Genomic DNA, 72,089 nt, shown 5'->3' with positions numbered 1-72,089 from the left:
TGTCTGTGACATCATTTAATGACGTAGATGGCAAAGGCAAAATAGATTTTCGCACTAATCGAATGACGTGCGTATCTACCTTAGGAGTCACTTCTCTTTTTAAACAGTCCCCAGTTGGAAAAGGATAGTAAGAATCCCATTTTTTTTTAAATTCTGTATTTCTTATTGGGCGTAGCCCAAGGTTCCTCCATAATTTCTTTCAGTTCCTCTGACCCTGGAATCTCAACCCTAACTGTTTAGAGGATTCAGCTGAGACAATAATTTAGAGACAGAATAGCCTTCATTGCTCGAATTAACTCCGCTATGTCCTCTGAGTTGAAGCCATCCCTTTGTTCTTCATATGGTGAAGTAGAGTATATGGAATCATCATCTGTTGTATCATTCTGTGTAGATGAAATATTTACCCTTGCTTTATCAGCTTGTTGATTAGTAGAATCTGTAGGGACTATACCCTAAGATGGGAGCTGCATGTATGAGTTAATGGTGTACCCTATTCCTGAGGTTGAAGCTGCAGGAATCAGTCTGTCAGCTATACTGGATAAAGTTTGTACAAACACGGTCCAAGGTGGATCTACTTGTCTACAGGGATCTGCCTTGCTATCTGCTGAAACGCAAAACAATTTGCACATAACCCATTGTGTGCCAGAGTTGGTATTGATAACCCTACCTTGCAGGATAAACATGTTATGAGTGTTGGTGTTACTGTTAATGTAACCTCGTCACCTTTGCCACTCTTAGACATGATAAACAATCAGCTTTTTCACAGTATACTACACAATTTGTGACTGAGAACACTTTACATGTATAAAAGTGATATCAATCTGACCCCAACCCAAGCACCAGCATTGAGGTTCAGAAGAAAACACTGACATACATATATAAAGTCAGCAATCACACTAGCAGTCAGTCACATTATGTATTAGTCAAATGAGCATATTATCAACTACGTACACATTTCAAGTATGTAGGAGTATATCTACTGTATTCTGTTTTATACAGTTATCTTAATGTATTCAGACGCAATTGCGGAGAAAACCACAGTATTATACATTAACTCATATGCAATAGCCACTAAACTTAACTATTCATACTGACAAAAAGTAGATAGAAATTTAGTGCTGTATAACCCTTACTCTGTAGAGTGGGATACAGGGAGACTCGCCCACTTCCAGGATCGATCAATATGTTAGCAAACGGTGAGTGGATCCAGACGCTACCAGTGTATACTGCACCTCTGCTATTTTAGTGGACACAGACGCTCAGTGAACGTTGGTGCATGCAGATGCTCATGTCTGCAACCTGGTCTCTAGCGGTAAACTTTAGTGTATATGGATGCAGCGGCCTATGCTGCAACAGAGTCCCCTCGTGGTAGCATCTGAGACGGAAGTGAGCTAATCAGTTCATGGCGGGAGACGCACGGTAACTGGTCATGAACTGGGGGGAGGGGCGACCAGGAGAGCATCTGACTCCCCACCGCTGACATCAACCCATGGGATCGCAGCCTCAAACTAATCCTGCCGTCTACTGATCCCTAAGGCCTAGCACTGGAGCACCCGTCGTTGCGGCGCGTCAGCTACTGTTTGGTAGTCTCCTCCCAAAACAGTGCAGCTGTGTCCGTATTCCCCTTCTAAGTGGAACCGATGCCTTACCTTCTCCCCGTGCTCCGGCCACAGCCTGGTAACTTCTGCTGGACCTGCTAGTTACATCCGACACAGACGCCCGTCGAGACGGCACTTGTACCGTGGGTAAGTGTTGTTGCAACCCGGCGGAGAGTTGTTGGAGCGACTCTTCCCAATATGCGTGTAAGACGCTGTTAGGAAAGATCACTCAAAAAACATAGTAAGACTATAAAAATAAAACAAATAAAGCTTAGGGCTGCCAAAAAACAGCAGCCCTGTGACCATGACCCTGCTCCTGCCGCACCAAACAAAAAACTGATTTGACTGAGTCAGTGGGCGGGATTATATGGACGAGCCTGTTACCTTGGAAGGCCAGAGAGCTTGTGATCGTTTGGTGCCAATCCGCTGTCGCTTCATCATATCCCAATGTTACCCTGTGGATAACCTGTGGACCCAGCCAGAGAATAGCATTTTTTGGTCACTTTTTGATCGCTTTTTTTTTTTTTTTTATACGTTAATATCAACATTACTACACAGACCTTACTGTAATGAGGGTTGCTATAAATGTGCTTAATTGAATCATGGAGGATAGACTTTTGTCTACTTTTTGCTTTTCTATCTGTTCTAGCCCGCTCAATACGTTTTATGTTCTGCATCCTGTGAGTGTAACAAATAGATAAATACTGTCCCTCACAGGAACTGGAGCAGGGAACATTAACGTCTGTAATTTGGCATTCAATCAATATTAAATGCAAAGAATATATAATTTAACATTTGTTTTAAAACAACATAAAGAAAAGAAAGAAGAGCACAGCAATTTTTTAAGTCATAGAATATTTATTAAGGAAATACAAGAAAAATGAACACCGCAATACAGATCAGATACATGTAAAGTATATCACGAGTAACAAAATACAAATACATCTAGTACACAGGTTCTCAAACTCTGTCCTCAGAACCCCACACAGTGCATGTTTTCCAGGTCTCCTCACAGAATCTCAAGTGAAATAATTAGCTCCACCTGTGGACCTTTTAAAATGTGTCCGTGAGTAATGACTACACCTGTGCACCTACTGGGTTACCTGCAAAACATGCACTGTGTGGGGTCCTGAGGACCGAGTTTGAGAACCTGTGATCTAGTAGATTGACCCGAACACATTAAAGGGCCCTACACATTTTACGATGCGCCGCCGAGGTGGCCGACGAGCGGCGGGGGGGGGGGGGGGCAGTGACGGGGGGAGTGAAGTTTCTCCACTCCCCCCGTCACGCGGCTGCATTGAAGTGCAGGCAAATATGGACGAGATCGTACATATTGGCCTGCATGCACAGCCGACGGGAGACCAGCGATGAACAAGCGCGGGGCTGCGCATCGTTCATCGCTGGAGTCTCCACACTGAAAGATATGAACGAGTTCGTTCATATCTTTCAGAAAATCGGCCAGTGTGTAGGGCCTATAAGAGTGTGGAGGAAACAAGTCTGAACTGCTATTGAAGCGAGTTGCAGGAATGGGGAGGAGGAAAAATGGAAGGTAAACTCTCATAGGGGTCTTTTGAACTGAAATAGGAGAAAGATGGCTACAAATAAAATCTGTACAGGTTTGGGACTCGAGGTCATAGGTACACGAGGCCAGCTATATGTAGGTGAAATGGAGAAGTAAGGGGGAAAAACATAGTAACTAAAGAGAAGAAAAAAGGTGTGTGTGGTGAGGGAGGATATGTATAGGGGAAATAAAAAAATAAAAAAAAGGTAAGCACAAAGGTTAATTAAGCCATGAGGTCGTAAAAGAACTGGTCCCAGGGCGGGAGAAGAGGTAAGAGAGAAAGACAAAGATGAATTTAGCAATATAATAGAATGAGGGGATTAGAAGAGAGAGCCTTTGCTGTAATTTTTTAAATTTGTCACTCTTGCAAGAAAATGTGATGTCCCCCCCATCCCCCCCCCCCCCCCCCCCAAAAAAAAATCAGCTTTTTTTTTTTTTTTAAACCAACTGCCTACCTCTCTAGTACTTTGCCATGCAATGTACATGCAGTATAGTAGAAAATTAAACACCATGTTATCATTTTGGTTGCTACATTAGGCTAGTTGCCAACTGATGGTGCTGGGATGAAGGTAAAGCAAAACAAAAACTCTCTACAGGACACTTTCCTGGGTGCTGTGAATACAGGAATAACCAATATTGGGACTCCCTGATGATATCCGAATACTGGTAAGGTGTTCATAAAACCCCATTCCATAATACCAAAAAAATTAAGTTAAAGTTCTAATGAAACCAGGGAATATACTTGTAACTCACTTGAAAAAAGGAGAAATTACTGCTTAATGTGGCGTGGCAATCACTACTTAGCCAACCACAAGTAGTTTCCCCATAATCTTCTATATCGCAGTGACCGACAGAGAATATTTAGACATTCACATCAGTTCCTATCTCAGTGGAGTTTACAATCTATGGGGCAGATGTATTAACCTGGAGAAGGCATACGGAAGTGATAAACCAGTGATGAGTGCAAGGTGATAAACGCACCAGCCAATCAGCTCCACTATGTAAATTAATAGTTAGGAGCTGATTGGCTTGTGCATTTATCACCTTGCACTTATCGCTGGTTTATCACTTCCTTACGCCTTCTCCAGGTAAATACATCTCCCCCAATGTTCCCTACCACATGCACACATGGGGTAATTTTTTTTTTTTTGTTGGGAGCCAGTTAACCTACCAGTATATTTTGGAGTGTGGGAGGGGAAGCCAACGCAAGCTTGGGGAGAATATACAAACTCACAGTTATGGCTGTGGTAGGAATCTAACCCAAGACCATTCATGCTGCAAGTGGGTTTTTACATATACATATGCGTCCTCCTATATGATTGCTGCAGTTATGCCAAAGGGCCCCTTTCGGCATGCCAGGTACTGTGAGACTCTGCTAGCGTCTCTTTTTTTTTTTAATGCCAAATATGCAGTGTGTTGCAACTAGGATGTACCAGGAGACTGTGATCAATTTGATGTGCAACACTTGCAGACTGAGTCTCTGGGCGGAATTCAATTGTTTTTTTAAGGAATAAACTAATGGACGTCTATCGGAGCTGTTCAATTGTTGCTTTGATTAGACGCCCATTAGCCACTGCAGTAATATTTCAGCTCACATACCCTGTAGGTGGCAAGCTGAAATGTGCAATAGATAGCTGTTTCTTTTTACGCCGCTTTAGTCATGTTTAGCCGCTTCACGCGCCTAAACCCTTACGAATTGCATGCAGTACTTAAAGAGCGGCCATAACAATCGGTGCACATCAATTATCTCATCTTAAAAAAAAAAAAAAAAACAGCGCCCATGCCTTTTTTTTTTTTTATGCCAAGTTCCATCGTGCTTTGTATAAAGCCACCGTCGCACAAAGTTACACAATTGTCACATATCAATTTAATCAGAACAGTCTCCTGCTGTGTTCTAGTCGCATTGCGACTAAGATGCATTTTCAGCAAAAAAGAGAGGCCTGATGCGATCAGGTTTGCACGGGACCTGTCAGCTCACTTGTGCCAGTCATCTCCCACTGCGCGGCGTATTGAGGCTAGATTTACAGTATGCGGATACACTTTTTTTTCTTTAACTATAGTAGATACATGTATACTGTGGGTTACAGCACCAGCATCCCGAGTACATGTTTTCATTCATGTACTCATTGGGAGAGTAAGGCACTGCAGAAAATTAAATAATCTACATAGTGCCTATGTTCAGTTGGGAGTAGATTTTATAGCTTTCTAGAATCAAAAAGAACATTGCATTCCCTAACAGCACAATGTTGCTCAAATACTGTCAATTGCTGCCTGGATCCCGCAATTCAGGAGAAGGATGTTGGAATCCCGCAGTCGGTGATATTCTGATAGCTGGAATCCCGACCACCGCCGGGTATTCCCACTCGGTTGGTGGGTTGACGTCACCAACCGGGTGGGAATAGTACCTGTGGCAAGGGAAGCGAGCCACCGGGCCCGATGTGTAGCGAGTCCGCAAGGAGACTCTCTGCTTGGCCAACCGGATGTCACTAGGTATAGTGACAACTGGTATCCCGAATGCAATAAAATGAGACAAGAGCTGGCATCGGGGGGGGGGGGGCAAGGGTGCAGCTTGACCCCCCAAACATGATGGATGTATAGGGGAGTGCTTACATCCACATCCCTGTGAGTAGCTTTTACTTTAAAAGCAGTGTGCGTTCTCAGGCAGGGTGCGGTGGCCCATCTGTACTAGCCGTCTGTCTCTTCACTGGTGATGCATTACTGGGAGGAGACATGGCTGTGGCCCCAGAATGCCACGCCTCCTCCCAGTAATGCCTTACAAGTGAAGAGACAGACGGCTAGTACAAAAGAGGGGACACCTGTGCGGCAGCACACTACTTTTAAAGTTGAAGCCGCCCACAGGGCTGCAGAAGCAAGCGTTCCCCCGCACTGACGGGGAGGGTAGAAGGAGAGGAGACTGTCACAGCAACAGGGGAGCCAAAATGAAATTATAACTTGGCCCTCCCCCAGCATGAAATCATTCTTGCGCCCCTGCTTACCATGTTAAATAATGTGCACACCTGGACATTGCATTCATGTCTGGTGGCACATTGCTCATAGTTGAATTTCCTCTAAGCAGGGTAGAGGGCTTTAGTAGGCATTTTGTAATTACATTGAAGTTACTCCAAATTAAAAATAAGGTGTGCCATTATTTAGTATTTTTTAACAGTTTAAATGTAACATTGGTAAGAACTTCAGCCATAGGATGCAGTTCTCCACTGCTGCTCAGTAATGCAACAATGGTGCAGCAGGACATGCTCAAGTTGGGTTTTTTTTTTTTTAAACATCAACTTTTTTTTTCCTTTACACCACAACCACTCTTTATGGTAAAATTGTACAACCCACCCTGACATGCCTTCCATAGTTTCAGTCCTTCTACAGGTAATGCTGTACTAAAACAGCCCATGTCAACATATGGGTTTAGTGAGGAAGTCAACTAATTGATTCCTTTTGATCCCTGACCCCTTTAGGCAGGCATTCCCAACCACGGTCCTCGAGGCACACTAAAGGCTGAAACACACACACGCCGGCTTTTGCCGGCCGGGAAAAAGCCGGATGGCTTTTTCCCGTGCCAATATTGTAATTAACAGTGCGAAAGGTAGGGTCCTTTTACACTGCACGGCCTCGGGCCGGCTGCCAGGTGCAGCCGGAAATATCCACTGGAAGGTCCGGCTGCCGTGCCGTCTTTGTAGGAAGTGGACCGTGTGTGTGAAGGGGAGCTTTCACACACAACGTTTTTTTTTTTCAAGCCGTGTCTAATGTTGCACATGCGCACAGCATTACACACGGCTCAAAGCCGTTGTGTGTGAAAGACCCTGCCGGATGGCAAAAGGCCGGACAAACTTTTTGCCATCCGGGGAAAACCGGCTAGTGTGTTACAGCTCTAACAGTGCAGGTTTTAGTGATATCCAGGCTTCAGCACAGGGGATTTAATTAGTAGCTCAGTTATTTTGAAATAACCATCTGTGCTGCAGCCTGGATATCACTAAAACCTGCACTGTTAGTGTGCCTTGAGGACCGTGGTTGGGAATGCCTGCCTTAAGGCATAGGTCTGCAAACTCGGTCCTCATTACCACACACAGTGCATGTTTTGCAGGTAACCCAGCAGGTGCACAGGTGTATTAATTACTCAGACACATTTTAAAAGGTCCGCAGGTGGAGTTAATTATTTCACTTGTGATTCTGGGAGGAGACCTGCAAAACATGCACTGTGTGGTGTAATGAGGACCGAGTTTGCAGACCGATGCCTTAAGGCAGGCTTGTCCAAACTGTGGCCCTCCAGCTGTTGTGAAACTACATATCCCAGCATGCCCTGACACAGTTTTGCTGTCAGAGAATGCTAAAGCTGTGTCAGGGCATGCTGGGATGTGTAGTTTCACAACAGCTGGAGGGACGCAGTTTGGACATGCCTGCCTTAAGGTCTATATCAGGGGTGGGGAACCTTTTATCTCCCAAGGGCCATTTGGATATTTATAAAATCCTTCGGCGGCCATACAAAAATTATCAACCTAAAAATTAGCCTGCCTGCTCCCCAATAGTTAGGACTCAGTATATATGTCCCCAGTAGATATGCCCCTCAGTGGTACTGTGTGCGTGCGCCAAAAAATCGGTGTGGCCAATTAAAATGGGGCATGATACACACATGCCCATAATAGTGCAGTGCCAGTGCAGTGCCAGATACACATAGGCCACCACAGTGCCAGATACACATTGCCAGATACATATTACCCCACACATGCGCCCCCCCCCCTCCCCCCCCACCTCACTGTGCCTCTCACCACTGCTGCTGTGTGTGTGTCAGGGAAGGAGAGCGCAGCATGCGCTTCCTGCCCCTTAGTGCTCAGTCCAGCGGCGGCGTGTCTCAGATGTCAGGGGCCAGGAAGGGAGGAGAGCGTAGCTACAGTATGTCGGGCGGCGGCGTGTAGGACCTCAAACCAGCTGCCGGTTCGTGAGCCAATCAGGGCTCGCCGACCGTCAACAGAGGCTCCTGATTGGCTCACAAACCAGCGGCTGGTTTGAGATACTACACGCCGCTGCTGCCAGACATAGCTGCACTCTCCTCCCTGCCCTGATAGCTAAGACACGCCGCCGCCGGCCTGAGCACAAAGGGACAGGAGAGGCGCACGCTGCGCTCTCCTCCCCTGACACACAGCAGCGGGCCGGAACAAGTGGCTTTGCTGGCCTTTTACGGCCCGCAGGCCTGAGGTTGCCCACCCCTGGTCTATATAAATGATTCAAAGAAATTGCTGTGTACAACTAACGTATAAGCACATTTTAGAATGGGAAATGCTACTACTACATAATGTGATATACCCAAGATTTATTATGACATCCGAGGTGCAAAATTTACTTTAATCTGGCTGCCTCTGACAGGCATATTTATTAGATATATCAGAAGCAATGAAGGACAAGTGACCCTCCTAAAATGAGAGTAAGCATAATGCATTCATACACTCTATATAGGAGAATAATCCATAATTTGTGATATCTTCTCACCATCTGAATTAGCCAGTTAGGGTAACCTATTACCTGACATTACCTTTTGTTTTACTATTACACTGCCACAATAGGTAGTGTGGCTTTTGCGTGGGACCAAGTGCTGCCTATAAGGCCCCTGGAATGTATTGCTGGAGTGAAACCATGTTGAAAGTTAATAGGGATCTATCATGGACTGTGTGACCACAGCTACCCAGGACAAATAAAGTTGGGGAGGAGTGTTTGCAGGAAATTAATACTTTTGGTAAAATTGAGGACTTGGGACGTTGTGTCTTCTTCCTTGTCCCAGATGTTTCTAGTGCATATACCACTTTCATCTCTCTTCCCCCCCCAGGTACTGCTGATCTCTATATAATTCAGACTCGGTTTGTTGTCCATACAGAATGCACTGAAGGGGATGTGGAAAGGAGTAGAAAAATAGGGGTGGTCTTCAGTATGCCGACTGACGAGATTCCAGCGCACAGTATACCGGCGCCGGAATCCCGAAAGCCGGCATACCGACACTTATTCTCCCTCGTGGGGTCCACGACCCCCCTGGAGGGAGAATAAAATAGCGTAGCGCGCCACCGTGCCAGTAGCGTGGCGAGCGCAGCGAGCCCGCAAGGGGCTCATTTGCGCTCGCCACACTGTCGGTAAGCCGGCGGTCGGGCTCCCGGCGCCGGTATGCTGGTCGCCGGGAGCCCGACCGCCGGCATACCATATTGAACCAAAAAAGTAGTGATCTACACAAGAAGCATAAGAAGGTGACTCTGTTGTCACACCTTTAGTGTCTATAATGCAAAGGTTAGGAGCGATTTCAGTCAAATAGCAATTTATCACTACAGATGTGTCCACTTACATCTAGCTCAATCACTTAATCTTTTCGTGCAACTTTTTTGCATTAAAATGCATCTTATTCGCAAAATGGATGCACAAGCAGCTTTTGCTGATTCTTTGTGCGACCACGACTGTATCTGCATACGAAATGCTATGTTGCATTTTGTATGCAGATACAGTAGCATTTCAAGGAAAACAAGACAAAGATTTGTATCATTTTGTGCACAAAATGCCAGCTGTCTGTCCGTTAAAATCCCGGCTGTCTGGATTCTGGCGTTCAGGATACCAACGCCAAATTCCTGACAGCCAACAATGCCGGCAGCCTGGAATCCCGGCGCACTAGGACTATTCCCACTCGTGGGTGTCCATGAAACCCATAAAGTGGGAATAGATACTGTGGCAAGGGGACGCTTAGCACCCGACTTGCTGCTGCCATTCTGGTGGATGGGATGCCGCTGTCTTGATATTGACAGCCGGCATCCCGTCTGCCGGGATAACGTGGGAAATCCGTACAGACTCATACAGTGTAGACATAGGCGTGCGCAGCACATTTTATTAGGGGGTGCACTGTTGGAGGGGCGTGTCTAGCACCATCTATTGACGGTCAACACAATATAAAATATCCACCCTTGTACCAATCCTAATAAAGCAGATACATTGTCAGATGTTGTGTGCACCAAACAAACATCCCTGATGGCACTCACTGTAATTACAGTGCTCCTCCTCAGCCTGGTCTTGCTCCCCCTCTCTTTCACTTGCAAGCTGCAGCAGCTTACTTACAAGTCAGTCACTCACTGACACTGACAGTCGCAGACTAGTACTGCTTCTGCTGGAAAAACGAGTGACGTGCCAATGTTGCTGCCGACCGCCTGCCAGTATTGAATTTGTCTTCCGAAGAGGAACGCTGGCTGCATGCTGATCCTCATCAGTGGCTGGCGTTGGCATAGCATAGAAGGAGAGAGGTGGGAGCGGGGCGCGTGTAATGGGTGGGCGTGCGAGCAGCATGACGTAATCACGTTACATCATGCTGTTTTTGTACATGGAGGTGGACCCGGGAGTTTGAAAGCCGGTGGCAGTGGCACCCTTGATTAACCCAGACGTCCGGTCAGTAATGCAATCCTGACAGGGTGCAGCGCAGAGGGGACAGTAATCAGTCTGCTCGGCGATCACTGCATCAGGCATGTGAGATCGGGGTGACAGACATTAGGGGGTGCCTGTGCGCACCAGGCACCCCCCCTGCGCACACCGATGAGTGTAGAAAAATATGTAATGACAACAATGTTGGTAAATTTCCAACGGAGTCTTAATATTTATCAAAAAGCTGTAAAGGATAGGATATTATGTATTAATAATTCCAATACTAAGGAATCAAGTCATGTAAATGGAATAATGATAACAACAATGTTGCTGAATATACAAGGGAGTCCTCTTAATATATGGCACAAACCATATAATTAATTCCCATTATTCATGGTATAAATGCTCCATTTCACTTAATTCCCATATCAGGGCAATGGTCAATCTCATATATATATTTTTTTTCTTATTTGTAATCATGAGATTGTGCAGCAGCTGATATATTTAATATTAGTCTGTATTACATATTTATTGTAGCTGCATTATAAGCTCCCTCACAGCTTTTGCAGCTAAATGTGCACTTCTGGGGTCTGGTATCTTATATACAGTATTCCCCGTTACTGTGGGGCAATGTATTTAACAATCAGTGTTATGGTGGTCACTTTCTATCCTTTTGTATAGGAATAAAGAGTTATCAAACGCCTATGAATCATTAAGTTATTTATGTAACGATCAACTTTACTGGAGACTGCAATTTAAACCTGTTAGTGTTATAGCATATATTGCTAATTGTACTATCCTCTCACTTTTTGTGTTGCAATATACAGCCTCTCAGACCTTGTTAAACCGTACACGGTGTGAATACAGTATGTTCAATTCATTAACTCTCCTCAACTGTGCTGTGGTGCTGCTGTCCCTTTAAGGTCAGGTGAGCAGTCGCACAGTGTAGAAATAATACATCAGATAAACATTATAATCAGGGCTGGTTCTAGACCTTGTGGCGCCCAGGGCAAAAGTTTCCTGTGGCGCCCCCATCCCCCCCAGGTAAAATAGAGTTGGGCACGCGCCTTCTTCATAGGGAATGGGCATGGCTACAGTTATCCCCCTGTATTTGTGCCCCCCTGTAGCTGTGCCTTCTGTAACAGTGCACCCAGTAGCTTTGCCACCTGTAATAGTGCCCCCAGTAGTTGTGACCTTAGTAATTGTGCCCCCTGTAGCTGTGCCTCCTGTAGCAGTGCCCCTAGTAGTTGTGACCCCTGTAGTAGCTCCGCTTGCAAACACAAAAACAAAAAACATACCAGCCCCGATCCTGCTTCCAGACCGCTACTGCGCTGTCCTCCGTCTCCGGCCGCCGGCTCCTCTCTATGACGTCTCTCCCATAGCAGGGCTGCACAAACACTAGGTCAGTTATGACCTGTATTGTCTGTCACTGGAGCCGGCTGCAGCGGGCACCCACACAGCCCACGGCGCCTGCTGCAGCCGGGGAGAGCGGGCATCAGGAGTAGCGGCTCTTGCCACGGCAGCGGTGGCGCCCCGGGCAAAAAGCCTGCTTGCCCGTGGCAAGAGCCGCTACTGATTATAAGCATCATAAATATCAAGAGGCACATTGGTAGAGCCTGCACACAGCTTAGAGAAGCCGGCACACGCTTCAAAGTGTTTTCTTCATCAGGGCAGCCAGAGGGGGTGGCTGGGACCCATTTTTATAGCAGTACTTCCTCATTCTCCTCCAATGATTGGAACCAATGGGGTAGGTAGAGTGGTGCAAACAGAGAGATTCTTGTCTTTTATAGTGTTGCTTTCTGCTGATTTTTCAGAAAATTGCACCAAGTTCCTGTAGTGTTTGCTATGAATGTTTGTGACTATTATAAGATGCTTTTTGCTTATGGATCAGCTGTGTAGTAGGATTAGTGAGAGATTCATTTTATTTTTAAAGGATTTTCCTAATGAAACAGAGTCTTGGTGGCCAAACTAATGTTAAGATACAGCTGATTTTCCTGATTCACAGCACAAAATTATTAGCAATGCAGCATATCAGGTTGAATGAAAATATGACTAATTTACAGTGAATTGGATTAGTAGAGTAGAACAGAACCACTTGGCCCCTCTAGTCTGCTCCTAAACCCTATTTCTCTGACGTCCTAAGTGGATGCTGGGACTCCGTAAGGACCATGGGGAATAGCGGCTCCGCAGGAGACTGGGCACAACTAAAAAAAGCTTTAGGACTACCTGGTGTGCACTGGCTTCTCCCACTATGACCCTCCTCCAGACCTCAGTTAGAATCTTGTGCCCGGCTGAGCTGGATGCACACTAGGGGCTCTCCTGAGCTCCTAGAAAGAAAGTATATTTTAGGTTTTTTATTTTACAGTGATATCTGCTGGCAACAGACTCACTGCAGCGAGGGACTAACTGGTGGTAGCTTGGGCTTCTTAGGCTACTGGACACCATTAGCTCCAGAGGGATCGACCACAGGATCCGACCTCGATGTTCGGTCCCGGAGCCGCGCCGCCGGCCCCCTTACAGAGCCAGAAGCAAGAAGTGTTCCGGAAAATCGGCGGCAGAAGACTTCTGTCTTCAACAAGGTAGCGCACAGCACTGCAGCTGTGCGCCATTGCTCCTCATGCACACCTCACACTCCGGTCACTGATGGGTGCAGGGCGCTGGGGGGGGCGCCCTGAGGGTAATATATGACACCTTGGCTGGCAAATCATCACAATATATAGTCCCAGGGCTATATATGTGATAAATTACCCCTGCCAGAATCCATGAAAAAAGCGGGAGAAAAGTCCGCAGAAAAAGGGGCGGGGCTATCTCCCTCAGCACACTGGCGCCATTTTTTCTTCACAGTGCAGCTGGAAGACAGCTCCCCAGGCTCTCCCCTGTAGTTTTCAGGCTCAAAGGGTTAAAAAGAGAGGGGGGGCACACCAAATTTAGGCGCAATATGTGTATACAAGCAGCTATTGGGGGGGAAATCGCTCAGTTATAGTGTTAATCCCTGCATTATATAGCGCTCTGGTGTGTGCTGGCATACTCTCTCTCTGTCTCCCCAAAGGACTTTGTAGGGTCCTGTCCTCAGTCAGAGCATTACCTGTGTGTGTGCGGTGTGTCGGTACGGCTGTGTCGACATGTTGGATGAGGAAGGTTACGTGGAGGCGGAGCAGAGGCCGATAAATGGGATGTCGCCCCCTGTGGGGCCGACACCAGAGTGGATGGATAGGTGGAAGGTATTAACCGACAATGTCAACTCCTTTCATAAATGGCTGGATGACGTAACAGCTGTGGGACAGCCGGCTTCTCAGGCCGCGCCTGCCCAGGCGTCTCAAAGGCCATCAGGGGCTCAAAAACGCCCGTTACCTCAGTTGGCAGACACAGATGTCGACACGGAGTTTGACTCCAGTGTCGACAAGGTTGAGACATATACACAATCCACTAGGAACATCCGTTGCATGATCTCGGCAATGAAAAATGTGTTACACATTTCTGACATTAACCCAAGTACCACATAAAAGGGGTTTTATGTTTGGGGAGAAAAAGCAGCCAGTGTTTTATTCCCCCATCGGATGAGTGAATGAAGTGTGTAAAGAAGCGTGGGTTCCCCCGATAAGAAACTGGTAATTTCTAAAAAGTTACTGCTGGCGTACCCTTTCCCGCCAAAGGATAGGTCACGTTGGGAGATATCCCCTAGGGTGGATAAGGCGCTCACACGTTTGTCAAAAAAGGTGGCACTGCCGTCTTAGGATACGGCCACTTTGAAGGAGCCTGCTGATAAAAAGCAGGAGGCTATCCTGAAGTCTGTATATACACACTCAGGTACTATACTGAGACCTGCAATTGCCTCAGCATGAATAGTGCTGCTGCAGCGTGGTCTGATACCCTGTCAGATAATATTAATACCCTAGACAGGGATAATATTTTGCTAACATAGAGCATATTAAAGACGTCGTCTTATATATGAGGGATGCACAGAGGGATATTTGCCGGCTGGCATCCAGAATTAATGCAATGTCCATTCTGCCAGGAGGGTATTAGAGACCCGGCAGTGGACAGGTGATGCTGACTTTAAAAGGCAGATTCTGCCTTATAAGGGTGAGGAATTGTTTGGGGATGGTCTCTGGGACCTCGTATCCACAGCAACAGCTGGGAAGAAAATTTTTTACCTCAGGTTTCCTCACAGCCTAAGAAAGCACCGTATTTTCAGGTACAGTCCTTTCGGCTTCAGAAAAGCAAGCGGGTCAAAGGCGCTTCCTTTCTGCACAGAGACAAGGGAAGAAGGAAAAAGCTGCACCGGACAGCCAGTTCCCAGGATCAAAAATCTTCCCCCGCTTCCTCTGAGTCCACCGCATGACGCTGGGGCTCCACAGGTGGAGACAGGTGTGGTGGGGGCGCGTCTCGGGAACTTCAGGGACCAGGGGGCTTGCCCACAGGTGGATCCCTAGGTTCTGCAAGTAGTATCACTGGGATACAAGCTGGAGTTCGAGGCGACTCCCCCTCGCCGTTACCTCACATCAGCCTTGCCTGCTGCCCTCGGAGAATGGGAGGTAGTACTGGCGGCAATTCACAAGCTGTACTTCCAGCAAGTGAAATCAAGGTACCCCTCCTTCAACAAGGCTGGGGTTACTATTCCAAAATGTTTGTGGTACCGAAACCAGACGGTTCGGTGAGACCCATTCTAAAATTGAAATCCTTGAACACTTATATACGAAGGTTCAAGTTCAAAATGGAATCGCTTAGGGCGATTATTGCAAGCCTGGAGAATTTCAGGGTATCACTGGACATCAAGGATGCTTACCTGCATGTCCCTATTTACCCTCCTCACCAGGTGTACCTCAAAATTGGGGTACAGGATTGTCATTACCAATTCCAGACGTTGCCGTTGGTCTGTCCCCGGCACCGAGGGTATTTACCAAGGTAATGGCCGAAATAATTATCCCGTACTTGGATGATCTCCTTATAAAGGCGAGGTCCAGGGAGCAGTTGTTCGTCGGAGTAGCACTATCTCGGGAAGTGCTACAACAGCACGGCTGGATTCTGAATATTCCAAAGTCGCAGCTGGTTCCTACGACGCGTCTACTGTTCCTGGGTATGGTTCTGGACACAGAACAAGAAAAAAGGGTTTCTCCCGGAGGAGAAGTCCAAGGAGTTGTCGTCTCTAGACAGAGACCTCCTAATACAAATACAGGTGTCGGTGCATCAATGCACGCGAGCCCTGGGAAAGATGGTAGCTTCTTACGAAGAAATTCCATTCGCCAGGTCCCATGCAAGATCTTCCAGTGGGATCTGTTGGACAAGTGGTCCGGGTCGCATCTTCAGATGCATCGGCGGATAACCCTGTCTCCAAGGGCCAGGGTGTCGCTGTTGTGGTGGCTGCAGAGTGCTCATCTTCTAGAGGGCCGCAGATTCGGCATACAGGACTGGGTCCTGGTGACCACGGATGCCAGCCTTCGAGGCTGGGGGGCAGTCACACAGGGAAGAAACTTCCAAGGACTATGGACAAGTCAGGAGAGTTCCCTACACAAAAATATTCTGGAACTAAGGGCCATTTACAATGCCCTAAGTCAGGCTAGACCCTGCTTCAACACCGGCCGGTGCTGATCCAGTCAGACAACATCACGGCGGTCGCTCATGTAAACCAACAGGGCGGCACAAGAAGCAGGATGGCGATGGCAGAAGCCACAAGGATTCTCCGATGGGCGGAAAATCATGTGTTAGCACTGTCAGCAGTGTTCATTCCCGTAGTGGATAACTGGGAAGCAGACTTTCTCAGCAGACACGACCTCCACCCGGGAGAGTGGGGACTTCATCCAGAAGTCTTCCAAATGATTGTACACCGTTGGGAAAGGCCACAGGTGGACATGATGGCGTCCCGCCTCAACAAAAAGCTAAAAAGATATTGCGCCAGGTCAAGGGACCCTCAGGCGATAGCTGTGGACGCTCTGGTAACACCGTGGGTGTACCAGTCGGTGTATGTGTTCCCTTCTCTGCCTCTCATACCCAGGGTAATGAGAATAATAAGAAGGAGAGGAGTAAGAACTATACTCATTGTTCAGGATTGGCCAAGAACAGCTTGGTACCCAGAACTCCAAGAAATGATCTCAGAGGACCCATGGCCTCTGCCGCTCAGACAGGACCTGCTGCAGCAGGGGGCCTGTCTGTTCCAAGACGTACCGCGGCTGCGTTTGACGGCATGGCGGTTGAACGCCGGATCCTGAAGGAAAAGGGCATTCCGGAGGAAGTTATTCCTACGCTAATTAAAGCTAGGAAAGAAGTGAACGCAAACCATTATCACCGCATATGGCAGAAATATGTTGCGTGCTGGGAGGCCCCAACGGAGGAATTTCAGCTAGGTCGATTTCTGCACTTCCTACAGTCAGGGGTGACTATGGGCCTAAAATTGGGTTCCATTAAGGTCCAGATTTCGGCTCTATCGATTTTCTTCCAAAATAGAACTGACTTCACTGCCTGAAGTTCAGACTTTGTTAAGGGAGTGCTGCATAGTCAGCCCCCGTTTGTGCCTCCAGTGGCACCTTGGGATCTCAACGTGGTGTTGGATTTCCTGAAGTCGCATTGGGTTGAGCCACTTAAATCCGTGGAGCTACCATACCTCACGTGGAAAGTGGTCATGCTGTTGGCCTTGGCATCGGCCAGGCGTGTATCAGAATTAGCGGCTTTTTCATGCAAATCCCTTATCTAATTTTTTTATATGGATAGGGCGGAATTGAGGACTCGTTCCCAATTCTTTCCTAAGGTGGTATCAGTTTTTCATGTGAACCAACCTATCGTGGTGCCTGAGGCTACTTGGGACTTGGAGGATTCCAAGTTACTGGACGTAGTCAGGGCCCTGAAAAATATATGTTTCCAGGATGGCTGGAGTCAGGAACACTGACTCGCTATTTATCCTGTATGCACCCAACAAGCTGGGTGCTCCTGCTTCTAAGCAGACTATTGCTCGCTGGATCTGTAGCACGATTCAACTTGCACATGCTGCGGCTGGACTGCCGCACCCTAAATCTGTAAAAGCCCATTCCACGAGGAAAGTGGGCTCTTCTTGGGGGGCTGCCCGAGGGGTCTCGGCTTTACAAATTTGCAGAGCTGTTACTTGGTCGGGTTCAAACACTTTTGCAAGAGTCTACAAGTTTGATACCCTGGCTGAGGAGGACCTTGAGTTTGCTCATTCGGTGCTGCAGAGTCATCCGCACTCTCCCGCCCGTTTGGGAGCTTTGGTATAATCACCATGGTCCTTACGGAGTCCCAGCATCCACTTAGGACGTCAGAGAAAATAAGATTTTACTCACCGGTAAATCTATTTCTCGTAGTCCGTAGTGGATGCTGGGCGCCCATCCCAAGTGCGGATTGTCTGCAATACTTGTATATAGTTATTGCCTAACTAAAGGGTTATTGTTGAGCCATCTGTTGAGAGGCTCAGTTATATTTCATACTGTTAACTGGGTATAGTATCACGAGTTATACGGTGTGATTGGTGTGGCTGGTATGAGTCTTACCCGGGATTCAAAATCCTTCCTTATTGTGTCAGCTCTTCCGGGCACAGTATCCTAACTGAGGTCTGGAGGAGGGCCATAGTGGGAGGAACCAGTGCACACCAGGTAGTCCTAAAGCTTTCTTTAGTTGTGCCCAGTCTCCTGCGGAGCCGCTATTCCCCATGGTCCTTACGGAGTCCCAGCATCCACTACGGACTACGAGAAATAGATTTACCGGTGAGTAAAATCTTATATTTATCCTTAGTTCTTTGTAAACAATGGCCCTCATTCCGAGTTGTTCGCTCGGTAAAAATCTTCGCATCGCAGCGATTTTCCGCTTAATGCGCATGCGCAATGTTCGCACTGCGACTGCGCCAAGTAAATTTGCTATGCAGTTAGGAATTTTACTCACGGCTTTTTCATCGTTCTGGCGATCGTAATGTGATTGACAGGAAATGGGTGTTACTGGGCGGAAACAGGCCGTTTTATGGGCGTGTGGGAAAAAACGCTACCGTTTCCGGAAAAAACGCAGGAGTGGCCAGAGAAACGGAGGAGTGTCTGGGCGAACGCTGGGTGTGTTTGTGACGTCAAACCAGGAACGACAAGCACTGAACTGATCGCAGATGCCGAGTAAGTCTGAAGCTACTCAGAAACTGCTACGAGGTGTGTAATCGCAATATTGCGATTACTTCGTTCGCAATTTTAAGATGCTAAGATTCACTCCCAGTAGGCGGCGGCTTAGCGTGAGCAACTCTGCTAAAATCGCCTTGCGAGCGAACAACTCGGAATGACCTCCAATATATTTATCTATCCCAAGCATGTTTAAATTTCTCTACTATATTAGCCTCTACCACCTCTAATGGTGAGCTATTCCACTTATCCACTACTCTTTGTGGGAATTTTTTTTTTTTTTAGTCAGAATTAATCTAAACCTTCTTCCCTCCAGTTTCAGAGCATGACCTCTTGTTATAATACTTCTCTTCCTTTGAAGAATGTTTCCCTTGTGTGTCTTGTTAAAACCCATGATACATTTCTATCATGCCACAGCTTCCCCTTCTCTGCTCCAAACTATACTTTAAGATCTTTTAGTCTTTCCGAGTAATGTCCCCTACACATTCGGCGATATGGGGATACGGGCGACCCGGGGAGGAGTGAAGTTTCTTCACTCCCCCCGTCACCCGACTCCATAGCAGTGCATGCTAAAACGGACAATCTCGTCCATATTGGCCTGCATGCATAAGCGACTGGGCACCAATGATTCATTAATGAACGAGAACGTTCATATCGTTTAGTAAAATCTGTTAGTGTGTAGGGCCCTTAAGTTTTGTGCTGTAAGCCATGCACCATTTTAGTTGCCCTTTGTAGTCTCTAATGTATTTGTAGCCTGGAAATATGGCCTCCATAATTGCACACAGATGAGGCTCTACTAATAACCTGTACAATGGCATTATTACTTCTTTCTCTTACGTCCTAGAGGATGCTGGGTTCCACATTAGTACCATGGGGTATAGATGGGTCCACCAGGAGCCATTGGCACTTTAAGCGTTTGAGAGTGTGGGCTGGCTACTTCCTCTATGCCCTGCCTACCAGACTCAGTTTAGAAAATGTGCCCGGAGGACTCGGTCACAGCTAGGGGAGCTCTACAGAGCTTCTTGAGTAAAGTTTTTTTTTAGAGTTTATTATTTTACAGGGAGGCTGCTGGCAACAGCCTCCCTGCTTCGTAGGACTAAGTGTGTGTGTGTGGGGGGGGGGGGGAGTAGTGTCCGCCCTGCGGGGTCTGAGCCACTATCTCCGCTGATAGGACACTGAGCTCCTGAGGGGATCGATCGTTCCCCACCACAGGGGATCGCTCACCCCAGCAACATGCCGCCATCCCCTTACAGAGCCGAAGATCAGTGGCGAGTGAGTCACCGACCCCCCTAGCAAGCGCGGGGGGCAGGGGCAGTGTGAAGATGGCGGCAACAGGGTAGGAATGCAGTACTAACCGCTCTGGAGGCTCAGCGGTACTTAGTGCGATGCTGTGAGGGGCGCCCTGAGCCAGCGCCTGAACCCTGCATTGGTCAGCAAACCTGTCGGGGTCCGTGGGTCTCAGCCAGCATTTTACCTCAGGCCAGTATAATACTTGTGAAGAGCAGGAAGACAGTGCCATTTTGGGGGCGGGGCTTCTCAGAGCGGACCCAGCAGCGTTCAGCGCCATTTATCTGCCTGCACAGCGCTGTCCAGGAAGAGCAAAGCCCTCCACAGCAACTCCAGCTATCTCTCACGGTACCAGGGGATTGTAGAAGGGGGATGGGGGGCTGCATTAAGACTGTGTAACCTATTAAGGTGCACAGTCAGCACTAGTAGGGGTCTCCCTTTACATTAAAAGCATTGTGTGTGGGTTGGCTCCAATCTCTGTGTCTCTCTTGCCATTCTTGGGGGTGAAACTCTGTCTGTCCTCCCGTGTGTATGTGTGTGTGTATAGTGTCTGTGGTCTCCATTAAGCAATGTCCAGGGACTCTGGGGCAGATTTATTAAGCTCGGTGAAGTGATAAAGTGGAAGGTGATAAAGGACCAGCCAGTCAGCTCCTAACTGTCATTTTTCAAACCCAGCCGGTGACATGGTAGTAAGGATCTGATTGGCTGGTCCTTTATCACCTTCCACTTTATCACTTCACCGAGCTTAATAAATCTGCCCCTCTGTGTCATATGCTGCAGAGGATATGTCCTCTCAGGATGATCCCATTCCATGTAATCAGTATTGCACTGGTTTAGCACAGATACCAGCAAGGGAGCCTGAGTGGTTATCCTCTATCAATTCTATGATTTATCAGATTTCAAATAGGGTTGCACAAAATGAATCTGCAACTCAGGCTTTACAGAACTCTATGGCAGTCTGGCCCATTTCTGGTACCTCAGGGCTCCCCCGCTGTATATTCACATAAACGTGCTCTTGCGCAGATCATGCAGGATGATACGGATACCGATTCTGACACTGTAGACGGTGACGGGGATGTGTTACGGGGGCAGCATCTCTTGCTAAGTTGATGATAGAAGCTATTAGAGATGTGTTGAATATTGCTGATACAACACCCGAGCAGGTTGAGTAGGCTTACTTCACTGAAAATAAAGTCTCGCTAACCTTCCCTGCGTCAAAGGAATTAAATGATATTTTTGAAAAGGCTTGGGAAAACACGGATAAAAATTCCAGATACTTAAAATGGTTCTGGTGGCATTTCCTTTCCCGGTAGAGGATAGGAAAAATGGGAAAACCCGCTTATTGTTGACACGTCAGTATCCAGACACTCAAAAAAGGTGGTTTTATCTGTTCCAGGATCTACCGCCTTAAAATTGATAATACCCTCAAATCCATGTACACGGCTTCTGGGGCAATACTACGTCCCACTATTGCCAGTGCTTGGATTGCCAAAGCTATAGTAAAGTGGTCAGGCACGTTACTTGAAGACTTGGATACTATGGAAAAATGTGATGTTGAATTGTTTTTACGTAACATTCAGGATTCGACAGGATTTCTGGTAGAATCCATGAAAGACCTGGGTTCTATGGCTGTGGGAATTTCTTCCATGACGGTCTCAGCTCGTTGAGGACTGTGGTTGCGCCAGTGGTCTGCCGACGCGGAATCCAGGAGAAGTGTTGAGACCCTTCCCTGCACAGGTCAGGTTCTCTTTGGGGAAGCGTTAGATGCATGGATCTCCACGGCTACTGCTGGTAAGTCACCTTTTCTTCCCTCAACTACACCTGCTCCAAAGAAACCTTTTTCTTCAGCTACATCACAGCCCTTTCGGTCTACCAAGCCCAGAAAGGCCAAGCCGTCCAACACCTTCTTTCGGGGAGGTCGGCCCAAGTCCAACAAACCTGTGGCTGCAGGTTCCCAGGAACAGAAACCTGCTTCAGGTACACCAAAGTCCTCCCCATGATGGTGGACTGCACGCCCCGGAGGTGGGGCCGCAGGGAGCGGGACTCAGACATTTCAGTCATGTCTGGGTGTCCTCCAGCCTGGATCCCTTGGTGCAAGATATTGTGTCCCAGTGGTACAGGCTGGAATTTCAAAATCTCCCTCCTCACCGATTTTTCAGATCAGGCTTGCCAACTCTGCTGGCATACAGGACTGTCCTGTAAGAAGCCGCCCAGAAGTTGGTGAAGGCACTGGTCATTGTGCCAGTGCCGCCTCATATGCAAAACAGAGGTTACTATTCGAACCTTTTCGTGGTACCGAAACCGGATGGTTCGTTCAGGCCCATTCTGAACTTAAAATCACTAAACCCCTTTCTGAGGGAGTTCAAGTTCAAAATGGAGTCTCTAAGGGCAGTAATATCAGGTCTGGAGGAGGGGTAATTTCTGATATCCCTGGATATCAAGGATGCGTACCTCCACATTCCGATTTGGCTGCCGCATCAAGCTTATCTTCAATTTGCACTGTTGGACTGTCATTTTCAGTTCCAGGCCCTAACATTCGGCCTCTCCACAGCACCGAGGGTATTCACCAAGGTGATGGCGGAAATGATGATTCTCCTCCGCAGAAAGGGGGTGAACATAATTCCGTATCTGTACGATCTGTTGATAAAGGCATCGTCCAAGGAGAAGCTGTTACGGTCCATAGCTCTCACGACCCAGCTTCTCAGGTAACATGGTTGGATCCTGAATCTTCCAAAATCACATTTAGAACCAACCGGGAGGTTGTCCTTTCTGGGAATGATCCTCGACACAGAAGTGCAGAGGGTGTTTCTTCCAGAGGAAAAAGCGTTAGTGCTTCAAATGATGGTCCGAGATGTCCTGAATCCATCCCGAGTGTCTGTTCATCAGTGCATTTGCCTTCTGGGAAAGATGGTGGCCCCTCACGAGGCCCTGCAGTATGGGAGGTTTCGCGCTCGGTCCTTCCAACTGGATCTCCTGGACAAGTGGTTGGGATCCCATCTACACATGCATCGGAGAATACGTCGGTCACCAAAGGCTAGGATTTCACTCCTCTGGTGGCTGCAATTACCTCACCTTCTGGAGTGCCGCAGGTTTGGGATTCAGGACTGGATCCTTCTAACCACGGATGCGAGTCTCCGGGGCTGGGGCGCAGTCACTCAAGGGGAAACCTTCCAAGGAAGGTGGTCAAGTCAGGAAGCCGGCCTGCCGATAAACATTCTGGAACTAAGAGACGTCTACAATGGTCTTCTCCAAGCGGCCCATCTTCTGAGAAATCAGGCCGTTCAGTGGCTTACATAAACCGACAGGGCGGAACGAAGAGCAGAGCTGCAATGTCAGAGGTCACAAGAATCATCCTCTGGGCTGAAAAACACGCATTGGCGCTGTCAGCAATCTTCATTCCGGGAGTAGACAACTGGGAAGCGGACTTCCTCAGCAGACACGATCTCCATCTAGGGGATCTTTGGGGCGTACCCCAGATTGATATGATGGCCTCTCGTCTCAATAAGAAGCTTCAGCGGTATTGTTCCAGGTCGAAGGACCCACAAGCAGTGGCTGTGGACACCCTATTGACTCCGTGGGTGTTCCAGACGGTGTACGCGTTTCCTCCACTTCCACTCATCCCAAGAGTTCTAAAGCTCATAAGGAGAACAAGGGTTCAAGCGATCCTCATTGCTCCAGACTGGCCAAGAAGGGCTTGGTACGTGAATCTTCTGGATCTACTGCAAGAAGAGCTGAGGCCTCTTCCTCTTCGGGAGGACCTGCTGCAGCAGGGTCCATTCGCCTATCATGACTTACCGTGGCTACGTTTGACAACATGGAGGTTGAACGCCTGATACTAGCTCGAAAGGGCATTCCGAACAAGGTTATTCCTACCCTGATACTGGTTAGGAAAGGAGTAGCGTGTAAACATTACCATCGAATTTGGAAAAAATATGTATCTTGGTGTGAATCCAAGAAATTTCCTGCGGTGGAGTTTCAACTGGGACGGTTTCTCCTCTTCCTACAAGCTGGTGTGGATATGGGCCTGAGGTTGGGTTTTGTGAAGGTCCAGATTTCGGCCCTATCCATTTTCTTCCAGAAACAATTGGCTGCCCTCCCTGAGGTTCAGGCCTTTTTGAATGAAGTTCTGCACATCCAACCTCCCTTTGTACCGCCTACGGAGCCTTTGGACCTTAACGTGGTGTTGCAGTTCCTCCAATCGGACTGGTTCGAGACTCTACAGGAGGTTGAGGTCAAATTTCTTACATGGAAGGCTGTCACGTTGTTGAGCTTAGCTTCTGCTAGACGTGTGTCGGAGTTGGGGTCTTTGTCCTGTAAAAGCCCATACTTGATCTTCCATAAAGATAGAGCTGAGCTCCAGACACGTCAGCAGTTTCTTCCGAAGGTTGTATCGGCATTTAATATCAACCAAACTATTGTGGTGCCATTGGCTACTGGCTCCTTAATTTCATCAAAGTCCTTGGATGTTGTAAGGGCTCTGAAAATCTATGTGAAGAGGACTGCTCGTCATAGAAAATCGGACTCTGTCCTGTATGATCCCAAGAAAATTGGGTGTCCTGCTTTTAAGCAGACTATCTCTTGTTGGATCACGTTCACTATCCAGCATGCGTATTCTACGACAGGATTGCCGTGTCCTACGACTTTCAAGGCCCACTCTACTCATAAGGTGGGGTCTTCCTGGGCAGCTGCCCGGGGTGTCTCGGCATTACAATTTGCCGAGCTTCAACTTGATCTCGGTCAAACAGGTTTGCAAAGTTCTACAAGTTCGATTCTTTGGCCTCTGATGATCTGAAGTTCAATCAGTTCTGCAGAAGCCTTCGCGCTCTCCCTCCCGTTCTGGGAGCTTTGGTACATCCCCATGGTTCTAATGTGGACCCCAGCATCCTCTAGGACGTAAGAGAAAATAGGATTTTGGTTACCTACCAGTAAATCTTTTTCTCGTAGTCCGTAGAGGGTGCTGGGCGCCGGCCCAGCGCTTTGTTTTCCTGCAATTGTTATCTGGTTCAGTACAACTTTGTTTTTAGTTAAGTACTGCATTGTTACTTGGTAAGTACTGTTTCAGCGGTTGCTGAGTTTTCAAGCTAAGTTAGCTTGATGTGCCTTGTATGTGTGAGCTGGTATGAATCCCGCCACTATCTGTATTAAATCCTTCTCTCGAAGATGTCCGTCTCCTCGGGCACAGTTTCTAGACAGAGTCTGGTAGGAGCGGCATAGAGGGAGGAGCCAGCCTACACTCTCAAACTCTTAAAGTGCAAATAGCTCCTGGTGGACCCATCTGTATCCCATGGTACTAATGTGGACCCCAGCATCCTCTTCGGACTACAAGAAAAGGATTTACCGGTAGGTAACCAAAATCCTATATTCTGCTACTGATTCCTCTCCCTATGCAACTTGCCTTCCTCATTGCTTTGTTACATTGCTTTCCTGCCTTTAAGTCACCTGAACTGGTGACTCCTAGATCCCTTTCCTTCTCAGTAGTTTCCAGTATAGTACCGTTAATACTACAGTATATTTAGCCTTTTTGAGACCCACATTCATGAGTTTGTATTTTTTGGCATTAAACTGTAGTTGCCACACTTTTGATCATTCCTCTAATCTACCTAGATCCTCAATCATTTGTTTTACCCCTCCTGATGTGTCTACACTTTTGCATTTCTCTGTGTTATCTTAAAAAAAGGCATACAGTACCTACCCTTTAATGCCATTTGTAATGGTGGTCATTCCAAGTTGATCGCAGCCAGCAACTTTTTGCTACTACTGCGATCAACAAGTACACGCCTATTGGGGAGTGTATTTTAGCTTAGCAGGGCATGCGAACGCTTGTGCAGCCCTGCTAAGCTAAAAAAAAATTTCAAGTAAAACTAGACCAGCCCTCGACATACTTACCCTGTGCGACGATCTATGAGATGCTGGAGCCGCCTTTCACGTCAGACATCCGCCCACCGTTCTTCTTGACATGCCTGCGTTTTCCTTAACACTCCATGAAAACGCCAGCCAACGGTCCGGATCCGCCCAGGAATGTCTTCTGTCTGTCAATCTTCTTGCGGTCGGCTCTGTGACCACTTTTCTCGTAGGACGCAACGTAACCCGGCGACCCCTGTAGTCGGGCAACGTCGCACATGCACAGTGCGGCCGCAGCACAAGCGCATTCCGGACCCGTTCGCACTTCAGCGACAAACCGCTGCGTGCAAATGGGTCGGAATGACCCCCAATGTCACCAATAAAGATATTAAAACGCACTGGTCCAAGTACAGATCCCTGGGGTTCTCCACTGGTAACATTTTCCTCCTGTGAATGCACTCCATTTACCACAACTTTGTTTTCTATCCTGCAACCAAGATCTTATCCATTTAACCACATTAAAATCCATCCCAAGCTTTCAAGTTTATTTAGTAGTCTGTGGGACAGTGTGATATACCTTACTAAAGTCCAGATGAGCTATATCTACACCACCACCTCCTCACACTTTCCTTTGTCTATTATTTTAGTCAAAAAAGTCAATAACATCCATGCTGTTTGGGGTCCTGTAAGTTGCTGGATTTGTGATAGTCTACAGCTTTCCTTTAACAGTGTTTCCATTATTTTTCATAATACTGATGTAAGACACTCTGGTCGGTAGTTGCTTACCTCTTTCTTGCTTGCATTTTTTTGCATTGGGAATTCACTTGCTCTTTCCCAGTCCTGTGGCATTACTCCTTTAACTAGTGACTGGTTGAATAATTTTGTTATGGTGTTACCAGCACCCCTTTAAGCTCCTTTAGTATCATTGGATGTATCCCATCTAGTCCCATTGATTTATCCCCTTTCAATTTTGAGAATTCTGTTAGGACCTTCTCTTTTTTAAGTATACTTGTATCTACCTCATTAGTATAAATGCGCTATGTAGACAGATTCTGACCCGCTCTTGTTTGGTTTTGGTTATGGACATGTGTATTCACTTTGTTTACCTTTTTATTCTTTATTTTCGCCATCATTCTGTGTTTTGGCAACAAACGCAATACATTCTCGCTTGGGTATCATTGACTACTTGTATTCCTGTTCTCTGCAATTATAGCCCAGCACCGAAGACAACAAAGAGATTCCTCAATGTTTCCAGTATGTCGCTGCACTCTTCAGAGTGGGAGGTCCTAGCTGATGGTCAACTGTTTACAGAACACCTTGATCCAGACAATCAGCTAGGACCTCCCACTTTGAAGAGTGCAGCGACATTCTGGGGATTTTCATCTTTCAAAAGATGATGCATGGGAATTATGGGAAGTTCATGATTCACTGCATGCAAAGGATTATTGTTCCTTATTTCAAACCTCATGTTTTGTTCATAGTCTAGTGCAGGCTTTTTCAACCAGTGTGCCGTGACACACTAGTGTGCCGCGACCAGTTGCAAGGTGTGCCACGGAGCCAGAGCAGCTTCCTGCACCTTCAGAGTGAACTGTTGTCCCGGGCTCTTCTTAGACGATCATTCATGCTCCGGCTATGACCTGTGCCTTGATGATACGGCGGTGTGATATCATAGGTCACAGCCGCCGCATCTCACCACCCAGCCAGCCCACCCGCCTGCATACACATCTTCCAGTTCCCACCTGCGTCCACAGCTTTCCTTGCCCACCCACATCCACACCTGCCCGATTGCCCGCTGCTCAGTATTCACAGCACTCCACTATGAACAATCCCCACCACTGGGGGACAGGGAGGAGAACAGCTGACCGGTAGGGGCTAATATTTGTTATGTTATTTCCTCTGTGGGGAGCAGTAGGATTTATGGAGGGGGAACAATATTAATAATTCATGTGGGGAGAAATGTGATTGATTTATGTGTGAGCAACATGATTTACAGTATGTGGGGAGCAATGTGATTGATTTATGAGGGGAGCAATAGGATTTATGTGGGGAGCAACATGATTTATGTGGGGAGCAATGTGATTGTTTTTTCTGTGCAGCCCAATGTATGTGTGGATTTTTTATTACTGTGAGGCCCAATGTGTGTTTTGGGTTTTTTTTTCTGTGGGGAACGGATGGTGTGCCTTGGCAATTTTAAAATATTGTTTGGTGTGCCGCGAGTAAAAAAAGGTAGAAAATCACTGGTCTAGTGATTCAAAGTGCAGAATATCCTATATTTAATCTGCAGCTCATCTAATTAGCTTCTTTGACACACCGTTCAGATATGCTACAATCAAAATACTCCTTATGTAGCAGTCTGTGAATTAAGATGTCAAGAATCAGTAAGTATCTCAAAAACATCCTGTACTGCAATTTTCTTGAAAGTGAAATAGATATATAGAGAGGCTGGGATGATGCGCCCTCCAAAGCCAATTTCAAGAAGGCTGCCAAAACAATATTTTATAGTAAATATTGTATAGTAAAGGAAAGGCACTCCAAGCATTACAATTGCATAAACACTCTGGTTTGTTTGCAAATATAAGCAATGTTTCAGACCTGTGTGATCCTTGTTCAAGATGAAAGGACCATGGCTGTGATTCCAATTTGTGTGCAATGCTGATGTTCACGCAAGTAAGCAATTATCTGTAGACTGTGCATGCACTTTGAACGCACTGCTCACGCACCAAGATACATTTGGGATGCTGCTCGCAGTGAGGATTTAAATGCAGTGTGATTGACAGTAAGGGACCATTTGAGGGAGGTAACGGGGAGTGGCAGCAAAAACGCATGAGTATCACAGTAATTTTCAGTGTGTGTATCTGCTGTCAGCTGCAGTCATGTAGGTAGAGAAACATGATGCCAGCGTCGTTACTGCCGCGGCCAGGCTGCATAACCATAGACTGACTAAGGGAGTCAATGTTTCTGCGTACGTGTATGCAGTTGCTGAGGACTTTGCAATGGCTCTGGTGGGCTTTCTATATTCTTTTCTCAGCAGCTGCTTTACTTCTGATGATTAGTCTGTAGCATGAAAAATCGCAGCTGTGTAGGCAAGTGTGTACAAATCGGAATCACGCCCCAAGTCCTTACACACACACACACACACACACACACACACACACACACACACACACACACACACACACACACACACTCTCTCTCTCTCTCTCTCTCTCTCTCTCTCTCTCTCTCTCTCTCTCTCTCTCTCTCTAACTTCAGGTGCAGGTTCCTAATACATTATATAGCAAAATATCCAACCGGACTCAATTAGACCAGCACTCCAATAATACTGTATCATAAAATATACAAAATGTATTAAATGACCAGAAAAAGAAAAGAGGCCAAATTCTTATCGACAATGGCATGTTGACCTTTGCTATCAGAATTTCAGGCACATCAATAAGACTGTCGATAAGTATTTGTTTTTCTCTTATTTTTTGTGATTCAATAAATCTTGTATCTTTTTCAATATAATTGAGTGCTGGCCTAACTTGTTGCTTTGGACTGGAGTATTATATGTTGGTCATCGTGACTGACCTAGAGCTTTTTATTGCCTGTATCTTAAGTATTTAAATGATACACTGCTTTAATATATTTGAATACTGATGAATAAAAACCGTAACTATGTATTAATTGCTTCTTTTACCTGACTATCAGGAGAATCTGCTCTGCACTGACTTGTTATGAATGGGATTTGTTAATCTACAATATCAATGAAGATTAGAGGTGAATACCTTGGTAAGAGATTTTTGTTTGTGTACATATTACATACATTTTCCTTCTATGATTCCATATGTCTGGGATATTTTGTTTAGGCATTTCCTTTAGCCACTTAACTGGCTAATATTTTTTTTAAAAATTCACAAAATTGTTGATTTTTTTTTTTTATTATAAAATTATGTTAAGAGTTATTTAAATCTGATTCAGTATAACGGTATTACAAAAATATGCAAATGTGTTAATAAAATGATACCACATAAGAGTTTAATAGCCCTTATCAATATAATTGAATCATTTAAAAAATCAGCAGTTTTGGGAACAAGGTTGAGAAAAATAGTTTATACAGTAAAAAAGAAACAAAGTTTACAAAGACATATAGATACATATAATCTGCTCCACTCCAGGGATAAATAAAACTCAATACCAAGGAAGTTATTCCAGCGTTTCAGAACTAAGGGCCTAATTCAGACCTGGCCGCTGCAGACTGAAGCCCTGTGCTGTGTGCACACGCGCAGCAGCCGCGCTGCTCGTGCGCACACACATTGAGATGCGACGGCTTCTCACTTGTGCGATCGTATCTGCCTAATTGAGAGGCAGAGGCGGTCGCTTGCATGTCGGCGGCATTTTCAGGGCACAGTCTGGACAACGTAGGCATGTTTGTGGGGCGGGCCGTGGTGGCTGCGTGACATCACACGCAGCCGCTGTGTCCCTAAACATGGCGGGAAGCCGCTTGCCTATGCAGCTAGTCTAGCAGCCTGCGTAGGCAGAGAGCTGCTTGGTAGGTGCGAAAGGATCACCGCTGTGCGATGCTTTTGCACGTCTGCTGGGGAGAGGGGTTGTTCAGAACCTGGCATTCATGGCATACTTGCCCTATGCTGGGCATCCCCCTGCATGTCAGATTTGGATCGTAGATATGCGCTTTTTCGCACATATACCATCAGGTCTGAATTAGGCCCTCAATTGTTCGATGAAAGAACAATTGCGTTCTGAATAACTCTTGCAAGAAAATAAGGCAGCAGCAGCAGGGGGTGATCACCCATGACTTTGCTGGCTGGAAGGGGGAGGCAGGATTGCTGGATGATCCTATTAGACTTGCCTCTTGAAGCCATCCATGGCAGTACCTGTCGCTGGGGAAGAGAAGGGAAGCCGCAGCTTCTTTGATCCCCCAGAGCTCGGTGCTGCATGAAGCAGGTCTTCCGGCTGCAATGTGGGCAATACTTTTAGGATTGCCATTCTGTACCCCAGCCCTGGTTTTTCGTGCGCCTCAATTTACATTTACAGTTGTTCCTAATTGCATTGGTTGTATTGGTTTTATACAATAAATACAAATTTCTTGTCAAGTTAATAATTATTGAAAGCCGAGAATCAGTTACGATGAGATGTCACTATGTGATGACCGACGAAGAACGTCAAACAAAATAGAAAAGAGACTTCTACTTTGGTAACAGGACAACAAGGCATTACATGACCATGCAGGTGGTTTGTGTTGCTGAATAAATTGTAAGTACAGTATCTTCAGCCTGACATACAATTGAGCTTTTTTAAAGCCACATTGGATTAAAGATGTACTGCCAAGAATTGTAAAGGCCAGTACTCACTGGCCGATGTCAGAGAGATGTGTGCTGAGCGAACCGCTCAGCACACATCTCTCCCGGCGCTCAGCACAGCGCGATCTGTGCTGAGCGTGCGGGGGGAGAAGGGGGGCCCGCTCACTTCACCCAGCGGGTGAAGTGAGCGACCCGCTAGATTGGCCTGCATGCAGTCCAATCTAGCAGCAGCGATAGCGATGCGCGGGGCTGCGCATCGCTATCGCTGAGGGGGCTACACACGGAGCGATCGTGCTTAAAATCTAAGCAATCTAGTCAGATTGCTTAGATTTTAAGCAGCGATCGCTCCGTGAGTACCCCCCTTAATACTGGCCAGCCCATTCATTTAGCACTGGTGCCTGACTTCTCCCTGTATTTCTCATACGTCCTAGAGGATTCTGGGGACTCCGTAAGGACCATGGGGTATAGACGGGATCCGCAGGAGACATGGGCACACTATAAGACTTTGGGTGTGAACTGGCTCCTCCCTCTATGCCCCTCCTCCAGACCTCAGTTAGACTCTGTGCCCAGGAGTGACTGGACACACACTAGGGGAACTCTACTGAGTTTCTCTGGAAATACTTTTGTTAGGTTTTTTTATTTTCAGGGAGACCTGCTGGATATAGGCTCCCTGCATCATGGGACTGAGGGGAGAGAAGTCAGACCTACTTAAAGGCTCTGCTTCTTAGGCTACTGGACACCATTAGCTCCAGAGGGTTCGATCACTTGGTGCGCCTAGCTGCTTGTTCCCGGAGCTGCGCCGTCACCCCCCTCACAGAAGCCAGAAGAAAGAAGCCGGGTGAGTATTAGAAGACAAGAAGACTTCAGTGACGGCAGAAGACTTCAGTAACGGAGGTACAGCGCAGCGGTCGCGCTGCACTCCATGCTCCCACACACCAACGGCACTCACAGGGTGCAGGGCGCTGGGGGGAAGCGCCCTTGGCAGCAAGTTACTGAGGGTCAAAACCGCTGGCAAGAGAGACATATTCGGTGCTCGGGCACCGTGTACGATACCCCCGCCAGTGTAAAGCAGCGGTCGCGCTGCACGCCATTGCTCCCACACACCAACGGCTTTACGAGAGTGCAGGGCGCAGGGGGGGCGCCCTGGGCAGCAATATATACCTCTTTGAGTGTGGCAAAAAGCATGTATACAGTGTGTAGGTACTGTATATGGACCCCCGCCAGTATATATTAGCGGGGCTGAAGCGCGCCGGGAAGGGGCTGAGCTTAGCCCTCACAACAGATTCAGCGCCATGTCCCCGCCAAAGCAATGTATCCAGTACAAACGAGGGGGGGCACAGTGTTTTAGTGCTATATAGAGAGAAATATAGCTCTATTTTCGATAATGGGCGTATAATCATTGTTGTTGTGCATATATCTCTGTGTGTTCCTGTCAGATTTACCCACTATAGCTTTTTAGTCAGCATATATCGACATGCGTGAGTGCTCTGTCACAAGCAGCTGTGGGGATCACTGTCGGCATCGCCGACGCCTGTTGGTACTTGATTCAGGAGATGCAGTATCAGCAGGTCGGTAGTTGTATGCTTGTCAAAAGTAAACACTGTATGGGAGACACAGTAGTATGTGGGTGACCCTGTCGGCCACCAACTGTTATTACTGGGTGTAAATTAACATGCTGTAACTGCCTTATACCTGTATATATATTTATAGGTATGGCATGGTTCCATGAGCCGGTAGCTCGAGCACAGACATGGTAGTATATGTGGGGGAGTGTTATTAAAATTATATATGTATGCTTCCCTCAGAACCCTCGGGGTTGCAAAAATGTTATTTTGCCTGGTTACTACTCCCTGCTGTCAAAGAATACTAGGTTTTCTGTCGGCCATAACTTTCCTGGTAGATCCACAACTGGGGCATGTCAGTACATGGTCATACACATTCAGAATACATTAATGTCACTAGGGACCCGACGGTTCTGGACAATCCGCTTATATGTATGTTATATATATATATATATATATATATACAGTGTATAGTTAGGATATGTGTGATAAATTGTGTATTACATTATGTATATTCATATTATGATTTATAATGAATGCTGAAGTAATAGTATTCCTTCTCATGTGCTGGTCGCTCTGTTGATAAAGCTCTAGGTCGGCCGTGACGAATTGGTCTCAGATCCTCACAAGGAGTCCGAATGTTTATTCTTTTCCCGCCGCGGATAGAATACTGTGAAAGTCAACTCCTGGTCGACACGGGGCCCTGTCACAAAGGATCGTATACAGGAAGCTAAGTGATATTTTATTTCTATGCTTTGGACTTATTTGCATTACATGAACATGGGGGAGTGTTTATATTCGGAAAGGCATCCGATAGAATTACCCTAAGGCGAGAGGGGATGTTCCTTATGTTGGTTCTTCTCTATAACATTGCGGCAGGCTGCCGTGCGTATACAGGAGGTGTGGCCGGGGGAATGATGAGGCTGACTCCGAGAGATACTGGAGTTTCTTCCTGGGACGGTGTACCGCTGTTTGGGGATTCCTTAGTTCAGTCAATCGCGGCGGATACTCCTGGAAAATCTAACTTCATGAGTTAGTCTCCTTCACAACGGTTGGTGACGCATTCTTTTGTTGGATGCAGTCGTTTTAACCGGTTTGATACTGTTCTTTTTTCCTTTTCTGTGCAGACAGTGGAAGGTGAAAAGGTAAGAGTTCTGCAGCCTTGTTAGGTTCGCAGAAGCAGATGTCGTTTTATGTTTCTACCACATCCACCACATGTCGCTGAGTCTAGCTGGCTGGAGCCCACTCCGGTGGGAACTCGTCTACTACTTTTCAGTCATTCCGGGAATAGACTAGGACCTGTGAGTTAATTATAGAATCTAAAGGGGGACATTCTGGCGTTTACAGATGTTTCCCCTCACTGATTTTTCAAATAGATCTGGAAGGGGAGGTAGTACGCGACGCCATATCAGAGGTGCGTCAGGTTCAGGGAATTGTCCTGCTGTCCCTGTTTTAAAAAAACACGAAACAAAAAAAAAACTAAGTGGTTTAAATGCGTTGCTCTCCGCATTCAGCTTACCTGGGTGGATATCCAGGATTGTCTTTGCCATTTAACCGGAGTGATGGCAGTAGGATGGTATTCTTTCAATAGTAAGAGCCACTGTTATTCTCTACTGAGACACTCTCCTGATTAAGGCGAGGTCAAGACACAAGTGGTGCAAATCCTTGTTTTCTCTCTGACTGTTCTTCAACACAGGGGAAGGCTGTTATTCCCAACGACGCAGGCGTCGGAGGTGGGTATCAGAGTAGATACGGAACGGTTGAAGTTCTGTGTGTTCCTGTGGAAAGAGGTCTGAGGATCCGGAGTCGGATCAGATTTGCAGTGACAATCCATCAATATGTTCCGTTGATGAAGATCGGTGCGGCCTAAGAGGCCTTTTCGGTGAGCAGGTCAAATGCCAGAGTGTTTTTCACAGGGCCAGTTGGAAATGTGGTCCGGTTCTCACCTGCGCATGCGCCGGAATATAATCCTATTGGTTTTTGCTCCTGTGGTGTCGGCTCAGTTCTCACCTCCTAGAGGGAGGAAGGTTCGGAATCCAGGATGAGATCCTGGTGTCCATGCAGGCAGATCTCCGAGACTGGGGAGCAGTCCTTGCAAGGGAAGTATTTCCAGAGGAAAAGGTCAAACTGGGAAGCTTGTCTGCAATAAGCGTTCTTGAATTAAGAGCTATTTTCAGTGAACATATGCTTCGTGATCTGCCCGTGTTATTTCTGGCGCGACTTGACAGCAGTGGTGTAAGTAAGCCGCTAGGGCAGAACAAGGAGTAAAGCGGCAATGGCAGATGCCGAAAAGTTTTCCGCTGGGTGGAAAGACTGGTAAACGCTATATTAGCAGTCTTCGTTCCGGATGTGAACGACGGAGAAATAGATTCCTCTGCAGACGCGATCTCCATCCGGGAGAAATACAGTCGTTATCGAGAAGTTTTCACTGAAGCGACAAGTCTTTGAGGAATGCTTCAAAAAAATTGGACACGTTGGCGTCTCGCCTCAACGAGAGATCTCAGAGATATTGTTCCAGGTCAGAGGACACTCAAGCTATAGCAGTGGACGTACTCGGGACACCTTGGGTGTTTTCAGTCGGTCTATGTGTCCCCTCCGTTTTCACTCTTCTGAAGGTGATAAAAGTAAGAAGAACAAAGGTTCAGGCCACCCTCATTGTTCCGGTCTAAACAAGGAGGGCTTGGTATTCAGTTCTTCAGGATTTACTCATAGATAATCCCTGGCCTCTTCCTCTTCGTGAGGAACTGTTACAACAAGATCTGGGCGTGTATCAAAACTTACCGCGGCTGCGTTTGACGGCGTGGCGGTTGAACACCATATCCTAACCAGAAAGGATTTTCCCAGTGAAGTCGTCTCCACACTTCTTCGGGTTAGAAAAGGAATAACGGCAAAGCCTTACCACCATGTTTGGAGAAAATGTGTGTCTTGGTGTGAATCCAAGAAGGATACTACGGAAAATTTCAACTGGGTCGTTCTTCTCCATTCTTTGCAAGCAGGTGTGGGAGCAGGCCTAAAGTTAGGCTCCATTTCAGTGCGGTTTTTGGGCTTATAAATTTTTCTTTCAAGAAAGAATTGGCAACCTTTCTGGAGGTTCGGACCTTCGTGGATGGAGTACTGCACATCCAACCTCCATTTGTGCCCCCATTGGCACCGTGGGACCTTGACGTGGTGTTGCGTTTTCTTGTGTTACAATGTTTGGAACCTTTATGAAAGGTTGTGTTAAAACTTCTCTCTTGGAGAGTGGTCATGCTTTTGGCTTTGGCGTCCACGAGGCGGATGTCGGAAGTAGCGGCTGGGTCTCACAAGAGCCCCTGTTTGATCTTCCAGGTGGATAGAGCGGAATTGGGAACTCGGGTAATAGTTCTGCCAAAAAAGTGGTTTTGGTGTTTTGCAGAAACCAGCCTATTTGAGGCCTGTGGTTACTTAAGCACTGGCTGATTCAAGGACTCTCGATCTAGTCAGGGCATTGAATATTTATGTCGCCAATTTGGCTCAGATTGGGGAAACAGAGGCTCTGTTTGTCCGGTATGCCCCCAGCATGATTGGGGCGCCTGCGTCCCTGCAGTCTATTACACGGTAGATCTGTGATATGATTCGGCGTGCTCGTTCTACGGCTGGTTTGCCATTACCGAAGTCGGTGGTGACCCATTCTACTAGGTAGATGGGCTCTTCTTGGGCGGATCCCAGAGGATCCTCGCCGGTTCAACTTTGCCGAACGGATACTTGGTCGGGTTCAAACACTTTTGCTAAGCTCTACAAGTTGGATACCCTGCCTGATGGGGACCTCATGTTTGCTCAATCGGTGCTGCAGAGTCGTCCGCACTCTCCCGCCCGGTCTGGAGCTTTGGTATAAACCCCATGGTCCTTACGGAGTCCCCAGCATCCTCTAGGACGTATGAGAAAATAGGATTTTAATACCTACCGGTAAATCCTTTTCTCTTAGTCCGTAGAGGATGCTGGGCGCCCGTCCCAGTGCGTACTGTGTCTGCAGTTATTGGTTATGGTTACACTCTTGTGGTGTTTCTTTTTTGTCAGGCTGTTGCTGACGTTGCGCATGCCATGGCATGCGTTGTCTTATTATTGGTTGTGTTGACACACTGGTTGTGTTACATATTCTCTCAGCATGTGGCTGGGTATTGTTCATGCCGTTGGCTGGTATTCTATTGAATGCCACGTTCTGCGGTAAGTTCGTGGTGTGAGCTGGTATGACACTCACCGTGTTTAAACAATAAATTCTTTCCTCAAAATGTCCGTCAACCTGGGCACAGTTTTCTAACTGAGGTCTGGAGGAGGGGCATAGAGGGAGGAGCCAGTTCACACCCATTCAAAGTCTTATAGTGTGCCCATGTCTCCTGAGGATCCTGTCTATACCCCATGGTCCTTACGGAGTCCCCAGCATCCTCTACGGACTAAGAGAAAAGGATTTACCGGTAGGTATTAAAATCCTATTATTTCTGTGCACAAGCTAGCACAACAAGATCCACTTAGAGCTACTGTACTAAGGTATTTCATGTACCATTCCTCTGTATCACGAATTTCAACTCCAGCCCCCAAGTACCCCCCAACAGGACATGTTTTATGAATTTCTTTAATCATACACGGATACTGGACCAGTAATTGGGATGTAGTCAGGATCCGATTTTCCTGTATCTGTATGATAGAAATGCAGAAAATATCACTTGGACTGGAGTTTTAAACACACTATATGGTTTGAAAAATAAAAGCTCAATTTGGGCTACAGCATTGTATCTAAAATGTGTTGCACAGAGACCCTCATACATGGGTTACATTTAACAGAAATAAAAGAATATACTATACATTTTATACACTTTTTATTTATTGTTTCTGTAATGTGTCATATTTTTGATAGTATGTTCGTAGAGATCAGTGATAACTGACCACTTATGGTGAGTAAAACACTATGTAAAGTACACAAAGTAAGAAAACCCTTAAAAATATAAAAGCTACAGTCTCATTATAAAGAAAATAAATTGCAAGTTAAACTGGTGTAGGAATGCCCTCACAGGCACATTGTTTATGGTTGCTCTCCTGGAATCTCCACCACATATTTTCTGTCAGTGAAAAGGAATTGTATTTACTGTTCTAGGGACCTCTGCTGTAAGGCTGTAGAACACCCAAAACGTCCAGTGTATGGGTAAAGAAGCAAGCCAACTTTTTACTGATGACCGCTACATTTGACTTGTCAACAGATGTCTGTAATTTTATTCCCAATGATTGTTCTCTAAAGCGTAGATTCTGTCATGTTAAATACTTAGACCAGCTGCTAACGAAAAACCCTTTTTCTTTCCTGTATTGGGTTGGGGTAATGTGGAGCCTGTGTAACCCCACTGGTTGCATCTCCTCAAAAATGTTAAACTTTATTATAATACCCGTTCTGTATTGCTTCATTCAATACAATGTGTGTTAAATGCACTGAGGTGAGTGGAGTGATGTCCAGCTTGCAAGTAACATAGACACATGTCAAGCATAGACATTTGTCCTTGTCTTGGTCAATGAAAATCAATCACCTGTAGGTGCCCATCCTAATACAGTACATATACTGAATATTTGTTCCATCAGTCACAATCCAATACTTTTTTTTTTGTCAAGTACATTATGACTTTGCTAAATAGTAAGATAGTAAGAGACCTTAAATTTCCATGATATCTCAGCTCCCAATATACAGTACAACATATATTCTATTTAAAGAAGCTATGGAATATATGTATCAGTACTGTATTTATATTCATTGTTAATTAAGTCAACATTTTAGATACTTTTGTTTGTGTAAGAGCCCTAAGGCAGGGATTCATAACTTCCGCCCTCAAGGCACACTAATACTGCTTTTACATCTAAATGCCAGGTCGCTTCTGGCATTTTGTAGTCTGCTCCCACCCGGATTCGACTTGGCTGAGACCCCTTTCAGACTGGTGGCAGGGCCCGGCTTATTGCCAGGTTGGTGACGTTAGTTGTCACGTGTGCAGTGCTGGCTCTAAGAGATGAGATCATCTCCTAGCGCCGTCTCTCTCAATTCCGTAAACAGGTCCTGGGTCACAATGACACGGCTTGCCCATTTACACTGCACCACAACTCGGGTACTTCCCAAGACCAACCCTGCAGGTAGCCGGGTTGGATACCCAGGTCACTGGACCCAGGTAAACCCTTTTCCACTGACCCGGGTTTTGAGCAGCAGTGGAAAAGGGGTATAAAGGGGCCTACACACTTAAAGATTATCTGTCCAATCAGGCTGGTTCGAACGAAAATCTGGTAATGTATGAGAGCAAATGATAGTCGACCATTTGCTCCCAAACACTGGAAAACAGACAAAAAATGGTCGTTCAGACAAATTCGTTAAATCAGTTTGATTAAACCAATTTGTCTGAATGACCATTTTTTTCTGTTTATTCCTTTTACTAGTGTTTGGGAGCAAATGATTGACATTTGCTCTCATACATTACCAGATTTTCGTTCCAAACAGCCAGATTAGACAGTGTTTAGATACCTAAACAGTTCATGTTTTAAAGGTATCCATGATTGAGCATAGATGGTTAAATCAAATTGAGTGAGATATTAATTAAGTCAGCTGTGCCCATGTTTGGCTGTCCTTAAAACCAGGACTGTTAGTGTGCCTTGAGAACCAAGGTTCGGAAACACTGCTTGTTAGGGATCATGTAGAGTTGCACATATGCCATGAGCATCTACTTGAATATGTTGTGTCAGATTCCGCACAAGGGGGGTCATTCCGAGTTGATTGTAGCTTTGCTAAATTTAGCACAGCTGCGATCAGGCACTTAGACATGCGGGGAATGCCCAGCACAGGGCTAGTCCGCCCCGCATGTCAGTAACACCCCTTCCCTGCAGAATTGCAAAAGCATCGCACAGCAGCGATGCTTTTGCATTTCAGGAGTACTTCCCGGCCAGTGCAGCTCCTGCGGCTGGCCGGGAGAACCTCTTTGCTGCCCGGGGCGCAGCGGCTGCGTGACGCAGCCCACCCCCCCAACGGTCCGGCCACGCCATCCAGCCCCCTCCCGCCCAGCGACCACCTCTGCCCGTCAATCTGGCAGAAACGATCCCTAGGCAGCGACGGCCTTCGGACGTCTGGCATGCCCCGGCGCACTGCGGTGCCGGCACATGTGCAGTTCTGACCCGATCGCACCGCTGCGAACTGCAGCGTGCGATCGGGTCGGAATGACCCCCAATATACCAAACTGTACAACTATAATATGTGAACCAGATGGACTTCAGACACAACAAGGGTGGCTGTGATGATGCAAAGAAACCGTAGAGATGTAAAAGTCACATTACCCTATTTGCAGGGGCATCACTGGGGTCAGTGACACCTGTTTGCTGGAAAGCGCCTACCCCCATTCCCAAAAAGCGAGTGTGGCCTCATGTGAAGGGGCGTGGTCTTGCAGCCTGACCTCCGTTTTCATCACTCTGGAGGCGGAGATGCTGGGTTGCCCCCAGTGACTCGTCTGGCTGCACTACCAGCTCCTGCACTGTGATAGGAGCCGAGTGCGGCACGTAATGTCAAAGTACAAAGTCATCATTTTGGTGTCACCCCTCGGAGAGTGACACCAGGGTGTGGCCCGCATCCGCCTAGTGACGCCACACGCCACTTACTATGCACGTTGCATTTACCATATAAAACATAAATTAAATAGATATTAAATTTAAAAGAAACTAAATCAAATACAAGCTTCTATTGTTTTCACCTCTTGAAAATCAAACTGGGCAACCTTTTCTTGCTACAGTCAGTTGGAAATACCAGGCGACCAAGTCAGAAAGCCTACCTTCAGCAGCTGGAAGACCATCTTCCAGCAGTCACTGGACTCACATAGCATGGCCATCCTCTGTTGACTCATGGCTCCACCACCCCAGCTACCTCCTACTCTTCCCGTCTGTTACTGCAGGAAGAAATTCTCTTCCTGCAGCCTGAATTCTGATAGATCACTGCAGCCCAACTCTGCACCGCTTCCCACGGCCACAGAGATTGGCAATCATGACAGGATCTCCAATCCAAGGATTTTGCATTGCGTATCGTTGCTCCTTGAAAGATATGGCTCCTGACAGGTGTATATGCATCTGTGTCCAGGTCTGCCTAATACCCCTTTCAGACCGCTTTGCCGGGTGGCACCCAGGGTTTGTACACAAGTCTTTCCCAGGTGCAACCCAACAAGGGACCCCTTTCAGACGGCGGCCTGACCTGGCATATTTCCAGGTTGGTGACGTCACCGCTGATCCGTGCAGAGGCGGCGCTTGTAGATAAAATGATCTTCAAGTGCCACCTCTGCCTATAGTTTGAACGGGTGCCGGGTCGCATTGACCCGGCTTACCCATTCACACCTCACCACGACCCAGGTTGAAGTCATGTTCAACCGTGGTCGCTATCAGAGTTGAAATACCGGCTTGCTTGACCCGGAATATTTCAACTAACCCACTTCAGACTGCACAGCAACCCGGGGTGGCAGCGCTCACGTGCAATAACCCGGATTGTTGCTGACTGTCTGAAAGTATGAGTCCTAATTACATGAACATGCATTATTGCTTTCATGCCCTTCAACACCTTCATTTCAGTGTTCCTCTTATTTAGGGAGTAATAAAAAAAAATGTTGAGCAAATGTGTCTACAGTGTTTTTTTCTTCAATAAAAAAAATTTAAAAAATAAATTCTGCCTACAGCATTATTGGTCGACAGTGACTAGGTGGACACCTGAAATAGGTCGATGCGGTCATTAGGACAACATGTTGACATGAGTTTTTTATTTGTTTTTGGTGGGGGGGGTTTTCCGTAAAGTGACCAGAAACCTCAATTAGTGCACCGTTTACCCTTGCAAGGCTGGCAGGTTACTATTCCTAATCGTAGTCCACATGGATCGTAAAGTATGAAAAAGTTCACAAATGTGAAAAACTCACGTCAACCTTTTCATGTGTCGACCTAGTGACCATGTCAACCTAATGCATGTCAACCAATAGTGGTTGACCTAAAGACCGGATCTCGGTCTGTGCATACACACTGGACATAGGTGGTCATTACGAGTTGTTCGCTCTGTATTTTTTTCTCGCAACGGAGCGATTATTCGCTAATGCGCATGCGCAATGTCCGCAGTGCGACTGCGCCAAGTAAATTTGCTATGCAGTTTGGTATTTTACTCACGGCATTACGAGGTTTTTTCTTCGTTTTGGTGATCGTAATGTGATTGACAGGAAGTGGGTGTTTCTGGGCAGAAACAGGCCGTTTTATGGGTGTGTGCGAAAAAACGCTACCGTTTCTGGGAAAAACGCGGGAGTGGCTGAAGAAACGGAGGAGTGTCTGGGCGAACGCTGGGTGTGTTTGTGATGTCAAACCAGGAACGACAAGCACTGAACTGATCGCAGATGCCGAGTAAGTCTGGAGCTACTCAGAAACTGCTAAGAAGTGTCTATTCGCAATTTTGCTAATCTTTCGTTCGCAATTTTGATAAGCTAAGATTTACTCCCAGTAGGCGGCGGCTTAGCGTGTGCAAAGCTGCTGAAAGCAGCTTGCGAGCTTGCGAGCGAACAACTCGCAGCTTGCGAGCGAACAACTCGGAATGACCACCATAGTGCGTGTGCTTGACCCTTCACCATGTTATCGCATCCCGGTGATTTTGGGGGAAACGCAGGCGTGTCATGGCCATTTTTTGGGCTGGCCTATGTCGTCTGCATTTCCTATGTATGGAAACATGGCAGTAGGACCCCTGCCTACGCAGTCAGGGGTCGACCTCTATGCGATGTGTTCATAATTAAATTGCAAGAGCATTGCAGGGCAGTGCCACACATGCTGGTCAGCCTTGCCCTGTGCTGGTTGGCCCCCAGCATGTGAGTTTATGGATGCAAACTTTTCTGAGGAAGCAAGATCTGCATCTATCTCTGAATAACTCCCTGAGTCTGCAACCACTCCTACAGCATCCATGTGATGCCCATAAGATGGAATGGGTGTAGTATGGCATGCCGGCAGCCGGGCTCCCGGTGGCCAGCATACAGGCGCCGGAATCCCGACCTCCCGCATACCGGCAGCTGGGTTAGTGCAAATAAGCTATCTATTCTCCCTCCAGGGGGGTCATGGACCCCCAAGAGGGAGAAAAGGTTTCGGTATGCCAGGTGTCGTAATTCCAGCGCCGGTATACTGTGCACCGGGATCCCAACAGCCCGCAAACTGAATACCACCCGATGGAATAAGTCCTTGTGTTTGTTTAGCCACCTCTCAGTAACAGCACTGGAATGCTCAGTACATTCAGTCAGTGTGGCTCAATCAGTCCTGCGAGTAATGCCATTCAAAATTTTAGGGATTTATGCGCATTCTCAGTTGCAAAAAATCTCTAATTTACTTAATCGTCGGTATTGCGTCTGATTCAGAATCAGTCCCTGTGTGTTTTGTATGTCCATTTTATATATTTACATGTCTGTGTATTATGGCCCTCATTCCGAGTTGTTCGCTCGTTATTTTCCTTCGCATCGGTGCAATTTTCCGCTAACTGCGCATGCGCAATGTTCGCACTGCGGCTGCGTCAAGTAAATTTGCTAAGAAGTTTGGTATTTTACTCACGGCATTACGAGGTTTTTTCTTCGTTCTGGTGATCGGAGTGTGATTGACAGGAAGTGGGTGTTTCTGGGCGGAAACTGGCCGTTTTATGGGTGTGTGTGAAAAAACGCTTCAGTTTCTGGGGAAAACGCGGGAGTGGCTGGAGAAACGGAGTAGTGTCTGGGCGAACGCTGGGTGTGTTTGTGACGTCAAACCAGGAACGAAACTGACTGAACTGATCGCAGTGGCAGAGTAAGTCCCGAGCTACTCAGAAACTGCTAAGAAATTTCTATTCGCAATTTTGAGAATCTTTCGTTCGAAAATTCTGCTAAGCTAAGATTCACTCCCAGTAGGCGGCGGCCGATAGCTGCTTTTAGCAGAATTGCACACGCTAAGCCTCCGCCTACTGGGAGTGTATCTTAGCATAGCAGAATTGCGAACGAAAGCTTCGCTAATTTTCTCATAACGATTACCCCGCGGTTTTCTGAGTAGCTCCAGACTTACTCAGCCATTGCGACCAGCTCAGTCCTTTTCGTTCCTGGTTTGATGTCACAAACACACCCAGCGTTCGCCCAGCCACTCCCCCGTTTCTCCAGACACTCCCGTGTTTTGGAACTCGAATGTCTGCGTTTTTCCGCACACTCCCATAAAACGGCCAGTTTCCGCCCAGAAACACCCACTTCCTGTCAATCACACTACGATCACCACAGCGATGAAAAAGCTTTGTTATGCCGTGAGTAAAATACCTAACTTTTGTGTAAAATAACTAAGCGCATGCGCTCTGCGAACCTTGCGCATGCGCAGTAAGCGACTAATCGCAGTATAGCGGAAATCGGCAACGAGCGAACAACTCGGAATGACCCCCATTGAGCCATCAGAAAACAAAGGTTTCACTATCTCACTCTCACTCAAAAAATTCCGTATTTCGGAATATATGGATATGGGATACTCAACCTGTAACAGAATTTTCTGTATTTCATATCTTAAGATGAGTGTAAAATCCTACGTACAGCAGAGTAGATATACATTAACATAATACAGACACTTGTGCCTTTGTTTCCGCTTTAAGGAGTCTTTGTTCAAGTCGGATCCTAGAAGGGGATGCGAGTTTGGATGTTGTTGCCGTTCCTATGTTTTTAGTTTTTATTTTACTGCACTGCAGAATTTATTTGTGATATAATTGTATCAATATGTTTTTATATGCAAATATTCTGTTATTTCACAATTCAATGTGTATGTTATACCATAGTTACCATTATGTTTATTCATGCCCTGTGTTGCCAGGACATTTTTTTGTGGGGAAAATGTGTTTTGTTCACGACCATATTCCTCGTCATAGCAGTGAGCCTGATTCATAGATGTATGTTAACTTGATGTTGGTTTGAGATCTGTGCATGCTTATGTCTAGATCTCACTTTTGTCAGTGCATGCACTGCTTACTGTATGTCTAGATCTCACTTATGTCAGTGCATGCACTGCTTACTGTATGTCTAGATCTCACTTATGTCAGTGCATGCACTGCTTACTGTATGTCTAGATCTCACTTATGTCAGTGCATGCACTGCTTACTGTATGTCTAGATCTCACTTATGTCAGTGCATGCACTGCTTACTGTATGTCTAGATCTCACTTATGTCAGTGCATGCACTGCTTACTGTATGTCTAGATCTCACTTATGTCAGTGCATGCACTGCTTACTGTATGTCTAGATCTCACTTATGTCAGTGCATGCACTGCTTACTGTATGTCTAGATTTCACTTATGTCAGTGCATGCACTGCTTACTGTATGTCTAGATCTCACTTATGTCAGTGCATGCACTGCTTACTGTATGTCTAGATCTCACTTATGTCAGTGCATGCACTGCTTACTGTATGTCTAGATCTCACTTTTGTCAGTGCATGCACTGCTTACTGTATGTCTAGATCTCACTTTTGTCAGTGCATGCACTGCTTACTGTATGTCTAGATCTCACTTATGTCAGTGCATGCACTGCTTACTGTATGTCTAGATCTCACTTTTGCGACATCGCTCCCAATACCCTTCACACCGTAGCCTGATTGACAGGCTGCGGCCATTTGAGGGTGGCAATGAGCATTTTGACAAAACTGGGGTGTGTGTCAGCCTTGTTTTATAGGTTTGCCTAGGCCAGGGTCATACCCAGATTTGCCGGCCTCTGTGGTGTGATTACTCTGGACCTCCTGAGTAACCTGTGTGTTACTCGGATGTCTGATGGCCATGCAGTTGATCCGATGCTGCATCCTTGGATGCAGTAGGAGATTGCAGAAGCTCAAGACAATTCCTGTGGCTGTTGGATAATCTAATAGCGTCCATCTCTGAATCAGCCCCGATGTCACCTATTGATTTCTTCACAGTGTATACTAAATAATAATGCTAACATGTAATGCAGCTCATAACTCATGTGCAATATATTTTATCTTCTAGATGTGAAACTTCAAACAAGACAGGTAAAACCCTTGTAACCTGGCTTTAGGATAGTTATATTTTGGGAACATGAATGAAAAGTAAGTAACTAGAGCCTTGGTCAGCTGTAGGTTTTTTATGATTTATATGTTGTCCAATGGTTTACACAAAGAAAGTTAACATTATGTTTGTAACTATGTTTTTCTGCAGGCTGAAAGAAAAATATGCGCCACAAGCAGAGTCTACAGATGCGGTAAATGAAAGTGTTGGCTGGAATCCTCAGTTTCCCTGACTGACTAAACTGATTTTCACAATAATGAATTTCAATTTCATGAACAGATGTGTCCTTATACACCAAGCCTCAAGACACCTGGCGCAACTGAGCCATGCTCAGCTCCTTTTTCTTAGTTGCAACGTGATGTGACAAAACCACTTCACGAGACTATATTAGTTAATTTGATGTGCGACACCTGTATATCTGTGTGAGACTGAGTCTGAATCTCTATACGAAGCACACAGATACTGTATACAAGTATCACATATCAAAATAATCAGAGCAGTCTTCTGAAGTGGCTTTGTTGTAACTCTTTGCAACTAAGATGCCGATTCGGGAGAAAAAGACAATCAGCATGGCTCACTCGCACTGCATGGCATTTTGAGGCTAGATGTGTGAGGAGACCTCTGTTCATGAATTTTAAATTCATTATTCTGAAAATCAGGGGAGTCAGTCGGGGGAAATTTGATTTGTATGAAAAAGACGCAAAAAAGATGCTGAGTGCAAAGGGATCTGGAAGAAGGGATGTTTGACACATCTGTAGGGTATCTTCTCTAAATGGGCCCATACAGTACATCACGTAACTGCAATTCCCCGTTCTGACGATGCCTAGGTCAGTAAAATGTAATATGTTGGAATCGGCGAGTCAGTGATTTTTAACATGATAGATTTTACAGACCCCTCAAGAAATTGCTGATCATGAGTCCACCGATTGGTGGATCAGCATTGAGTAATCGCCCCTTAGATGTATGGCCCACTTAACACAATGACACACCAGAGGAGTGAACCGACCAATTTATCATCAGAAGAACTCTCTTGGAAGTAGTATGGATGGGTTGCTGTACCAGCTATGAGTAACAATCTGTGTCTTTGTGGGTTTAGATAAGGGGGATCTTGCTGTCCTACATGAGGTGCTGTTAAGGAGAGGTAGGATGAAACTTTGTTACCTGTTTAGGGGCCGATTTCAGACCTGATCGCAACAGCAAACTTTTTCTCTAATGGGCAAAACCATGTGCAGTGCAGGTGGGGCAGATTTAACATGTGCAGAGAAAGTTAGATCTGGGTGGAGTGTGTTCAAACTGAAATCTTAATTTCAAGTTTACTTACATCCTTAACACATTTAAGCAAATGTACATTTATTACTGCATTGCATGCTTATTTGTCTCAGTTGCCATTTCTTGGCACTCACTACCAAGCTAAGCAGTAGAGCCCCATAAGAAGGCAAATCCAGTCTTCTATGCATTAATTTATAGATAGATCAAAATGGAACTGGATCAAATATCTGCTTCATCAGTTACTCTGAGATCTGCTCTAAGTTATAGTGGACACTTTATTAGGTACACCTGTCTAAACACTTGGTACAGTCACCCTTTGTCTCCAGAACAGTCTGATTTTTTTTTCATGGCATGGATTCAGCAAAGTGTGTGAAACACTGATTACAGATTCTGCTCCATGGTGATTTGACAAAATCACACACTTGCTTAAATATCCTTTGCTGCTCCACCTCATCACTAAGGTGCTCTATGGGAATGAGATCTGGTTGGTGGCTGTTGTGGAAAATGGAGTACACAGAGCTCATTTTCACAGAACCAGCTTTAGGTGACAGGTGCTTTGTGGCATGGAGCATTATGCAGCTAGAAGTAACCATTAGAAGATGGGTCGCCTGTGACCATAAAGGGATACACATCATGAGTAATAATGCTAATGTAGGCTGCGGCATTAAATACATGCCCAATTGTTATTAAGGGACCTAATGTGAGCTAAGAAAACATTACTCACAACTATTGCACCGCCACAAACCTGACCCTTTGCCATAAGTCGCAGCAGACATTACTCAGACCAGGTAATGTTTATAAACCATTTAACCCCTTCAGAGGCAGGTTTTAAATTTAATAGCACACCCTGTTGGGGCGGATGGGGAGGTGTTTTCAAATTGAAGTGGGGGGGGAGGTGCAGGGGAGGGGGGGCGCCCGGGAATCAGCATAAGCCATTTTACAGCTAAGGCCACACCCCGGCCAACAGGGGGGCGGGCTAAATTCCATAATGGAATAAGCTGATTCCCGGGCACACTGCACAGCTGTCCCCGGGGAATCGTTCAGTAAAATGCCCAGAAATGTTTAGTCAGTGCTGGCTACCACGGAGGATTTCCTGGCAAACCACTGAAGGGGTTAACCGACACTAATGTATGGGATACTGCCGCAACCAGGAATACATTACCTGGCCAGGTGGTACCCTTATGTCAGTGGACCCTCACTGTGTCCCCCATCTGTACAGAGGAACTTCCTCCTGCAGCGGCTCCCTGGGAGGGATGTTGCGATGTGTGACCACCGACATCACTCCTGAAATTGCAACCCAGAATGCTGTGCGAGCGGCCTTCTGGGGTCACATGCACCAAAATTAAAAGTGCAAGGAGGGGAACATAGCAATAAGGTGAGGGGGAGGGGCTATCTTGAGGGGGTAATGGGGGCCATCTTTTGGGGTGGGGTGTATGATGACCCAGAGTTTTTTTTGGGGGGATGGAGGCACTAAATAGTTGTGCCCCACGGACATTGCGGGTGGGGGTTGGCGCTCTGCCACAGGGACCTATTGCCAGTAGGGGGTGGGGACCTGAGGTCACGGGTGGGTTGCAAAAGACCCTCTAAGTCAGTGGTTCTCAAACTTTTTTGAATCAAGGCAGCCTAGAGTATCAGATTTTTTTTCACGGCACCCCTAGGCCAAAAGATTCTTATTGAGAAATGGGTAAATAATTATTAAATTAAGTAAATTGTGATGTCATCCTTAGGTTTAATTGTGTGGTGAGGGACAAGATTTTTTTCTGTTTGTCCATATATTTTATGATTGGCAGCCACTAGGACTGGTTTTGCCTATTAATTTGACCATAAATAATTTTAATTGGTACTGGACTACCAAACCAGGGAACCCCTGCTAGTGTCCTGAGGCACCCCAGGGTGCAATGGCTCACAGTTTGAGAACCACTGCTCTAAGTATATAATTTAAATATAATTTCAAAAAAAATAATTTTAAACTTTATTAAATTTAAAAAAAACCCTGCTAATTTCTGACCGTTTTTTGTGGAAAAATTAGTTAAGTGGTTAAACTTTTCCATCTGTTCAGTTTGAAGCCAGCTACACATCAGAATGATGTGTATGTAGCCTGCCGATGGGTGGCATATTGTATCCGTGGTACACATCAGAGCGATGTAATGACCGTTCCGGTCACTGTTCCGGCCTTTAATACCATTCGCTAGGTCACATGTGATAACTTTCGGTTGGCTGTGCAGCATGGCCGTCTGGAAGATATTGCATGTGAGGGCGCAAATCGCGGGTACACACTGTACGATCCAGCTGATACAGTATGTTCTGATTTGGCTCGAAACGACATATCGTTCCAACATCATTCAGGTGTGTACCCACCTTTAGTGAGCATGTGCCAACTTTAGGCTCAATTTTATGTTCTTAACTGACCGGAGTACAGCCTGATCCGATACTGTAGCCTATCCATTTCAATGTTAGACATGCTGTACTCTTCTACATACCATTGTTTTTAATGCATGGTTATTGAAGTTCCTAAATCCTTCCTGTTAGTTTAAACAAGTTTGGCCATTCCCTTCTGACCTCTCTCATTAACAAGGCATTTCGTGCCCACAGAACTGCCAGTCACTGGATGATTTTTGTTTGTGCGCCATTATCTGTGAACATTAGAAACTGTTGTGCTTGAACATCCCAGGAGATCGACTATCTCTACTCAAACCACCCTATTTGCACCCCAAAAAAATTCTACAGTCAAGTCACTTAGATAATTTGTCTTCCTTATTGTGGTTTTTGTCTGCATGTTTTACCTATCTGGTAGTTGATGCCACATGATTGGCATGTAGATATTTGCAAGTGTACCTAATAATGTGGCCACTGTATGTGTATTGGTGCTGGAAATTAGGTTACATTATTGTATTTTCTGCTGAGTCTTTATGATATTGGGGGTCATTCCGACCCGTTCGCACGCAGCGGTTCTTGGCTGCGGAGCGAATGGGTCAGAAATGCGCATGCGCGGCGAACGCATTGCCCACGCATGTCATTGCCTGGCAAAAATTGTCGCTGGGCAACGACGCCGCCAGCGACAAATGTGATCGCAGCGGCAATCGCAAGAAGAGGGACAGGCGGGAGGCGTTCCGGGGCAGATACTCACCATTTCCAGACGTTTTCGGGGAGTGGTAAGAAGAACGCGGGCGTGTCCAGGCGAACGGAGGGTGGATGTCTGACGTCAGGACCGGGACCTTCATCGCTGGATCCGTTGCACTGGGTAAGTAGGTCTAGGGCTACTCTTGTTTTGAGTGAAACTTTTTTTAGCATAGCAGGGCTGCAGAAGCGAACGCAGCCCTGCTATGCTAAAATACACTCCCCCATAGGCGGAGATTAGTTGATCGCACCAGCAGCAAAAAGTTGCTACGTGCGATCAACTCGGAATGAGGGCCATTATCTAAAGCTGCCAACACAGCTATCTTTCCAACCAGCCAACAGCTGATAAATTCAAACATATTTAATGAACGTGTATGAAGGACCATTTTATCGGTTTTCTGGAGTTCTGGGAATTGAGGCTGATTATAGTTTGCTGCTATAAAGTACTAGATTTTCATTCCAACCAGCCAGCCAGTTGGCTGGTTGGAATGATGACATTTAGATACAGTATGTGGCCAGCTAAAGTCAATGTTTCCCAACTTCCTTAGAGACCCATAACCGTGCATGTTGAACAGATCTCTTCAGTATCACAATTGAAATTATTACTCCACCTGGGATTTTTTCAACTAATGGATACATCTGTATACCCAGTAGGAGATCTGTAAAGCATGCACTGTTAAGTGTCCCTGATGACTGGAGTTTGGAAACACTGGGTCCAAGTTAATGAAATATAGAGAAACAAGTTAAAAGGCTCCTTTACTAAAATTGTGTTTAGGTACAAAATATAGCACATTACAGAAAAAGCCTTTATACGGAAACCACAAGGTACCAAGCATCACAGATAATGAAAGCATTCTTGTATAAACACCATTGTTTTAAATTGTGGGTTCCATACTTGATACAAGGTGTGATGTTGACAGCATGAATATGCCTGCTTTAGACAGTTCTGAGAAACAGCTAGTTTGATTTCAGACACCTGTGTGTTAGTTTTAAAAGGTGTCAGACAGGGGCTCTTAAGCGCTCACCCTGCTCAGGGCCGTCTTTTTGTATGGGCTCCGTAAGCTCTTGCCCAAGGGGCCCAGGAGTATAAGGGCCCTATGATATTAGCTGAGGGTCCCATCTTTCCAGGGGTACCAGATTTTTGAAAATTGGCCCTGGGGAACCGGAGATATCCAACTTGAAAGCAGTGGTCCCATCAAAGCCTTTTATTTGCTCTTCCCAGCCAGATATCACAGGTTCTGTCTGATTTAGAGACTCTTCCCTTTTGGTGGATACTGGTAGCTTGTCTCTACTATGCCCAGAACCAGAGATATCAGCCTTCCAGCAGCTGGTCCCTGCTCCAGCTACACGCGCCTGGTATGCAGTTTTATATTTTCGTTGGTGGATTGCTCTAGCTCCTGAACTCTGATCCCCAAGTCCTCAGTATCTCCTGAAAGGTGGGACTTTCTAGTTTTTTATCCCATTAAAAGCTAAGAAATCTATTTTCAGGAACTTGAGATATTTGCAGTCAAGCAAGCCGCCCTCCCACCGGAAAATTATGAATATTAAGCCCACTCCACTATCCACCCCTACCCTACGTATTAAACACCCCTTCATGTATCAGGGCCCCTTCATTCAGCCCAATGTCCCCTTCTACAGTTTAACCTCATCTGGGCAGTAAAGGAGTAATGAGCAGAAATGACTGCTCCAGGTCCTACTTGCTGAGCGGAAGATAGAACTCCCCCTACTGCCTGTGGGACATCAAAGCTGCCGCTGATGGAACCCCCTACCACTGGAGGATGGGTCGGGGCCCCAGTACATTGCTGTGCCCAGGGGCCTACACTGCTATTAGGATGGCCCTGTCCCCGCTGCCTGCGTACCGGTGGTCGGGATCCCGGCCCCTGGATGCTGGGCGGCGGGGTCCCAAGCTCCGGCATAACGTACTACACCCTGTGTGGAGTAATGTCCTGTGCAAGCTGGAGGGGACACCACATAGGAGGTTGGTTAGCCGTCTTAAGCTGATGCATCTAATATTATGTTTTTACAATACATTAATTACAAAAATTAATTACTAAAAAGGTCATAGTTGCATTGTCATCAAACCAATAAAAATGAAGTAGTATAATACTGATTTATTTCATTTTTTATTTATGTTACTAGTATTATTAACATTCTAAAAATACATGAAAACCTTGACTGGTAAGTAGAGGCTATCTCCTCCTCTCCCCAACCCTCTAATCCTAACCCTCTGTTCCCGCAGCAAACTTCCCCTCTGAGTGCCTGACCCTAACCCTGCATCCCCGCTGTCTTAGCCTAACACTCCCCTGCAGCCTGACCCTAACACCCCCCCCCCTGTGTGCCTGACCCCACCTCCCCACAGCCTAACCCTAACCCACCCCACCCCTGCAGTCTGAACCTAAAACCTGTGTGGTTCCTAAACCTAACCTTCTCCCCTCCCCGCCCCTAAACCTAACTCACCGGCTGAACTTACGGTTGGGATTCCGGCGTCGGTCTCCTGGCCCTTTCGGAGTTCCGGTGTCAGAATTTCAGCAGTTGTAGGGATTCCGGTTTCGGTGTTTTGACTAGCGGGATCCTGACAACCGGCATCTTGACCGCATCCCTGTGTGAGAAATGTCTTTATACGCAGATGCTGATAATATGTGCTTTTATTTGTGTATATTTCTCTGACGTCCTAGTGGATGCTGGGAACTCCGTAAGGACCATGGGGAACAGACGGCTCCGCAGGAGACCGGGCACATCCAAAGAAAGATTTAGGACTATCTGGTGTGCACTGGCTCCTCCCCCTATGACCCTCCTCCAAGCCTCAGTTAGATTTCTGTGCCCGGCTGAGCTGGATGCACACTAGGGGCTCTCCTGAGCTCCTAGAAAGAAAGTATAATTTCGGTTTTTTATTTTACAGTGAGACCTGCTGGCAACAGGCTCACTGCACCGAGGGACTAAGGGGAGAAGAAGCGAACCTACCTAAGTGGTGGTAGCTTGGGCTTCTTAGGCTACTGGACACCATTAGCTCCAGAGGGATCGCACACAGGACCCGACCTCGTCGTCCGTTCCCGGAGCCGCGCCGCCGTCCCCCTTACAGAGCCAGAAGCAAGAAGGTCCGGAAAATCGGCGGCTGAAGACTTCTGTCTTCTCCAAGGTAGCGCACAGCACTGCAGCTGTGCGCCATTGCTCCTCATGCACACCACACACTTCGGTCACTGATGGGTGCAGGACGCTGGGGGGGGGGGCGCCCTGAGCAGCAATAAATAACACCTTGGCTGGCAAACTGACACCATATATAGCCCCAGAGGCTATATAGGTGTATATTAACCCCTGCCAGAAATATTAAAATAGCGGGAGAAAGCCCACCGAAAAAGGGGCGGAGCCATCTCCCTCAGCACACTGGCGCCATTTTCCCTCACAGCTCCGCTGGAAGGATCGCTCCCTGGCTCTCCCCTGCAGTCCTGCACTACAGAAAGGGTAAAAAAGAGAGGGGGGGCACAAATTTAGGCGCAGTATAATATATATATGCAGCTATATGGGGAAAACACTCTTTATAGGTGATATCCCTGTGGTATATAGCGCTCTGGTGTGTGCTGGCATACTCTCCCTCTGTCTCCCCAAAGGGCTTTGTGGGGTCCTGTCCTCTGTCAGAGCATTCCCTGTGTGTGTGCTGTGTGTCGGTACCGCTGTGTCGACATGTATGATGAGGAAAATGATGTGGAGGCAGAGCAAATGCCTGTAAATGTGTTGTCACCCCCTGAGGGGTCGACACCTGTGTGGATGGACTTATGGAAGGAATTACGTGACAGTGTCAGCTCCTTACATAAAAGGTTTGACGACATAGGACAGCCGGCTACTCATCTTGTGACTGTTCCAGCGTCTCAAATGTCATCAGGGGCTTTAAAACGCCCGCTACCTCAGATGACAGACACAGATGTCGACACGGATACCGACTCCAGTGTCGACGACGATGAGACTAGTGTACCCTCCAATAGGTCCACCCGTTACATGATTGAGGCAATGAAAAATGTATTACACATTTCTGATAGTACCCCAGGTACCACAAAAAAGGGTATTATGTTCGGTGAGAAAAAACTACCAGTAGTTTTTCCTGCATCTGAGGAATTAAATGAGGTGTGTGAGGAAGCCTGGACTTCCCCCGATAAGAAATTGATAATTTCTAAACGGTTATTGGCAGCGTACCCTTTCCCGCCAGAGGATAGGTCACGTTGGGAAACATCCCCTAGGGTAGATAAAGCGCTTACACGTTTATCAAAACAGGTGGCACTACCGTCTCCGGATACGGCCGCCCTAAAGGATCCTGCTGATAGAAGGCAGGAAGCTACCCTAAAAGCTATATATACACACACGGGCATTATATTGCGACCAGCGATTGCATCAGCATGGATGTGCAGTGCTGCTGCTGCGTGGTCAGATTCCCTGTCGGATAATATTGATACCCTGGATAGGGACAATATTTTGCTGAGGGGCGGAACTGTTTGGGGATGGTCTTTCAGACCTCGTTTCCACAGCTACGGCTGGGAAATCGACATTTTGCCACAGGCTACCCCACAGCAAAAGAAAGCACCGTATTATCAAGTACAGTCCTTTCGGCCCCATAAACACAAGAGGGCTCGAGGCGCATCCTTTCTGCCGAGAGGCAAAGGTAGAGGGAAAAAGCTGCAGCATACAGCCAGTTCCCAAGAGCAAAAGTCCTCCCCCGCGTCCGGTAAGTCCACAGCATGACGCTGGGGCTTCACAGGCGGACCCGGGTACGGTGGGGGCCCGTCTCAGAAATTTCAGCACACAGTGGGCTCTCTCACAGGTGGATCCCTGGATCCTTCAAGTAGTATCTCAGGGGTACAGGCTGGAATTCGAGACGTCCCCCCCCCCCCGCCGTTTTCTAAAATCTGCCTTACCAGCAACTCCCTCTGTCAGGGAGGCAGTGTTGGTGGCTATCCAGAAACTGTATTCACAGCACGTGATTGTCAAGGTACCCCTCCTTCAGCAAGGAAAGGGTTACTATTCCACAATGTTTGTGGTACCGAAACCGGACGGTTCGGTGAGGCCCATCTTAAATTTAAAATCCTTGAACACTTATATCAAAAGGTTCAAGTTCAAGATGGAATCGCTCAGGGCGGTTATTGCGAGCCTGGACGAGGGGGATTACATGGTCTCCCTGGACATCAAGGATGCGTACCTACATGTCCCCATTTACCCCCCTCACCAGGAGTACCTCAGATTTGTGGTACAGGACTGTCACTATCAGTTCCAGACGCTGCCGTTTGGGTTATCCACGACACCGAGGGTCTTTACCAAGGTAATGGCCGAAATGATGATACTCCTTCGCAAGAAGGGAGTTTTAATTATCCCGTACTTGGACGATCTCCTGATAAAGGCGAGGTCCAAGGAACAGTTGGTAGTTGGGGGTAGCACTTTCTCGGGAAGTGCTACAACAGCACGGCTGGATTCTCAATATTCCAAAGTCACAGCTGGTCCCGACGACACGTCTTCTGTTCCTGGGAATGATTCTGGACACAGACCAGAAAAAAGTGTTTCTTCCAGTGGAAAAAGCCGAGGAGTTGTCATCTCTAGTCAGAGACCTCCTAAAACCGGGACAGGTGTCGGTACATCAATGCACACGAGTCCTGGGAAAAAGGTAGCTTCGTACGAAGCAATTCCATTCGGAAGGTTCCACGCAAGGACTTTCCAGTGGGACCTATTGGACAAATGGTCCGGGGTCCCATCTCCAGATGCAACAGCGGATAACCCTGTCGGCAAGGACCAGGGTGTCGCTGCTGTGGTGGCTTCAGAGGGCTCATCTACTAGAGGGCCGCAGATTCGGAATACGGGACTGGGTCCTGGTGACCACGGATGCCAGCCTTCGGGGCTGGGGGGCAGTCACACAGGGAAGAAATTTCCAAGGACTGTGGTCAAATCAGGAGATTTCGCTTCACATAAATATTCTGGAGCTAAGGGCCATTTACAATGCCCTAAGCCAAGCAAGGCCCCTGCTTCAGAACCAGCCGGTACTGATCCAATCAGACAACATCACGGCGGTCGCCCATGTAAACAGACAGGGCGGCACAAGAAGCAGGAGAGCAATGGCAGAAGCCACAAGGATTCTCCGATAGGCGGAAAATCATGTGTTAGCACTGACAGCAGTGTTCATTCCGGGAGTAGACAACTGGGAAGCAGACTTCCTCAGCAGGCACGACCTCCACCCGTGAGAATGGGGACTTCATCCAGATGTCTTCCAAATGCTGGTAAACCGGTGGGAAAGACCACAGGTGGACAGGATGGCGTCCCGCCTCAACAAAAAGCAAAAAAGATATTGCGCCAGGTCAAGGGACCCTCAGGCGATCGCTGTGGACGCTCTAGTAACACCGTGGGTGTACCAGTCGGTTTATGTGTTTCCTCCTCTGCCTCTCATTCCCAAGGTAATACGAAGGCGAGGAGTGAAAACTATACTCGTGGTTCTGGATTGGCCAAGAAGAGCTTGGTACCCGGAACTTCAAGAGATGCTTTCAGAGGACCCTTGGCCTCTGCCGCTCAGACAGGACCTGCTGCAGCAGGGGCCCTGTCTGTTCAAAGACTTACCGCGGCTGCGTTTGACGGCATGGCGGTTGAACACCGGATCCTGAAGGAAAAGGGCATTCCGGAGGAAGTCATCCCTACCCTGATCAAAGCCAGGAAGGATGTCACCGCAAAACATTATCACCGCATTGGCGAAAATATGTTGCTTGGTGTGAGGCCAGGAAGGCCCCAACGGAGGAATTTCAACTGGGTCAATTCCTGCATTTCCTGCAAGCAGGGGTGATGTTGGGCCTCAAATTGGGGTCCATTAAGGTACAGATTTCGGCCCTGTCGATTTTCTTCCAGAAAGAACTGGCTTCCCTGCCTGAAGTTTAGACTTTTGTCAAGGGAGTTCTGCATGTTCAGCCTCATTTTGTGCCCCCAGTGGCACCTTGGGATCTCAAGGTGGTTTTGGAGTTCCTGAAATCACATTGGTTTGAACCACTTAAGACTGTGGATTTGAAATATCTCACGTGGAAAGTGGTCATGCTGTTGGCCCTGGCTTCGGCCAGGCGTGTGTCAGAATTGGCGGCTTTGTCCTATAAAAGCCCTTATCTGATTTTCCATATGGATAGGGCAGAATTGAGGACTCGTCCTCAGTTTCTCCCGAAGGTGGTATCAGCGTTTCACTTGAACCAGCCTATTGTGGTGCCTGCGGCTGCTGGGAACTTGGAGGATTCCAAGTTACTGGACGTAGTCAGGGCCCTGAAAATTTATGTTTCCAGGACGGCTGGAGTCAGGAAAACTGACTCGCTGTTTATTCTGTATGCACCCAACAAACTGGGTGCTCCTGCTTCTAAGCAGACTATCGCGCGCTGGATTTGTAGCACTATTCAGCTGGCGCATTCTGCGGTGGGACTACCGCAGCCTAAATCTGTAAAAGCCCATTCCACAAGGAAGGTGGGCTCATCTTGGGCGGCTGCCCGAGGGGTCTCGGCTTTACAACTTTGCCGAGCTGCTACTTAGTCAGGGGCAAACACGTTTGCAAAATTCTACAAATTTGATACCCTGGCTGAGGAGGACCTGGAGTTCTCTCATTCGGTGTTGCAGAGTCGTCCGCACTCTCCCGCCCGTTTGGGAGCTTTGGTATAATCCCCATGGTCCTTACGGAGTTCCCAGCATCCACTAGGACGTCAGAGAAAATAAGAATTTACTCACCGGTAATTCTTTTTCTCGTAGTCCGTAGTGGATGCTGGGCGCCCATCCCAAGTGCGGATTGTCTGCAATACTTGTATATAGTTATTGTTACACAAATCGGGTTATTATTGCGAGCCATCTGTTCAGAGGCTCCTTTTGTTATCATACTGTTAACCGGGGTTCCTATCACGAGTTATACGTGTGATTGGTGTGGCTGGTATGAGTCTTACTCGGGATTCAAAATCCTTCCTTATTGTGTCAGCTCTTCCGGGCACAGTGTCCTAACTGAGGCTTGGAGGAGGGTCATAGGGGGAGGAGCCAGTGCACACCAGATAGTCCTAAATCTTTCTTTGGATGTGCCCGGTCTCCTGCGGAGCTGTCTGTTCCCCATGGTCCTTACGGAGTTCCCAGCATCCACTACGGACTACGAGAAATAGAATTACCGGTGAGTAAATTCTTATTATTAAACTCATTAGGAGGGCTGTATGATCAGATCACAAATAAAATATTTACGAGTATCATCTGCATTTAAAATTTTGTCTTGCACCTAGAAACACAAACCTTACAAGCTATTGTAGTCACAACTGAAAAGAATACAGTCCTCAAAAGCCTATTTCAGGTTACCTGTAATATAAAATGATATGGGCATTTGCATTCCTCCTGTGAATGTTCTGCCGAAGTTTTGATCTCCACAACTTGAATTCATGTGTAACTATGAATTTTTCGCCTTCACAGCAAGAGAATTTGTAGCTTTAAAAGTAAATTCAAATAGTTTGGTTGTTTTTCCCAAGATACACCACCACCTCAAAATTGCTGTTAAAGTAAAGATCATTGGGGGTAATTCCAAGTTGATCGCAGCAGGTATTTAGTTAGCAATTGGGCAAAACCAGGGCCCTCATTCCGAGTTGTTCGCTCGCAAGCTGCTTTTAGCAGCTTTACACACGCTAAGCCGCCGCCTACTGGGAGTGAATCTTAGCTTCTTAAAATTGCGAACGAAAGATTCGCAATATTGCAAACAGACATCTCTGTGCAGTTTCTGAGTAGCTCGAGACTTACTCTGCCAGTGCGATCAGTTCAGTGCTTGTCGTTCCTGGTTTGACGTCACAAACACACCCAGCGTTCGTCCAGACACTCCTCCGTTTCTCCAGCCACTCCCGCGTTTTTCCCAGAAACGGTAGCGTTTTTTCCCACACACCCATTAAACGGCCTGTTTCCGCCCAGAAACACCCACTTCCGGTCAATCACATTACGATCACCAGAACGAAGAAAAAAACGTGAGTAAAATACCTAACTGCATAGCAAATTTACTTGGCGCAGTCGCACTGCGGACATTGCGCATGCGCACTAAGCGGAAAATCGCTGCGATGCAAAAAAAATTACCGAGCGAACAACTCGGAATGACCACCCATGTGCACTGCAGGGGAGGCAGATATAACATGTGCAGAGAGAGTTAGATTTGGGTGGGGTGTGTTCAATCTGCAATCTAAATTGCAGTGTAAAAATAAAGTAGCCAGTATTACCCTGCACAGAAATAAAATAACCCACCCAAATCTAACTCTCTCTGCACATGTTATATCTGCCTCCCCTGCAGTGCACATAGTTTTGCCCAATTGCTAACTAAATTCCTGCTGCGATCAACTTGGAATTACCCCCATTGTCCTCTAAAGTAAATGAGCTGTGTGTACGAAAAGGTCACCTATGGTCTGCCACAAAATGTCCACACGCATTACTTTTTTTTTTTAGCAGTGGTAGTTCTAATTGTCCGCCTTCTACATTTCAAGGTGCATAACCATTCTTGGTTTCTAGAAAGATGTGCCTACATTTGTGGATACACCTGAAAATGTGTATATTGTATGTCATTACAAAGTCAATACTAACACCCCCATCATTCATTTAGACTTTCTTATTTTGCACCTAATGTACCTCTTGCTTTATTCTGATTTGTGCCTTAAATCAGTTGCTGGCATGCAGTTACAACGACTGTTTTAACTGGTTGTGTCTGATTTTTTGTGTGTGTGTGTGTGTGGGGGTTATATCTTTTTAACATTGGTCAAAATGAGCCCGGAATTTTAAGCTAACAATCCCATCCTGCAAATCAAATCTTGTTTTTGAATTTAAGAGCAAAACTTTACTCATGATTGTAACCTGAATTTAACATGGCATTACTCAGTCCACTCTGCTTTTTTTTTAGACAGAGAGACTGCCATTTTGGCATGCGTTTCCATGCACATACCCATAAACCGAACCACCTTGTCCCATTACTATGGCACTGTAAATCAGATTGTTTATAAACCTCATGTTAGAAATGGTTCCGGTATAAAAGATAGTGTCTAGTTAGACAGTCAATCGACAGACACCATATGTTAGACAGACATTAGGTCGACAGGGTCAAAATGTCACCATGAAAAAAGGTCAAAAGGTCGACAGGGTCAAAAGGTCGACATGAAAATGGTCGACATGAAAAAAGGTAGACACCGTGTTTTTTGCATTTTTGTGGTTTGTGTAGATAGTTTTGTCATCTGGGACCCCCAATTGTAGAAAGGCATACTCTCGCGGGGCTCACTTTGCTCTCCACGCTTCGGGCACGGTGGCTCGCTGCGCTTGCCACAAGGTTTATAACCAACTCTGTGCCGACATGGATAGAGAAAGTATGAAATAGTCCAAAAACATGTTACATTAAAAAAAACACGTGTCTATATTTGTTATGTCAACCATTTTCATGTCGACCTTTTGACGTGTCGACCGTTGACCTGTCAACCTTTTCATGTCGACCTTTTGACCCTGTCGACATTTTGACCCTGTCGACCTAATGTTTGTCTAACATATGGTGTCTATCTATTGACTGTCTAACTAGACCCTGTCTATCTATCAAACAGATACCGTTAGAAATGTAAAGGATTGTGTACCATCATGGCTCACCATTACAGTTATCTGGACTATTAATACTGTTAGTTTCAGTTTATGCCTTCATGTTTCCATATTTCGCTGCTGTTTGCTCAAACCAAATATTGGGGGCTCTTCCACACTGTAAAGGGAAATCCACTACAAGATAACAGTCACCTGCACAACTCTACAACAGTATACACTATGATCTTGTTTTCTTTCCATTTTATAACTATGGGGGTAATTCCAAGTTGATCGCAGCAGGAATTTTGGGGGTAATTCCAAGTTGATCGCAGCAGGAAATTTTTTAGCAGTTGGGCAAAACCATGTCCACTGCAGGGGGGGCAGATATAACATGTGCAGAGAGAGTTAGATTTGGATGTGGTGTGTTCAATCTGCAATCTTATTGCGGTGTAAAAATAAAGCAGCCAGTATTTACCCTGCACAGAAACAAAATAACCCACCCAAATCTAACTCTTTCTGCACACGTTATATCTGCCTCCCCTGTAGTGCACATGGTTTTGCCCAACTGCTAACAAAATTCCTGCTGCGATCAACTTGGAATTACCCCCTACATCACTGGGATAAAGTTATATTACTCACATACATCAATAAGACTTAAAAGCGCTGAGACAAAATTCCCTATCTACAAACTACAACCCCTTGGAACTGAAGATGGACGGTTGCAATGTCTTAGGCTGCATATACCTGGTCTTCACGATTTTCAGAAACTTCTGGTCAAAGTCACCCACAATACTAAAGACAAAAGTGTAGAGTCAGTTGCACAGCTGGATATATGCTGCTTCCATCACTACCATACAACCATAGTACTTAAAGTTAGTACAGAGCATTTGCATCCGATGTTTGAAATGTTCCAATTATAGATATGCACATGTCATTTTGTACTTCTACATTTGAAAAAGGGCTCCATGGAATTGCTTTTCCTGGGAATTGTAGTGGGATCCCGGTGCTTGGGATGCCGTTGGTCAGAATCGCAACAGCAGCATCCTGACGTACAGGAGCCCCACATGTGGAAGATAAGTATGCTAACCCTCCTCTTCTATACCCCCAACTCTCCCTTCCTGCAGCCTGAACCTAAACACCCCCCTTCCCCGCAGCCTAACCCTCCCCAGGGGTGCCTAAACCTAACCCCATCCCTACCCACAGCCTAAACCTAATCCTCCACCCGCAGCCTAAACCTAACCTCTCCCCTCTGTGCCCTGACCCTAAGGATCCCCGACATACATACTTTTGGGATGCTGGCAGTCAGGATTTTGGCACTGGCATTTTGATCCACGTTGGGATCCCGGTGTCGGCATTCCGTCCAGTGTCTGTATTCCAAAGGCCGGTATTTCGACTGCTGCACCTTGAAATGCTGAATGGATCCGCTTATCCTGACCACATGGAGCACATATTAGTTATATATGATTGATCTCTTCATTAGAGTAAGGGGCTATTGGAGCGTTTATTGCATGTATTCTTTATCATTTGAATAGGTTTTCTTTATTTTGCTATGCTATTTGTGAACCTGCAAAAAAAGAGGTCATTATTTTAATTGGGCAGATCTACTGAATCTGAGAGTAAAAATCAGATTGTTTTGCTCTGTGCAGTAAATAAGGAAAAAAAATCTAGCTGCCTGCTACAAGAAAATGACTCCCATCCCACTTTATGAACAGTCTCTTTTTAAAGTTAATTTACATGTCAAGGATCATTCCTGAGCAGTGTGAAATTCTGCTACAGCAAGAGACTTACCGCATAGAACAGCAAGAATATCAGGGGTTGGTATGATCAGTGCTCAGTTTGACTAATCCTAGAGGTCAGGAGCAGCTGGATACGCAAGATATCTGGTCTCATAACAGTGTATTATACAGTGGAATGGGTTTGTATTAAGCGATCACCTTGTGGTGCTGGTATAAGGGTGTAGTATGGTATGCCGGCGGTCGGGCTCCCGGCGACCAGCATACTGGCGCCGGGAGCCCGACCGCCAGCTTACCGACAGTGTGGCGAGCGCAAATGAGCCCCTAGCGCGCCACGCTATTTTATTCTCCCTCCAGGGGGGTCGTGGATTACCAGGGTGTATCAGACAGTTTAATGTCTGCATGAGTACAGTTGTGGCGCACTTTACCGGTGAGCGTGGTAGGTTTTCCTATCTCTTACAGTTTCTTCAGAATCTGGTGGACTTACCCCATTGCCATCAGACACTGCAGAAGATTCTTAATTTTCTCCTTAGTGGTTAATTAGGAGGAAATGAAGGAGTCAATCGGGATTTATGAAAAATCTCTTATTCTGGTGCGATGTATGGTCAATGAGCAGTGTACACAAATACTTTAGGCTTACATTGTGCATTATAATATGTACCTCTCTGGGGCCCACCCCCTCATCTAGAGATCAGGTTCCTGACTGTGCATTTGAATTATACATACTGTATATTAAAACGTACTACACAGTACAATGGTGGATTTACTGGATTGCTGTTATTAATCAGGTACATTATCATGAATGCATGAGCAGTATTGACTATATATATGTATCAAGGGGCCCAGACCATACGCTCTCTTGTGGTTAGCTGAGCCTCTGTGGAGGCTGGCCACACCCTTAAGCATGGACACCTATCGCTGCTTTACAACAATGCACAGAGAACTAAGGTGGCCATCAACAAAAAGGTAAGCAGTGCTTTCTTTAAAAAAAAATGCTGACCGTAAGTGATGTGTATGAATTGCATGTGTAGAGGACATTGCATCGGGTGATTTATTTGGACTGAATTACATAAAAAGGGGCTTTACCCCCAAAACATCTAACAGAAGTCTTAACAGTCAACTTACTGCTCAGTTTCGAGAATTAAGGCAGACCTGTAATTGTTTGCACATCTTTCTGTTTACATTACAGGTCCAACATATATACATAAAATATGTAATTGTGGGCACACTACAGTGCATCCAGAAAGTATTCACAATGCTTCACTTTTTCACATTTTGTTATGTTACAGCCTTATTCCAAAATGGAATAAATACATTTTTCCCCTCAAAATTTTACACACAATACCCCATAATGAAACAGTGAAAAAAGTTTTTTTTTTAGATTTTTGCAAATGTATTAAAAATAAAAAACAGAAATCACATGTACAGAAGTATTCACAGCCTTTGCCATGAAGTTCAAAATTGAGCTCAGGTGCTTCCTGTTTCCACTGATCATCCTTGAGATGTTCCTACAGCTTAATTGGAGTCCACCTGTGGTAAATTCAGTTGATTGGACATGATTTGGAAAGGCGCACACCTGTCTATATAAGGTCCTACACTTGACAGTGCATTTCTGAGCACAAACCAAGCATGAAGTCAAAGGTAATGTCTGTAGACCTCCAAGACAGTATTGTCTCGAGGCACAAATCTGGAGAAGGGTACAGAAAAATATCTGCTTTGAAGGTGCCAATGAGCACAGTGGTCTCCATCATCCATAAATGGGAGAAGTTCGTAACCACCAGGACTCTTCCTAGAGCTGGACGGCCGTCTAAACTGAGCAATTGGAGAAGGGCCCTAATCAGGGAGGTGACCAAGAACCATCTCTGCAGCAATCCACCAATCAGGCCTGTATGGGAGAGTGGCCAGACAGAAGCCACTCCTTAGTAAAAAGCACATGGCAGCCCAACTGGAGTTTGCCAAAATACACCTGAAGCAAAAACAAACTGCTCTGATGAGACAAAGATTGAACTCTTTGGCGTGAATGCCAGGCGTCATGTTTGGAGGAAACCAGGCACCGCTCATCACCAGGCCAATACCATCCCTACAGTGAAGCATGGTGGTTGCAGCATCATGCTGGGAGACTAGTCAGGATAGAGGGAAAGATGAATGCAGCAATGTACAGAGACGTCCTGTATGAAAATGCTCCAAAGCGCTATTGACCTTAGACTGGGGAGACGGGTCATCTTTCAGCAGGACAACGACCCTAAGCACACAGCCAAGATATCAAAGAAGTGGCTTCAGGACAACTCTGAATGTCCTTAAGTGGCCCAGCCAGAGCCCAGACTTGAATCCGATTGAACATCTCTGGAGAGATCTGAAAATGGCTGTGCACCGACACTTCCCATCCAACCTGAGCTTGAGAGGTGCTGCAAAGAGGGATGGGTGAAACTGGCCAAAGGTAGGTGTGCCAAGCTTGTGGCATCATATTCAAAAAGACTTGAGGCTGTAATTGCTGCCAAAGGTGCATCAACAAAGTATTGAGCGAAAGCTGTGAATACTTATGTATATGTGATTTTTATTTTTTTAAAGAAATTTGCAAAAGTCTAAAAAAAACTTTTTTCACGTTGTCATGGGGGGTAATTCCAAGTTGATCGCAGCAACGGGCAACGTCATGCACGCGCACTGCGGCCGTCACGCATGCGCATTCCGCCCCCGTTCGCACCGCAGCGATAAACCGCTGCGTGCGAACGGGTCGAAATGACCCCCATTGTCCGTCACAGATTCCCACTCTACTTGTATTCATGCCCTGGTATTGCAAGTCGCCTGGAATGGTGGATGGAGGTGGTGCGCACAAGAAGCCCCTTGCGGGCTGCTGTTGTCACAGGTTCTGTTCCCACTCTATGGGTGTCGTGGACGCCCATGAGTGGGAATAGTCCCTATTGGTCGGCAATAGGGTATGTGGTGGGGTTTGGGTAATGTGAGACTGCCAGTCACATAACTACATCCCATTTATACTGTGTATATAAAAATGGCAGAAACTCCAGATATAGGCCGCATTACACAGGTAGGTGACCATGCGTACAGCTAATAAGCTTTCATTTCTACATTATTAGACACTTTATTATTATTTTATTAAAGCATCAGGACTTTATTCGGGCTTCACCCACTCTGGAATGCCCTCCCATGCACAATAGGACTCACCTCGAGTCTCCAAACCTTTAAACGTTCCCTGAAAACTCACCTCTTCAGACAACCCTATCAAATTCCAAAACCACCCACATAACCTTCAGTGCTTCCCTATCTAATTACAAGGGGCTTATTTGTGCTCGCCACGCTGTCGGTATGCCAGCGGTCGGGATTCTGGCGCCGTTATGCTGTGCGCCGGGATCCCGGCATACCATACTACACCCTTCTGAGCAACAGGGAAAAGTGAGAAGGAGGGGGTGGGACACTCTTTAGTAATGTTAATATGTTTATTCTAATTAAAGTAAAAATCTAATCTAACAATATATAGACACAGACAAAAATAATTGAGCTCTATAAAACCCTGTTGTAGCAGGCAAAGTATTGATTATCAGTTTTTGTATACAAGTAATAATTCACAGTAGTTCCTTACCAGCAGTCACAGTAGTAAGAAGTGATCTCCCTTTATAGCACAGCATACAGTATGTCACTTCTAGTATTTTATACTGACTTGTGGATAGTATCCCTTTACTTTATTTGTATCTCTACACATTGTACAAACATCAGTGTCAGTTTTGCTAGTATTCAACAGAGATGTAATGGTGTCCACACACGGTGCGCTTCTCGCATGCTATTTGATCTTTTTAGTTCAAATAGCATCGCGTCTAGTTCAAATTGCACCGTGTGTATTGTGCCTTGTGATGCGATGCGCACTCCCGTCTAGTCCATATCTCAAGGCAAAATAGTATGTGCAGGCAGGTATTTTTGTACTACATCGCATACAGGGGGTCATTCCAAGTTGATCACACGTAGCAGCTTTTTGCTGCTCGAGCGATCAACTAGACGCCGCCTATGGGGAAGTGTATTTTAGCACAGCAGGGCTGCGATCGCTTGTGCAGCCCTGCTATGCTAAAAAAGTTTTGTGCAGAACAAGACCAGCCCTGCAGTTACCCTGTGTGATGGATCCAGCGATGAAGGTCCCGGAATTGACGTCAGACAACCGCCATCCAGACGCCTGGACACGCCTGTGTTCGAATCTTCACGCCCGGAAAACGGTGAGTACCTGCCCCGGACCGCCTCCCCGCTGTCAATCTTCTTGCGATCGCGCTAGCAATTACTTTCTTCTGGTTGTTGGCTGGCGACGGCTGTCGCTGGACAACGACGCGCATGTGCATTGTAGGCACCGTGCACGCGCAGTTCCAACCCGTTCGAACTGCAGTGTGCGAGCAGGGCCTAATTCAGAGTTGATCGTAGCAGCAAATTTGTTAGCAGCTGGGCAAAACCATGTGCGGGGGGCAGATATAACGTGCAGAGAGATTTAGATTTGGGTGGGGTGTGTTCAAACTGAAATCTAAATTGCAGTGTAAAAATAAAGCAGCCATTTTTTACCCTGCACAGAAACAAAATAACCCACCCAAATCTAACTCTCTGCAGATGTTAAATTTGACAAACCTGCAGTGCAATTGGATAGCACACGTTGTATAGGCTCAAATCACACTTAGCACAAATAGCACCGTGTGTGGACACCATAAGATTGTAACTGCTGTACAAAAAGTCAAGGATCATACATATGTAACTGTAATAGCAGAATCGTAAAAACGTTTCACACATATCATCTTATTCTGCACAGACTAAAATATAGCTGCCGTACAAAGGGTATGTAGCTATATTATTTTATTATTACCAGTTATTTTTATAGCTTACACACAGTCTGCAGTGCTTTACAGAGAATATCCATTCACATCAGTCCCTACCCCTACAATATAAATTCACTACCACATGCATGCACACACATTCATGCTAGGTTTCATTTTTGTTGGGAGCCAATTAACCTACCAGTATATTTTTGGATTGTGGGAGGAAACCCACATAAGCACGGGAGAATATACAAACTCCACATAGTTAAGACCAAGGTGGGAATCAAACCCATGACATCATTGATGTGAGGTGGTAATGCTAACCATTACACCATCTGTGTATGCAGTTGTATTTGCAAAATATCAGCAATGTTAAACCCTATACTGACCCTGGATACCCAGTGTGTGTACCCAGCATACTGCCATTGGACTCCTGAAAAGTTCAGCACACCGATGTTGGAATCCCAACAGCTGGCATCCCGAATGTGAATATAGCGGGAAGGTTGGGATTAGGCTGCGGTAAAGGTGTGTGTGTTTTAGGCTGCGGGGACGAAGTGGTTAGGGTATTGGGGAAAGGAGCAGGATTTCAGTTGTCGGGGTGTCGGTATACTGAACGTCAGCCTCCCAACCACCAGTCTTTCATACCCAACCCGATTCAGGGTTGTAAGCTATTGCACAGCCGCTAGGAAGCGGTTGTGCAATACTGTACAGCTAATATGCAAATGCAGCAGGAGGCATCTGGAGTAAATAAATGCTTCCATTATCCACTGACGCACCATCAGATCACTCTCCAGGACCATCGTCATCTGAATAACCTTCAGGATACTCGGTGATACATCTCAGGTCCGCAGTGGAGGTCCGTAAAGATGCGTCATCAGACACTGACCTTAGTACACCCGCAAGATGGAGTTGTAACACCACAATTTTGAGAAACGGACTTGGTCCCCGCCCTCAGCCTGTTAATCAGGCTAGACTTAGGGGGCACTGCATGTGAGGATGCAGGACCTGTTCGGCAGATGTCACTGAATAGATCCTGCACGTGCAGAGTATCCCCACCATCTGACTTGTAAACTAACCATCAGGCTAGCATACAAGTCTGAATTAGGCCCATTCTTATTTTGTATTGGCAAGCAGTTGAAGTAAATAACTCTAATTCAGGGACTAAGGGCCTAATTCCCAGTCCTATGTCTACAACAAATATAGAATCTTATAACTGCCTTATGTATATTAAGGATTAAGTAACTTAATCTCACACCAGTGTAGCACTTCACACTGCAGAGTGCCAATACTGATTTCCCTCTTATGGTGCTCAACTTCTGCCACCTGCCAGTCACTCCACTGGCTTCCTATGCCAGCCAGAATCAAGTTTAAATTCTCTACATCTCCAACTTCAAATTAGATAAGTATCTGAAGGAAGAGCAGAGTTTCTCAAAGTGGAAGCAATGAAGTAGTAGTAACTCACATCTGTGTTATCAGCAGTGCCTGGAACAGAATGGCCATCAGTTGGATCACTTGGCGTCTTCATCTTGGATAAAACCTAAATATATATATACATTTCTTGGGAGACCCCATTTTATATATATAATATGTGAGTGAGAGCATACAGGTCTGCCTGAAAACACAAAGCATTGCTATGCAGCAAGTGAGACTCTTCCATGTTTTTACCTTTTTTATTTTTCATTTTAATCTTTTTAAAAGACCATATGTTATTATGTATATTGAATATGTATGTTTTTAAAATACTTTGCCATATTAGAATTATTTTGATACTGAACCATTGTCAGAAAGGAAAATGTATTTGTATGTCTGCTAAGAAGAGTTAGCTTTTCTCAAGGGCATAACAATGTTTTTCTTCTTTATATGAAGAACATGCTGTAAATTGCACCTTTTGTCTATGCAATCTTTATTCTCATTTTACACTGAGTTAATCTCTTTTGTGTTAGACAGTGGATCACTCTGTGGTCTGTCTCCGTTCCCAGCACTAGAGGCAGCTTCCCTGCTCTAGTGTTTTCCCTCCTAGTGTCAGCTCAGTGCAGGAGGAGGTGCTTAGTGCACAGTCTCAGAGAGTTCTTCCTGGGAGAGACAACTGCACTGACATGCAGTTTCTGCTCTCCTGAGTGTGTGACCTTGTCTACCCCGCAGCCGCACCCTGTGTGTATACAGCCAGATCCTGTGTGTACTGGATTGCTGTGTCACCGCTGTACTGCTTCACATATATACTGTGAGTTCCTGCTCCTGCAGAACATCTATATACTACAAGCTTTTATCTCTGTTATATGGACTAATATCCTTATCTGACACCGCAACACTCTGCCAACAGGTTATGGGCCAAGGACCACAAGTCGGAAAGGCATTCTAAAACAGAGGAAATAAAAGTGCAGCTGATTAAAGGAGTACTTTTGTTAACTATAGAGAAGAATGTACAGTACAGGGAACAGCATGAATTTTGCAAATCTAAAAGGCTCAGAGAATTACACAATGTGGAATTTCGTCATAGAGATGCAGCTTAAGTGAGATGAGTTGTGGAAAGTCACAATTGTGCCAGGAGCAAACCCAGTTGAAGTGGATAGAGTCATCGGGACGATAGGCTTGGCCATGGAACAACATGCTTACTCCATTATCAGTGGAAAAGTGTCAGCCAAAGACATGTGGTCTGATGTGAAGAATAAACTTGAGGCGTATGCTGTACGGGACCTTATCTGCCCCGCAGCCGCACCCTGTGTGTATATAGCCGGATCCTGTGTGTACTAGATCACTCTGTCACTGCTGTACTGCTTCACATATATACAGTGAGTTCCTGCTGCAGAACTTTTATATACTACAAGCTGTTATCTCTGTTATATACATAAACCAATCCTGGTTAAGTTCTGTTGTGTGGACTAACATCCCTATCCGACACCGCAACACTCTGCCAACATTTTGAACTACAATCTTATTCACTGTGGCTTCCATGATGCCAAACAGTAGATCTCAGCACGAGTATTCCCGGGGAATTTAAAATGTGCAAATTATTTGCAGACACAGAACAACTGAAAGTGACAAAAGTACTTTGCTGGATTGATCTGATCAGTGTGATGTGCAACATTTGTACATCTGTATGCAACTGACTCTGTACGAAGTACTATGATGCAGTGGACACGGCTTTTTCTCACACCAAGGGCCGGAGGTACTGAAGTCCGAGTTGGCCGCAGGCGCAGGTTCCCAGGAACTCAAAGCAGTAATCATGTACAAGGCATGGTTTTGTAAGGATCTTCACACCCAGTAAGTAAGTATACTAACCCTATATCCCTAACCCTCCCTTCCTGCAACCTAACCCTAACTGTCCCCCTTTAGTGTCTAACCCTAACCTTTTCCCTTAGTGCCTAACAGTACCTCCTTAGTGCCTAACTGTCGCTTTTTAATGCCTAAACCCCCCCACAGCATAACCCACCCCCTAGTACCTAAACCGAACACACACACGCCGCAGCCTAGCTCTAACCATCCCCCTTCTTACTAGTATCGGAATTCCAGTGCTGGTAACTCGACTGCTGGCATCCCAAGCACTGGGATGCCAACTACATCCCATTGAATATTCTAGTCAAATGTAAGCTAGTGTCTGTGAACTGGCAGTGATTTTCAGTAACTGTTGCCTGAGTACTGTAATATTCACCACAGAAGAAGACTATATTTAATATCAACGTCTGTGATACAATTCTACATTTGACGCACCTTTTTTTCTGGGACATTTCAATATCTTTCATCTATCCCCTTTGATGCACATATCTGGCTGTGGAGTATAATGTCGACCCATGGGAAGGTCCCCGCAAAAGTTGTTTATTTACACCCGTATTCCTCCAGAATCACAAGAAAAGCTAAAAAAAAGTTTGTGATTCTGATCTAAGTACTGATTTTATTCAATTGTTTATTAAATATGAATGTTACTGTTGACTTTGTTGCTATTAAGGTATAGTTAATCCAAGCATTTTAGTCACATAATGTCTTTTTAGCATAATAAATGTCAAATATTAAAATATCTATTGTGGTGATTTCTTGGCCCAGCCCTTTATGCTAGTGCTTTTTTTTCTGTCTGTTCTTGTTTAAAAAAATGATTGTACTTCTGGTAAAAGATATAATAAAAATGTAAAAGGCACCTTTTAGGTGTACAGTATATCCCTGAAGAGGTCTGGATAGACAAAACTTATTGGAACTGGTTCTGGTATGAATGGTCGACCATGTCAAGGTTGACATTCATTAGGTCGACCACTATTGGTCGACATAGACATGGCCAACATGGACTAATAGTCGACACATGAAAATGGTAGACACGGGACAGGTCGACCCATGAAAAAGGTGACATGGAGTTTTTAACTGTTTTTGGTGTCATTTTTCCTTAACATGACCAGGAACCCCAATTAGTGTACCGCGTCCCCTTTCATGGCTCGCTTCACTCACCATGCTGTGGGCAAGGTGCGTCGCTCCGCTACCGCTGTGCTCTTCACAGGTCCCAATCGTAGTCCATGTGGCTGATAAAGTATGAAAAAGATAAAAATCTAATATTATTTTACAAAAACTGTCGACCTTTTCATGTGTCGACCATTTGCATGCGTCTACCATGTCAATGTCGACCAATAGTGGTTGACCTAATGACTGTCGACCTTAACATGGTCGACCGTCCAAACGGATACCATTGGAACATGCTAGGTTCTAGGGGAATACACCTAGTAAGTGCTTAATAAATTGGGTGTGGTGGGGGATGTGATTCCCTGTAAATCACATAATCAGCTCCACCCACTGTACTTGATCCCACTGTGTATGACATTGCATCATGGGTATAGGGATAAATTACTAATTTGCCACCCACCTCTTCATTTTCCACAGTTGCCACCACCAAATCTTCAAAAGAATATAGGTTATAACATTGATGCATTTTCTCTCAAATTACCACTTTTACTTCAAACAGAATATCTTTAAATAGTTACCTTTTAACA

General features: G+C 46.1%; 1 long non-coding RNA gene across 2 annotated transcripts; it reads left to right on the top strand.

Moving 5' to 3' along the window:
* The first annotated feature begins 28,088 nt into the window (after nucleotides 1-28,088).
* Nucleotides 28,089-71,037, top strand: LOC135036876 (uncharacterized). Of its 2 annotated transcripts, XR_010231514.1 has the most exons (5): nucleotides 28,089-28,153; nucleotides 29,466-29,546; nucleotides 45,624-45,703; nucleotides 45,813-45,855; nucleotides 69,443-71,037. It is a non-coding gene; the product is annotated as an uncharacterized LOC135036876 (long non-coding RNA). The 2 variants fall into 2 exon arrangements; XR_010231508.1 differs by lacking the exon at nucleotides 69,443-71,037 and having other exon boundaries at nucleotides 45,813-47,769.
* Nucleotides 71,038-72,089: the final 1,052 nt, after the last annotated feature.

This window comes from Pseudophryne corroboree, chromosome 2 (assembly GCF_028390025.1).
Source record: "Pseudophryne corroboree isolate aPseCor3 chromosome 2, aPseCor3.hap2, whole genome shotgun sequence".
In the NCBI taxonomy this organism is placed as follows: domain Eukaryota; kingdom Metazoa; phylum Chordata; class Amphibia; order Anura; family Myobatrachidae; genus Pseudophryne; species Pseudophryne corroboree.
Note: the sequence above shows the minus strand (reverse complement) of the source record. Positions and strands in the feature narration are given on the sequence as shown.